The sequence below is a fragment of the Triticum dicoccoides genome, chromosome 4B (genome assembly GCF_002162155.2).
Source record: "Triticum dicoccoides isolate Atlit2015 ecotype Zavitan chromosome 4B, WEW_v2.0, whole genome shotgun sequence".
Classification (NCBI taxonomy): domain Eukaryota; kingdom Viridiplantae; phylum Streptophyta; class Magnoliopsida; order Poales; family Poaceae; genus Triticum; species Triticum dicoccoides.
Genome location: NC_041387.1, coordinates 433,807,465 through 433,878,686, shown reverse-complemented (window position 1 = coordinate 433,878,686; position 71,222 = coordinate 433,807,465). Strand labels below are relative to the sequence as shown.

The 71,222-nt window shown below is 46.8% G+C and overlaps 3 protein-coding genes across 4 annotated transcripts; 2 read left to right on the top strand and 1 right to left on the bottom strand.

The window, feature by feature from the left end:
* The first annotated feature begins 21,598 nt into the window (after positions 1-21,598).
* Positions 21,599-26,909, top strand: LOC119290716 (RNA pseudouridine synthase 5-like). The gene is made up of 14 exons (XM_037569348.1): positions 21,599-21,758; positions 21,836-21,905; positions 22,026-22,053; positions 22,343-22,389; positions 22,524-22,614; positions 22,913-23,090; positions 23,379-23,466; positions 23,556-23,637; positions 23,766-23,841; positions 24,765-24,832; positions 24,974-25,043; positions 25,219-25,303; positions 25,401-25,494; positions 26,401-26,909. The coding sequence occupies exons 1-14, from the start codon at positions 21,635-21,637 to the stop codon at positions 26,476-26,478; spliced, it is 1,179 nt and encodes a 392-aa protein (XP_037425245.1). The 5' UTR covers positions 21,599-21,634; the 3' UTR covers positions 26,479-26,909.
* Positions 26,910-27,215: 306 nt separating this feature from the next.
* LOC119290715 (alpha-taxilin-like) lies at positions 27,216-34,115 on the top strand. Its single transcript, XM_037569347.1, has 11 exons — positions 27,216-27,603; positions 27,777-27,841; positions 27,948-28,062; positions 31,786-31,853; positions 31,946-32,023; positions 32,245-32,309; positions 32,418-32,484; positions 32,605-32,787; positions 32,957-33,013; positions 33,128-33,223; positions 33,483-34,115. Exons 1-11 carry the CDS (start codon positions 27,297-27,299, stop codon positions 33,708-33,710), a joined length of 1,329 nt encoding a protein of 442 aa, XP_037425244.1. The 5' UTR covers positions 27,216-27,296; the 3' UTR covers positions 33,711-34,115.
* A 1,301-nt stretch (positions 34,116-35,416) lies between these two features.
* Positions 35,417-42,686, bottom strand: LOC119290714 (lipid phosphate phosphatase gamma-like). 2 transcript variants are annotated; one of them, XM_037569345.1, is made up of 3 exons: positions 42,090-42,686; positions 41,099-41,309; positions 35,417-35,742 (listed from the first exon to the last, which is right to left on the bottom strand). In XM_037569345.1, exons 1-2 carry the CDS (start codon positions 42,564-42,566, stop codon positions 41,103-41,105), a joined length of 684 nt encoding a protein of 227 aa, XP_037425242.1. In that variant the 5' UTR covers positions 42,567-42,686; the 3' UTR covers positions 35,417-35,742; positions 41,099-41,102. The 2 variants fall into 2 exon arrangements, with proteins under 2 accessions (XP_037425242.1, XP_037425241.1); XM_037569344.1 differs by having other exon boundaries at positions 35,417-35,747; positions 42,090-42,684.
* Positions 42,687-71,222: the final 28,536 nt, after the last annotated feature.

The window sequence follows — 71,222 nt, the reverse complement described above, 5'->3', positions numbered from 1 at the left end:
AGCGTGATATCTGAATTTTTGGGATATAACAAGACACGGGTTGAATTTTAGGGACAAGCCTAACGTGTAGTAATATTGTACTTGTACGTACCAAATCAATCCGCACTTCCCTCAACCAAAAAGAAAACGAAAAAAATAAAACTATCCACACCACACAAAGAGAGAGTCTTGCCCCGTTTTACTATACAAATGCTATTCAAAGCTACTCTCTCCTTCCATCTATATAGGGCGTTTTTCGATGCTAACTTTGACCAAATATTAGAGCAATAATATATGACATGCAACTTACACAAAGCACACCGTTAAATTCATTTGTGAAAGGTTCTTTCAATGATATAATTTTCACATTGTGCATGTCATGTACTATTGATCTTGTCAATAGTCAAAGGCGGTCTTAAAAATCTCATTATGCCCTATATAGATGGAAGGAGGGAGTATGAATCCATGTTATGTCTGATTAAATTTTTTCGCTTGCTGTATAATGCATGTAACCTACTCATACCAACATTTTAGTGCATTCCAAATGTCTATACTATCGCTACAATTCGAACTAAATTTGAATTCGTTTCTCCATTTCAATAAGAATCTACATTCATGATTGTTGCCAACTTCAACCATCATAGTTTCCTTGCTATCCGCCAGATATAAATCGGATGACCTATATTGCAGGATGGCAGGCACACCATCATCAACAACTCCGTTTTTTATAAGAGTAGAGATAAAATATATTATATGTAGTATAACATGTTCATAACCACACCATGTGTATCACCATTATATATATTCACACATGCATCGGTTTAAAACACTATGATAAATTCTTCAAATATTTGAATTCGCTTTTTATAATGAAGTATATATGATCTCTATTCGTCTTTTACATCCACACAACCCTCTTATCTTTGTAGCTAGCGCTAACTTTCTCTCATGCATGCACACGCCTGCATCCCTCTCACCCTCCCTCAGCATTCTCTAGCTCCATCGCGCAAATTCGTCTTTTCACTTTAGGTCGTTCACCCACGGTGTGTGTAGGCCCCCCAGCTCCTTCTTTACGGCACACATCGATCGATATGCCTCTCTAGCTAGGTGTGCCTAGCACAAACACAAGCTTCCCCTCTTCTCTTGTCACCGTCCATGCCTCACTCCCACCACTCTATTCATCGATCTCGTACTCGCACACTCCTTCCCCTCGATATAGTATGCCTCTCGTACCACCTCCTAGATGCACCCCTCTCTCTCTATCCTTCTCCTCGTGCCTCATTTGCTTCTAACACACACATGCATTTATACCGATCGATCTCCCAACATATACCTAGATCGACTTTAACTACCCCCCCTCCCATCGATCAACGTACCTCACAAGTTATGTCTCTCCTTTCTCTAACAAAGGGCGATTGATCTTCCTATGTAGTTACGTCTGCTTACCACAGCCATATCGTCCCCCTCATCATTCGTGCATGCCTCTTGACCCGTCTCTCACACGCACGTGCATAGACAACAAGCAACCATCTCCTCTCTTATTGATATTGCGGGCGTGCCCTCCGTTTTTCTAGCAAGCCTATCCCACCATTTGTTAGAAGCAAATCTGCTACCACCCCCTCCAACACTCTAGCTCTGTCTCTCTCCCAACCTTATTCATCTCCTGCACATATGCATGGATGCCGATCGATCTCCCTTAGTACATGAGGCAGATCGATCTCCTTAATACATGAGGTAGGCCTCTCTCCTCCTCCACACATATACCAGCCATTATACCTCTATAGTTAATTGGCCTCCCTCTTCCCCCACCACACACCGATAGTCGAGCGCTGCAGGTAGGTATCCATGCCATAGAGACAAACTGCACATGCCCCCTCTCACGTTCCAGTAGGCCAGCCACTCTATATCTTTGACGTGGGCACACACAAATTCGATGGCACTCTTTATCGATCGCGCGCACACACACACATCATCCCTCTCTTCGATTCTATGGACACCTCAAGCCGATGATACCTCCACTCTCTTCTCGTGGATCGCCCCCTCTATATATATGTTATATCCAGGACTCTATTTCACACACATTGCATATGTTACATTTTTTGATTGACCCCCCCCCCCAAAAAAAACTCTCAAGAACCCACACACTATATCTCTCTAGGTTTGTATCTCTCTCACACAAATCCACGTAGGTGGTGTACGTATACAAGAAGAGAATAGGTGCACCATGCATGTACTCATGCTTCGTGCCCAGCCACACCCGTGAGGGTACACGGTGGAGCTCATTTCTTTACGAAATGGCAGCCCACGTGCTAATTTGAACGCCTGTAGCGGTTGTTTACCTAGGGAGGTCGTGTACCACGTGTGCACGAAACAAAGTTCGACTTGATGCGTTGTCGCGTTATTTTTAAATAAAGTTATAGCGCTCAATGGCACGTACACAGAATATAAAATGATTTTTATGGAAAAAAGGGTAGTCTGCTCAACTATATACAAGGGAGCCTGCCTGCCTGGTTTTTCGCTCTTCAGAGTATCTCACACAAGATTGCGGTGGCCTCTCTCTCTCTCACCGCTGGTCACTGATCCGGCCGCATCCCGTCCGCCGGGGGAAAGGGAGTGTGGTGGCCTCTCTCTCTCTCTCTCTCACCGTTGGTCACTGATCCGGCCGCATCCCGTCCGCCGGGGGAAAGGGAGGAAGTGCATTGTTTCTCTGTTCGACGATGCCGAGGCAGCACGTCCCGATCTGCGGTACACGCCGTTCTCTCTGACCAAGCTCCGGCGCAGCAGGGCCTACACCACCTGCTCGCAGATTCCGCCCGCCGCCGCTCACCTAGTTACATCCCGACGACCTCCAGGTATCCCCTCCGGCCTTGCTCCACTGCCCGTCTTCCCACGTTGTTGCATGTGGATCTTCCATAGTTCTTTGCCCAAAACGTAGCTCGTCCAGCGTACTTTCCATATTGCAATCTCGTCCTCACACTATTTTAGACAAACACAACCATGTTGTTATCTTCCCTTAGGACAAGGAATATGCCTCTTTTTTGTCGTCGCATGTGTCATCAACTGTTATTGGCCAGTAATTGTTTCCTTTCTACCTATTTTTTGCAAACAGGGCTGTCCATTTCACCTCGTTGCTATTGCGACCTTTTGGTGAACTGCACAAATCACTTTTTTCTTAAGAGTGTTTTGTGCAGTTGTACTAAAATGTCACACAAGCAATGTCTCTACATTTCAGTGTGACTGCACAAAGGGAGATTGGTTTTGCTCTATCCTCCTCATCCAACTCCGAGCCTAATCTTCTCCAACTAGTTACTCTTAAGAGAGACTGCAAAGGTGACCGGCTTCTATTTGTGTGTTTATTGTTTCATCAGTAGTCCTCTATTATCGTAATCACACTTAATATCTTTGGAACAGGGATGCTCAGCTCTATTTTAGTGGAACTGCACAAAATGATCGGAATGTTGCATGCTCCAGACAGCTACTTTTTCCCCAACATGCCTTGTTGATTAGACAGAGCTGGGGGGGACGTTGCTGCCAATGAAAGCATGGATCAATTTTAATTTAACACCTTCTCACAACTCTGTCTTCAGTTGTGATGTAATTATTAGCTCTGATCTGCTAATAATTGACATGCATTAGCAAGGAAGTTAGTTTTTTATTGTTTCCGAAAGAGCATCGATGGCAAGACACACGAAACAAAAGCTGAAAGGTCACACCATTGTACAATTTCATGTCGCTGGAAAATTATTTGTATAGTACGTCAATTATGTAAACAAATGAAGGAAGCTTGATAGCATTGCTAGAAGCCTCTTCATCATCCGGGTCCATGTGCCATGCACAAAATTATACTCCTTCGTTCCTAAATATTTGTCTTTTTACAAATTTCAAATGGGCATATTTTAGAGTGTAGATTCACTCATTTTGCTTCGTATGTGTACTCCCTCCGTTCCTAAATACTCTATTCGTCTTTCTAGAAATTTCAACAAGTGACTGCATACGGAGCAAAATGAGTGAATCTACACTCTAAAATATGTCTATATACATCCGTATGTAGTAGTCCATTTGAATCTCTAAAAAGACCAATATTTGAGTAATCACTCGTTGAAATCTCTAGAAAGACAAATACTCCGGAGTATATTTAAGAACCTGAGGGGGTAGTGCACAACCGCATGGGAGACTCAGTCGGTCGTTGCGCCGCATCAATAGTGAGTAATGAGCAGTCAAATCATAAGCCCCACCTTTCCTACTGTAAGTTGCTCGGAAGAAGCAACCATCAATACGCTCTTCTTTGAATCCGCTCATACTACTCCATCCGTCACTGTTTACAGAGCGCGCTTCAGAAAAAAGAAAAAAATCTATGGGACCAAGGCGACTAGCGATCAGCCTGAAAAATAGCATTGGTAGCCTAAAAAAATTATGTTTATCAATGGATTAATTGCAATGCATGCATGCATAAAGTACATGCATTGGTCAATTTTCTCTTAATACTTGCATGCAATGATTTAATGCACCTTGGAATCTGAACATGTGATGGAAAACAACCAAATTGAACCTTATAAAATGGAAAAAGTAGAATTTTGAGATAAGCCCTATAAACCGGAAAGGAGGGAGTACATGGAGAGAAGATTGTGGACTTGATTGTGGTTATCACGCCCTAATTAATTGAGCATTAAACCGAACGCATCTAAAGTCTCTCTGGTGGTGGAAATGCATTGAGAGAAATGCATCATAATGAAGCGTGCCCTGTAAACTGTGACGGAGGGAGGAGTAGTATGAAGGTGCAAAACCAAGTATGTGTATGGCCAGTCGGTCAACGCACCTCCTCTTGGCATATCACTAACATGTGGGACAGGAGTGTGAGCAAACCGATCTCAATTGACGGCAAAGAGCCAACCCGCTGTTCCTTGAGATTGACGAGGAGCGAGAACACACAGACGGGCTCGCACGGAGGCTAAGATATATTCGAGCATGGTTGGTTGATCGATATCATTCATTACATGTTGGGCTTCCGTTTTCCGCCCTTCTCCGAAATAAACATGTACTTTATTAGAGATAAAAAAATAAGAGTACAGATGCTCCACCATGCGGTTCTAGTAGTAGTACTACTCGTACTACTGCGCTTGGCTCTTCGCCTCTTTGTGAAGTCAAACAATGATGGTACTCCGCATGTTGGGTACTACAGTGTATGCCTCTGACAATCTGACACCGAATGGACTGATGCATGTCCACCGAGGGTAGGTTGCATTAGTCAAAAGGCGTAAGCGAGCTTCACCTTGTCCTGCAAGCTTCTCCTTGTTCTGCGAGTTGACGGGACACACCAAAAAGTAGTGCTAGTCCATACTCCCTCCTTTCCGGTTAATATGGCTTAATCTTTTTGCAGGTAAATGACAGAGCTTTATTCATATATAAGCATTCTTAGGACGATCAGCCAAGACACTGGTCACTAGGAAGCGAGGTACCCCGCAAAAAAGAAGTAGGAAGCGAGGTGTTTCATCAAGCCAGCTCTCGGACACATTCAAAGTGCAGCAAGCACAGTTCGCACGAAGATGCGCCGCAAGGTTTGCTGACATGTTTACATGCTGAATAACAAAAAAAGAGGAAATATTACCGAGCGCTCCTATTTGTAACAGGATATGAGCCAGAATTAAGCGAGAATTGTGGCGAGTGTTCCATGCAATCAACTTCCATTATCACATGCGAGAACCCTCAAAGCGAACCAAATGTGTTGAAGATTGCTTTATCACATTTTAAAATTAGAATAAGAGTGCAGACGCTCCTCCATCCGGTTCCTAGTACTAGTATAATACATACCTTTATAGACTATAGTAGTAGTACTAGTACTACTAGTAAACTTTGCGCTTGGTTGTTCGCCTATTCGAGAAGTCGAACAATAATAGCACTAGTAATATAGTGTATGCTTCTAGCAACCTGACACCGAATTAACTGTTGCACATCCACCGCCTGAGCGAGGGAGAGCTTGCATTAGTCAAAAGTTTATCCTTGTCCTGCGAGCCACCGCGCGCAAGCTTCTCCCGTCCTGCAACCTTCTCCTAGTTCGGCAAGTTGACGGGACACAGCAAAGTAATGCTAGTCCATACTGCCTCCTCTCCGGTTAATATAGCTTAATTTCAAACGAGATAAATACACTGTCTGTCACTGTATATTTGTAAAAAATACGGTCAATGGACTTCATAATATGCTCATTGCGCTCAATATATATATTTTCCGGTGTTTATATGGTCACTAGCTCACCCTGACTGAGTATGTGTGTGCATGCACGTGTAGGTTGAGCACTTGAGCGTGACCATGTGTGTTCCGTCGTGTGCTCGGACATGCATGCATTAGGGCGTCGTGTGCGTTTTTGCGTCCATGTGTACGTGTGACTATTGCATACACGTAGGGGGAGTACGTGTAGGGGCCACTAAGGAGCAGCCAAATCACACAATAAGTTAGTCGGAAGAAGCAACCATCATTTCACTCTTCAATGACACGTACGCAATATAAAATGGTTGATATGGAGAGGAAAAGAAAACCACTATATATACACTAGTAGGAGCCTAAGCTACAAGCCTGCTTTCTTAGGTTGCTCTCTTCACAAGCATAGAACGACGGGCCTGATCCCGCAGCTGGAGGAAGGGAACAATGTTCTGCGTAGACGCGGTTGACATCGGCGAGGGAGAAAACCCATAGTTGGTGCGTCCCAATCGGGGTTCACCGCAGTATGAGCCGATGCCGCGTCCCAACCGCCCTTCTAGCTACAGCCCGACGTCCCAGGTAGTCCATCTTCCTTTTGGAGCCGGCTTGCTCCACCGCCGTAGCTCCATCTCCATGTCGATCTTTCTCTACTTCTACCGGCTTCTACTTGTGATGAGTTTATGTCTCATGAACTAGTGCCAGTACTATTATTCTAATCACACTTCTTCAACATCTTTGCCATCAGGGATGCTCAGGTCGATTTTAGTGGAACTGCACAAAAGCATTGTATGATCCGAGGGTGCCAGCCGTCTTTCCTTCGATAGGTTCTACCTGGCCAGGAAATTAAATCAGGTTTAGGGTTTAGGGTTTAAGTCGTAGTGACCCCATCAGTAGTTTTTCTTTCGTACACGCTCTCACAACTTTTTTCTTTAGTTGTGAAATAAATATCGGCTATGATCTGTGAATCATTGAGATGCATCAGCATGCGTGTTAGTTTTCCTTTGTATTTGATGGAATGTTGTAATGGGGAAACCTTGGAATAGGAATGAAAATGGAGTTGAAAGTTTCCATTTTTTCCGGAGAAAAAATGGAAATGGAGAGAAACCAACATTTCGTTTCGTTGGATCGCGCCACCGAGCAAAACCAACGTTCAAATCATGTCTGTCGTGTTCGTGTCTCACCCTCCTCCACGGCTCGACCCCACACGGTCGCTCGGCATGCCACTCACCGCAAACCGAGTATACGATAACTTTCTCGCCTGCTTGTTGATGGATCCCGCCATGGAGTACTAGCACTACCGGAAGAGATTGATGAGTTGGGGGAGGACAACTAGCTGTAGCACGGACTCCCAAGAACTTTTTACATGCATGTTGTAGCCGGCTATTGCGACCTTTGAACACGGAGCAGTCGCATGCACCCGGAAGCGGCGCGGGCGATGCTCTCTCGGCCGGCGCGCCGCTTCAATGCCGGCGCCAGTGAGAGGTCGCGTCTGCTCTGGCCGGGCATGAATGCGGCATTGACTATTTCAGGCGGGAAGCACGCACGAGTGATGAAGAGGGTTCGGGTTGGTCAGGACGGGCCGTGGCAGCGGTCCGGACATCCGCAAACAAGAGATGTTGTACGTTAATATTGTTGTGTATATAATTAGCAACGTAAATAATGTGCCAGTTGGGCAAATATGATTGGAGATGGAGATGGAAATGGAATTTTACGTAAACACGGATATGCATGTCTATGTCTATGTGTGTGTGCGCGACGACTCTCGCGACCTGGAAGTGGGGGCGTGTTTTTGATCGAGTTTTCTTTCTTGGTACATTAAAAAATCAGTTTATCTAATTCACATCTAGATGTTATTTAAGGATATCACATCTAAGCTCCCACAAGTATATAATGTAGCAACAAGAAACAAAAAAAACTAGGACAAAAAAAATAGACCACAAACAGAGTGGACATCAACTTAGATGTGACATAACTATGTCACATCTAGATGTGTCCTAGATAGACCCTTCAAAAATTGTCAGCCAGTTTTCATTTCTTTTTTCTGGGAACACGCGTATTCTATTTAAAACCACTGCTATGGAGAGATTGTTTTACTCCATTATAGCCTCTTGTTTGATAGAGTTTCTCGCGTCTCGCTCTCTCACCCTCTCCATATCAAAACAAGATGACAGTGTCCACTCGATCCCTCTCCTCACCGGTGGTCACAGATCCGGCCGAATCCCGTCTGCTGCGGGAGGTGAGGAGGTGCAGCGTTGATGTTGTCGCCGTTGGCGATGGAGGAAGCCGATGCGCACCGTCCTCTCGGAGTCGGCGCTGGCGCGGACGAAGATCCTCCACGCCCTTGTTCGCTGCCATCGTGTGGGCAGATCCTGCCCGCCCGCCTAAACGACATCTCGCCCACCTGAGGTATAACTTCTTATACTGGTCTAGCTCCCCAGGTCACTGTGTGCGTGTTTTCTTCTATGCGACTACTCCCTAGCTCCCCACGTATAGTAGCTAGGGTTCGTCGGCTGGTCCAACATCACCTACTAGTACTATTATAGAAGAAATGCCACTCGAAAAGTTGTCCTGATTTATGCCTTGGTGGAGGTATACATGTTGTTTCGACAAAAATTACATGGTGGTTGTGCGGTCATTGTCCATATGGTGGTAGTACTATCACTGGTTAAATGAAGAAATGGTTTTTTTCTCGGGTATCCTGGTTTAGTTCCCATCAAGATAATTATGATGCTTCTGTTTGTTGGTGTACTTTTCATTAATTCTTATTGACAATTGAGATGTCATTGCTAATCTTGTAAAACAAAGTAACAACACTATATCCCTTTTTTATATTTTTGGAAACAGTGTTGCGTATCTCCATACCTGGGCATGTCTTCCTCAATTTTAGTGCAACTGCACAAAATTGGATGGCAATTATTGTTCCGCCTCACTGTCCTCTGCCACATGGTTCTTCCTTCCTCGAGCTTGATTACTGATAAGAAACAGACCACATTGAGGATTTGTCGAACTTCATAGGTGCCTCACCCAAACTTGATGCGAAATGGATGATGCATCGATAACCTATCGATGCTCATGGTTGCGTCTCATGGTTGCGTCGGCTGGTGAAGCTGATCGATTTTTCAATGAAAAACAAGATGTCTTCCATTAGTGCTCTTTGCTTGTTATGCACAAAGATGATATCCTTCGTCGGTTCACCTTGGTTGCGTTGGAGACGCAGTCGTCTTTCACGTTGGTGCAATTTTATCACACAATTGGCTATGAACCAAATGTTTCCTCGAAGAAGGATCGACGTTAGTACTAAGAGCATAAGTTTTGTATTGATTTCTAAGCCTTCTCACAACTTTGTCTCCAGCTCCCCTGTAATTTTATTTGTCCAGCTATTAACTTTGATGTAAAAAATGGTGTGGACTAAAAACCCAGATGGACGTAGTAGCCCTCCATTTTTATTTACTCCGCATATTAGATTTGACTGAAGTCAAACTTTGTAATACTCTGAAACCTTTCCGATAATTGAAATTAAAATTCTTTATTTGTACACACTCTCACACGTTTCCGATAATTTGGCGCATGTCTGTTTTAAAAAAAAATTGGCGCATGTGTGGTTGTTCACTTAAGGGAGGGTAGCGTACCGCACGTGAAGGACAGTAAGTGCGACCAGGACGCGTGGGCATGGATCGTTAGTTCATCGGAAGTAGTACTCCCTCTGTCTAGGTGTGTAGTAAGTCATCTTACAAAAACCAAATAATTCCAAAACACTTAGGCGCGGTGCATTAACTTCTACCTCATTTTTTGTTTCTTGACATTTCAACCAATAAGAGATAAAGGGTGTGCATGCTTTTAATGACTTGAGACTATCAAACACGACATGCAGTGGTTAGTTCATTGCATGCAATACAATTAATTAGCAAATAAACATTAACGTTTCTCGTTTTCCCCTCCTCCTTGGTCACAGTGCACAGCCTAAGATGACTTACTCACCTAGACGGAGGGAGTAGTAGTGTTCTTCATTGTACGTTAAATAAAGAGTTTCGTTTCGTACTTACACAATTTAAAACGATTGTTATGGAGAGAATAAGAAAACCACTCCACTATATATTAGTCGTATACACAAGAGTACTATATGGACGCAGCTTCATTGACTTAGTGCACCTGCCTTTGGGTTTATGACAGGTGGGCCCAAAATGTGGCTGGCTCACCTGTCATACAGCCAAAAGCAGGTGCAGTGAAGGCACCGGAGCTCAGTCCGTACTACAGTAGTATATATATAAGCTGGCGCCTCAGCGCTTGTTCGCTAGGGTTTGCACTCTCCACACTCTTGCCGCACTACATATATGTATACACGCTGGAGGCTCAGTGTTCATTTGCTAGGGTTTGCTATATTCACAGTCTCTCACCCTCTCTTCACCAGATCTAAACAAGACTGTGTTGGCCTCTTGTCTCTCTCTCCCCCCTCACAGCTGGTGAAGGAGGCGTCTGTATCCCGTCGCACCGGGAAGGGGAGGAGGTGCAGCTTTCACTCTATCGCCATCGGCGAGGGAGGCAATCCACTACCGGCTACGCTGTTCTCTTTCACCCAGCGCTTGTAGGGCCACCGACCCCTTCTTCCTCGCTTCCATACGTCGTGTGGGCAGATCCGGCCTCCCGCCGCACGCCTTGCCACATCCCGACGACCCTAAGGTATAAGTTTCTTTGAAACCGTCGTTGCTCTAGCTGCATGTGGATCTTTTTTGATCTGTAGTCGAATGTAGGTCTTGGTTCAAAGAGGAAAGAAGGGTGCGGTGGGCTGGAGCAAGAATCTAGGACATGGTTCAATAAGGAAAGGAGGGACGGAAAGTAGTATAGACTGGCTATCCAGCCGCTTTGTTGGTCGAAAGGGGGAAAAGGGGGTAACCTAGTACACACATCTGTAAGGAACCGATCTCTTTGTTGAAAAGGGAAAGAAACTGGGGGGTAGGGTAGTTTGCGCGGGACTAGATTTGCTGCCCTCACATAGGAAAAAGATTCAAAGAGAACAAATATGGGACTAACGCATATATGCTGCTTGGCTACATACTCTGCATCACCCATTTATACGTGTGGACGCACATGGTGCTGGCATGTCCCATACAGCTATTTTGTTGTTGTTAATCTAAGAATGCCACCGAAAAATTAAAGCAATGCCACTGTTAAAAGTAAATAACATTTTTAACGAATGTTGTTTCAAGAGAATGTCTCTGTTAATATGAATCAATGCAACCGTTTTAGAAATGCTACTATCCTACTTTGTTTTCCATCCAAGATAAGTTAGATGCTTCTTTCTGTCACCGTTTGTTTCATCCTCCTTTATTGGCAAGTAATTGTTTCCTTTTTTGCCTTTGTTAAAACAGGGGTATCGATTCAACTTGTTGCTATTGCGACATTTTGCTTCGCTACTCGAAACACTTATGTTTTAAGAGTGTTTTGTGCAGTTCAACTTGAATGTCACACCGGTGACTTTGCTTAATTTTGGTGGAACTGCACAAAAGGAGATCGAGAATTGTTTCCAGTCTTCGTGGCGAGTTGTTTCAAATCTTGGTCTCATCCACATGATGTGCAGTGTGCTTTGAGATGTTGTGCTACTTGTTTTGGTACTATTTTAAATAAATGTTGGATTGAAGCTATTGTACTGCTGTCTTTTCCCATTAAGTAGTGAACAAAAATGGGACCAACCCAGACATGATGCTTGTTGCTTTGTTACAACAAATTCAGCATCACCCCCTTTATAAGCCAGTAATTGATGCCACTCTCAGAATTAACTACTGAATCTTATTTCAAAACCGCAACACTTGTTAGGGATTGGCGGGATTACCATTTTTGTGGTCGCATGTTTCATCCTCCTTTATTAGCCAGTAATTGATTCCATTTTTGCCTCTGTTTAAACAGGGACATCTATTCAAATTGTTGCTATTGCGACATTTTGCTTCGCTACGCGAAACACTTTGCTTGATTTCAGTGCAACTGCACAAAACGAGATTGGATTTCCTATTCGTGTTGGCAGATTCGTATTTTATCCTGGTCTTCTCATGAAAGGTCAGTACATGCCTTCATCCACATGATTGTGCAGTGTGCTTTCAGATGTTGTGCTACTTGTATTGGTACTGTTTTAAATAAATGTTTAATTAAAGCTATTGTATTGATGTCTTTTCCCATTAAGTAGTGAACAAAAATGGGACCAACCCAGACATGATGCTTGTTGCTTTGTTACAACAAACTCTGCATCACTCGCTTTATAAGTAGATGGAAGCATATATTGTTGTTGCACCCACTCTCCCCTGGAACTGTTTATGTTTTTCGTTAATCTAATGCCGCTGGTAAAATTAAGCCATGCCACTCTCAGAATTAATTAACTACTGAATCTTAGTTCAAAACTGCAACACTTGTTAGGAATGGTACTATCCTGCTTTGTAGTTCTTTCTACATGTTTAACCAAGGTATTGTTAAGATAATGTCTCTGTTAAAATGAATTAGTTGCATTGTTTTAGGAATGGTACTTTTCTGCTTTGTCGTTCTTTATACATGTTGAAACAAGGCATTGTTAAGATAATGTCTCAGTCAATATGAATGAATCACACTGATGGAGAATTGCTACTCTCCTGCTTTGTTTCCCATTAAGATAAAGTAGATCAGTAGATGCTTTTCTTATGGGAGTACAAGTCATCAACCGTTATTTCTCAGTAATTATTTCCCTTATACCTATTGTTGCTTACAGGGATATCAAAATTAAAGCTCGGTTTTATTCCGACTTCGATTTTAGTTGAACTGCAGAAAAGGAGCCAATGTGTCCAAGGCAAACTGCTGCATTACTGGGTCCAGTTGGTCGTTCCACTTTGCAGAAAGAAGCAGTCACTGTTTGCACTACATTACAGAAGGAATGACCGAGAAGCTTTATAGAGTATTATTAAACGCTGGTGACATGACTAGTGTGCAGAGAGCATTGGCAATTTAACAACACGTGGAGTGCACTGGGCAAAAAGTGCCCAAACAAGTACAATAAGCTATGATAGGACTCCACGATCATAGGCATTACATATTTTGAATGGGAAAAGCTTGTCAAAGTTTAATTATTGATGTTAGCAAGAAGACGTTAGTTTAATATATTGGAATTGGAAAACCTTGTCAAAATTTGCTCATTGATGTTAGCCAGAAGACATGCATTTGATATTTTTGAGTGGGACGCCCTTGCTATGAGCAGCGTCGATTGTTTTTTCCTATTCCTGTGTTCAGTTTAGAAGTAAATAGTTACTCTGCTGAGATATTCCTGTGTTAAGAGTTTGTTCTGAATATTGTCTATGTAATGCCAGGCCTTGTGTTTGATTGCAAAGTTGAGCTTGGAATGTTGTGGCATGCGGCATCACGAGCTGTTCACCGTGCCTCTTGAGAATAATGCTTCGTATTGTTTTGCATGTCGATCTAATGCCAATGATTTTCTTGTTAAGAAGATCATCCTCTTCTGTTGTTTCCGTGCTTAAGAAGTTCACCATCTTATGTTTCATTCATAGCCTATACGACAAGTCGGGTAGGTTAGACGTGAAACCATATGATCTTCTGACCAACTCATGATATTAGGCCGTGATTGGATCGTCGTTTTCCAACCAAAACCGCTTGTAAAACTGACGCTTGTAAATAAAAGCAGATGGTCTCGGGCGAAGCGCTTGGTTGGTCGATTTCGACTAGTAAAATATCGGAAGTACTTCACACATGATAAAAACGTTGAACGATACTCGGACGATTGCTAATCCAGCCGTTAGCTGCTGTTTCAGCCTTGCCCATGGATGGCATGATACGCACGTCGTGCATGTATCGTCTGGTAATGTCGTCCATATAGCAGTGCTCGTAAAATATACACTGGTCTCTCAAATTACACGTGTAACCCGCCGGTTTTACTTACAGACCTCGGGCCCTCGGTTTCATTACGCCTGTATTTTACGCGTTGTTTCCGACGGCGAGTAAATTACACTTGTATGTTAATACAGGTTTGAACTAAACCAGAGCTCCCAAGCGCGGCCTTACCGTTTCATGCCGTCTCAGTTTCTCGAAGGTGCTCATAGGTGTCCGATGATCCTGGCTTCCTGAATGAGCAGCGGGCGGTGTATCAGACCATCCGTATGGCCCGCGAGGCCCTCTCCGTCGTCCTTCGAGTTGTTGCGCTCGCCGTGGCATCGAGCATTGTTAACATCATTAACGAACATGAGGATTCAGGAGATGACTTTATTTTGACTGGATGACACTAGGGACCCACTAGGGTCATAGCCGTACGTACGCAAGTGCCTCCTTATTATGTACAACTATATTTTTTTGGCTTCCTCCTGGTTTCCTGACATCACGGTCCCACACCATTGTCAACCTATGTAGTCAATATAAACGAGAGAATTTCACAAGGTGCGGCCGACATCTGGGACCAAGCATCTCGAGTAGTATTTGTGTTTTTGAGGCGTGAGCACTGCAGAGTTTTTCTTGGCGATGATTTCGTTGTTGTTCAGAGGAGAGCAGGGTATTAACTGGGCGGGCTGTGGCCCGTCTAGTCCAGGCCAGATATCCAGCCCAGATACTAATTTTTTCAAGATGAAAATGGCTAGCCCAGCTATACGTTTTTTTGAGGAATACCCAGGCAAGGTCAACTTGTTATTCTCCACCCCGCTGGGCTGCAAATCTTTCCTAGGAGGGATGCATTAGGCTTAACAGGAAAATGGGCTTTAAAAAATAATAAATGGGATGTAATTATAAAAACTGGGTAGTAACTATAAAAAAATGCACCAAACACAAAATTAGTTTATAAAATATTATTTATGGATTTTGAAAATCTTAAATTTTCATTGTTGTGTACGCAATGTTTCGTTGGATTTTTACGTAATACAAATTTATATTTAATCTGACTAGAAATTTCGGGATAAAAATATTTTGGATCCCATCAATATGTGGGAAATTTTATTGAATTCTGTCTTCAACGGTTGGTTGAAATTATTAATCGTTGTCCTAGCTAGAAAATGGGTTGTAGTTTTAACAAATTGTAAATGGGCTGTAGTAAATTCTATTAGAATTCAAAAATGGGTTGTACATTCTTACAAATCGCAAATGGGCTATAAGTTCTCTGCCACACACTTGTGGGCCTATTAAGTTGACGTGTCCCCTAAAAAAATAAGTTGACGCGTATGCAAGGCTTTGTCAACTTATTATAGTCAACACACGGTTCTAGCAGTAGTGGCCGTTGGATATCTATCCAACGGATGTCGTGCTTCTTCTTCAATCTCGGATATTCTTAGCTTCGGCCGCCCAAAAAATGATTCCTCCCCTGACATCTGGGACGCACCGTTTCGGAGGCTGACCTGTGGGCCTACTAAGTTGGAGCGTACCAAGGGCTTTGTCAACTTAGTCAATATAAACGATTCTAGCTTCAGTGATCATACGATGTCCATCCAACGGCCGTAGTGCTTCTTCAACCTCTGGTCTTCTTGCTCCAGCCGCCCAACGCAGCGCCGGTCGTGCCGCCTGCTCCTGCCTCCCGTGGCCGGCTGTGCTGCCGCCGAGGCCTCACCGCCCCCATACTACTCCCACCGCTGGCCAGGCCATCCCTCCACTCACCCACACCCCCTGTTATTCTGCGGCGACGGCAGCCTCACACCGCAGCCGAACCAGTGAACCCTCGTACTCCTCTTCGCGCGGGCTTCCACTGCTACATCTTCCCCGGCTCCGTGTCGTCCCCTTCCTAGGCCTCGCCATCGTCCACCCCCCTGGTGCTCTCGGCGCGGCGTGGTCAACGACCGACTTCCATTGGAAGAGTACTGTACATGGAGAGGCTGACAGCTGGGTCCACGGCGGCCGCAAGGAAGTGCCTCCTTATTACGCGCAAAATAATTATTCCTCCATCTGACAGCAGGGACCCACCGGACGGGCTACCTTATTTCACGAAAAAAACGTTTCCCCCCTGACTGCTGGGACCCACCGGACGGGCCACCGTATTTCGCGAAAAAAACATTCCCCTCGCTGTCAGCTCGGACCCACCGGAAGTGCCTCCTTATTACGCGTAAAAAAATGAATACTCCCCCTGCTAGCTAGGACCCACCTTGGTGGGAGGCTGACTTGTGGGCCTACTAAGTTGACGGGGACGGAGGGCTTTGTCAACTTAGTCAATATGAACGATTCTAGCTCCAGTGACCGTACGATGTCCATCCAACGACCGTAATGCTTCTTCAATCTCTGGTCTTCTTACTCCAGGCGCCCAAAGCAGCGCCGGTCGTGCCGCCTGCTCCTGCCTCCCATGGCCGGCTGTGCTGCCGTGGAGGCCTCACCGCCCCCTACTATTCCCACCGCTGGCTAGGCCCTGCGGCGACGGCAGCCTCACACCGCAGCCAAACGAGTGAACCCTCATACTCCTCTCCGCGTGGGCATTCACTGTCACGTCTTCCCCGGCTCCGCATCGTCCCCTTCCTAGGCCTCGCCGTCGTCCACCGCCCTGGTGCTCTCGGCACGGCGTGGTCAACGTGGTCAAGGAACGACTTCCATCGGACGTGGACTGTACGTGGAGAGGCTGACAGCTGGGTCCACGGCCGCAGCAAGGAAGTGCCTCCTTATTATGCGGAAAATAATGATACCTCCACCTGACAGCAGGGACCCACCAGACGGGCCACTATGTTTCGCGAAAAAACATTTCCCCCCTGACTGCTGGGACCCACCAGCTACATCTTCGCACGCAAGGAAGTGCGTCTGAAAAAAATGATTCGCCCCCCTGACTGCTGGGACCCACCAGCTACATCTTCGCACGCAAGGAAGTGCCTGACAGTCGGGACCCACCTGGTCGAAGCGTACGTAGCGTTGTCATTCTGGTCGCGAACGTGTGCGTACATATATACTCGTCTATGTAGAGGCGCGCACGTGTCGTAGTAGAGGCGCATACGTGTCGTAGTATAGGCGCGCACGTAGCATGTACACGTACGTACAGCGGCCAGTGTGCAAGAAAGAAAATACGGCCACGTATGTGTACATACGGGCGGGCTCTCAAACGCCTACTCGCGCATACGTACGGCCAGGGCTCGTGTACATGGCTGGGTCGAAACGGAGAAACAGTGTCGTCATCGTGTTCTTGGGGATCCAACCGGCTGGATTAGAACGGAATGTGTCGTCGTGTTCATGGGGATCCAACCGGCTGGATTAGAACGGAATGTGTCGTCGTGTTCATCGGGAGGGCTTGGATGGAACAGGCGATGGAAGTGAGGCTTGGCGTACCGCAGAACGGAGGAAACGGCCTTCTGTTCGACCGACCACGTTCGAAACGGGATCCTGTTCATCGGGAGGGGTCTGGTGTACCGCAAAATGGAGGAAACGGACCTCCTACGGTCGAAACGGGGGTCATGTTGATCGGGAGGGGTGTGGCGTTCCGCAAAATAGACAAAACAGACTTGTGTTGGAGCGCTACGGTTGAAACGGGGATCCTGTTGATCGGGAGGGGTGTGGCGTACCGCAAAACGGACGAAACGGACTTGTGTTGGAGCGCTACGGTCGAAACGGGGGTCCTGTTCATCGGGAGGGGTGTGGCGTACCGCAAAACGGGACTGTACTGTTCATCTCCACCGTCGACCTCCTTCAGCCTCCACGGGCTACCGTCGACCTCCTCCAGCCTCCACGGGCTCCTGTTCATCCAGCCTCCACCGTGCGCTACTCCACCGGCTATTGTTCAACCACCCCTCCACGGGCACCCCTCCACCTTCTACTGTTCATCCAGCCCTCCACGGGGTCGTCCTGTTCATCCAGCCCTCCACACCACGGGGTCCTGTTCATCCAGAGGCAATGCCACCGCTCACTGTTCATCTACCCCCCTCCCGCAACGCTCACTGTTCATCCAATCGATCGGGTTCAGTTAACAACCATCGATCAATCGCTCGGGTTCAGTAACGCGTAGCCTGTAGTGCAATCGCTCGGGTTCAGTTAGAGCCCAACGCCTCGCCCGGGTTCAGTTAGAGCCAACGCCTCGCACACACGTGCATGCGTGTATGAGAGAAACGCGCATCGCACGGCCCCCGACCACCCACCGTAACCGGGAACTCTCTGAAATTTTCCTCGCCCTCACTTCTACCACGGTTTTTTCCGTCATGGACGGCCCAAAGAATGTCATGCAGCTGCATCTCCGGCCCGCCCAGGACGAAAAGCCCATTTTCTGTCATGATTTTTTCATAGAAGTAGGAGCCCACCACATCTATGATGATACCGGGTTTTGTCACAATTATCGTCCTAGAAGTGTCATATGTATGACAGAAAAAATTTCGTTCGGCCCAAAATGTCACGGATGTGTCTTTTTTTTTGTAGTGATCAGTAATGGTGACCACAATATTGTAAACATTTTCCCTAGTTTGCCTATCCACACTGTAATCAGGAACGTAAAAGAAACCCTGACCCTTAGATTGAAATGCACACATCACAGGTGTGTGATCCCAAGGGAAGAATTCATTGCAATGGACAGGTGACCTCTCTTCTTACATCTCTCATAGAAAGCTTGAGGGCATCTAACAGTAAAGTGCCCAGTCAAATGGCAGATCTGATAAACATCACAGGGAGGAGCAATAGTACCAGAGGAGGAGTACTCGCGGTTCATTGTAGAGGTGTTGTTCTTGTCGAAGATGCGGGGGACCTTGCCATTGTCGCTGTCCCCTCCACGCTTTTCTTGACGGTGGGGTGGAGTTGCCTGCTGCCCCTCGGTCGTTGCCGGCTCTTGCGACTCCTGCAGGTCATCATCATCCCCATCCCAGCGGGATTGCCGGGTTCGGTTTGCCTGCAGGCCACCAGGCGCCTCCTCCCACTTGTCGTTGGTCGTGGAGGAGCTCTCCATCTTCGTCTTGCGCTTCCAAACATGGGAATCGAAGCCACGGCCACGACCACGATCGAAACGCCCAGCGCCGCGGCCCTGGCGGCCCGAACCAAATCCGTCCCCTCTCATCTCCACAGGCGAGTTCTCTTTGGATCTAGCAGGAGGATTTGTGGGGGATTGAAAAGCAACTACTTGGGCAAAGTAGCGGAGGTCGCCATGGATTTTGCCTTCCCACCAGGAGAAATTTGGATGAACCCTAGATCTGACGAAAGGCGGAGCGCTCCAGAAGTGGGCGAGGCTTTCGTCGAGATCCAAAATGGGAGGAGGGGTGGCGACCGCACGTTTAATACCCGCGGCGCCCCCAAAAACCCTAGATCCATCTCTCTCATGGCGGTCCGATTCTCCCTCGTCTACGTGTCGCGCATCCGACCCATGGCGGATCGGTCCACGCCCTAGGACCCCGGGTCCATCTGTCATATGTGACAATCGGCAGTGCATGCCCAGATCCATGCGCCCGTGCCCGTGTACCGTGCACACCTGCGGTGGGCCATGCGGCGGCGCACCCTCGCCGAAAATCACGCCACTCGCCGGAAGTCTATCACAAACCCTAGCAAAGTGGCATGGAAACGCGACAATATTCCCGATGTCGATCCACTCACCGGGTCTGAGGTAGCGAGCATCCTCCGTGTGCCCCCTCAAGTCGATGAGCATGATCCGGAGCGCCTCCCCGCGCAGCCATAGCTCACCGTCATCGAGCGTGACGTGTCGCACGGCCGCCAGGTCCGCCACGAACCGGACTCTCCAATGAACGTCTCTCTCCATCATACCCCTCCGATCCAGCGATATTGCAGTTGGCACTTGGCAGCGTAGACCTCGGTGATGTCGGTCTCCAGCAGACGGCAAGGCGGCCTCCAACAACTTTGTTATTGCCTCTAGGGCATATTTCCTTCAGTCTTGGGCTGCTTGGGGAACGTTGTTCCGCCGTATACTCTGGCCTAGGCTTCCTCACATAGTACCCTTGCTTATGTTGTCTCCCCCCGAATTGGCTTGATGTTCCAACACCATCATGATCCCACTGTCCATACTGCATGTACCTGAACCTTAATTCTGCATGCTTCTCCTGTTGTCGCTATCGCAGTTCGGAGCGCAGAGCTCTCTCCCTCTTCTGCTCTAGGTCATCCTGAAGATCCCTTTCCCGCATTGTCTCCATCCCTTGCTTCTGCTTGTTGGGGCTAGCGGTGTCCTCATAAACACCTTTGCCCTCCCCGCTAGTGCGGGAGACGGTTGGAGTGGTGAACTCATTTTGCAGATTACGCTTAGTTGGAAGATCGTGGATTGTTCATGTCTTCCTTCTGTTCCTTTCTCCATCGCTAGATCTCACACTTCCAAAACTGTTAGCACTGCCTGAAGGACCGCGGTGAGATCCATCTTTAGGCCCGCAAGAGCGACCTGGGGATGCCCGGAGCCATCCCCCCCCCACTACTGATCTGGATCCACCTTCGGGACACAACCATTCTCGCCATGCACAAGCCGTCCACATTCGAAGCAGAAGTGCGAGATCTTTTCATATTTAAAATCAAACCATGTTTTCTCCAGGTCGTCTTCAGATTTCTTCAAATAGAAGCCCCTCACGAGTGGATCATAGATAGGCAGTTTTAACTCTGAATCTCAGCTCCGAGCCCTTTGCAAAGCCATCTTTTTCCACATCCACCCGCACAATCTTGCCCAGCCAGTTCCCAAGCGCTTCACGGAAGGCCTTCGATCGTCTATCCACGGGCAGATCTTCAACCCGGACCCAGACATTCACATATTCAAACATCATCTCCGATGGCCTAGTTGCTCCATCATAATCCTTGAGCACCAAAACATTGAAATCAAATTGCCATGTGCCGTTGTTTAGGGCGTGTTTCCAATCTCCCTCACTCCCGCAAGTCACCGCAAATAAATTCCTCCCAATGATCTTGAACTGAGCTTCTCTATGCAGTCCCCAAGCCCTTGACATGGACTTCTCCACCACACTCTTGTTCGGGTGAAAGCTTTCCGATCGCCGACCACATCGCCGACCGAACCTGCTCCTGTTCCGATTCCTTGAAGACGAACCCTCTGGCCTCCTTCTCTGTCAGCACCAAGCCTCCCAGCCGAGCCGTCAAGCCTAGGGACACGTAAGCGTTCCTGCTATGGGAGCCCAGTGGCGTCCTTATCGCTGGTTCAGCCGCCTCCTTTTCCGCCGGCGGTCGCGGCGTGGTCGCCGTACTCTGTGTCTTCGTCCCCGACGCCGCCGCCGTTCCATGAGCAGCCGCTGCACTCCTCGATGCTGCTCTCCTTCCTTTTTCCTCTCCGCCATGACTTCCTCAACGGAGAGAGGTCTGCACACCGGCTCAAAACACGCTCGGAGACGCCGTCGTCCCCTCCCGTCCCACCGCGATCCACACCACCACCGCTCGCAAAACCCTAACCCTAGCGTTCGAGCCACGCAATCGCCTCAATCGCCGCAATCGCTCGCAAAACATGAAGCTCTCGATTTGAAACTATGAGCACAAACGTTTCGTCCCCAGGAAAAAGCAAAAACCTAGCGGACTCATCTAAAAATGAAACTACCTTGGGGACCAATATGCAAATTGCACTCTTAAAGCTGTATTCTCCCACCTGATGGCCGACGCGATGGCCGCCGCCGCCGGAGAGACTCCGCCGCTGCAGGCGAACTACGTCTTCGGGAGGGCATGGCCGGATCTCAACGAAGGACTCTCCTACACCGATACGTTCCGCGGCGCTGGTCAGCTTCCCCTCCGTCTCCCAGCTCTCTTCCTGTTTTGCTTTTTAACTTCCTCTGGTTTATCCACATGCGAGCAGATGCGGAAACCACCGCCACCTTGACCAATTTCTACTCTGAGAACTACAAGAGCTCGGCGCCATTGCCAGGGTACGTATCTGATGCCCAAGCTCACTTGTTAATCTCCGTGGCTGCCTTCTCCTTTTGTATTTGGTTTCTCTGGACTGAACGCCGTGTTGATTTGATTGTGGTGGTTGCACGCCTCTGCAGGTGGATTCATAGGATTCGCAATGGACAGGTAGCATACGCAGCAACCAGTTGTTAATTAGTCATGCTGTTTTTTTTTGTGTGTGTGTGTGGGTAAATTAATCATGCTGTTTGCAATCAGTCGTTTTTTGTTGTTATGAAGTGCTAGCTGTTAGGTTTATGAATCCTTCATCCTGATGCTTTTTCTCTTTGCCCTTTTGAGCTTCAAATGCATGCATAAGAAAATTTATGTGGTATCCTGTAGCTAATTAGTAGTACGTTTCTGCATTGTAAGTCACGCGTGTTGAAATACAAATGGAGGCAATGAGATTTTTTTGCAGATAACGGTTGATGGCCAAGTTGTCACTGATCCAGATATGATTCTCAGGTATCCTCTTATGCTGTTTGCAGTACACATTTGCAACAAGAGTGTTATCATTCTTATTTTCCTTCATCGTTTCCTTTATGTTAGTAGCTACCTTTCGAAACTAATATGTATTTCATTTGGATCCCCTTTTTCAGGGAGGGTTCTAAGTTGGTATATCATCGCCTCGCATGGAAGGAGCCATTTGCACCACATTTGCTTCAAGTGCTTTATGAAGATGACGACATGGTATGCACTTCATTGATATTCTTGCTAAATTGCGTAAAAACACATTCTATCTAACTGTTGCTCAGTCTAGCTAGCTGGCAAGGTTCAAGTCCCATCTGTTTTTCATCTCTTTTTTTTGTGAGCCACATACTTTTTTCCCATTGTCATGTTTTTCTGTTAGCTATGGTAGTTGCAAATCTTGACTGATTTTCAGCAAGTATGAATCCCCCTTCATTGCTATGTATGGTTATTAAAATTAGTTGTAACACGTAAAGCTATATAATCATAGCCGTAAATCAGCTCAGGAATATTTTTTCAGGTAGCCCTTAATAAGCCTTCCGGTTTGCAAGTTCTGCCAAAAGGACTCTTCCAGCAGCGCACTGTTCTAGCACAACTTCAGTGGAAAGAGTGGAAGATGCCCCCATCAAGCTGCTCTAAGAGAAAAAATGTGCAGTTACATCCTGTACCTGTTCATCGATTAGGAAGGGGCACGTCAGGTTTGTAGCTTTTTGTTTAGTTCATTCTGACCAGTTGAGGCCTGGCAGATGTGAATTTTGTTCCTTGCCTGTGAAACCAGGAATCTAGGAGAAATGCATATTTGCTGTTTCTGGAGCTCTTTTCTTTACCATCCTCTAACAAAGAGCTCTTCTGCAATGAAGCCTCATTTTCCTACTAATTTTTTGCTTATAAAATGTGTCTCACAGAAAAATGTTTGTTACCGCTGCATTGCCATATGTAAAAAAGTCTTCACTCTTGCTGATGACCTGCATGGTCCATGTTACTAGGTCTACTGCTTTGTGCCAAGACAAAGCTTGCCAAAGTTCAACTTGCATCTTATTTTGCAGAAGGTGCTGCAAATGCAGAGAAGAAAAGGTGTACAATCTTCTCTTTTAAATTTGGAAAGAGTATATCAGTATCGTTAGCACACCAGTATTGGTTTAAGTGATTAATTTAATTTATAGGGATGGAACTGAGGTGGGCAAAGAACGGAAAATTTCAAAATTCTATCGAGCATTAGTAACTGGTATACTTGAACACAATGAGGTGCTGTGCTTTCCCATTCACGCCTGTGAATTACACTGTCCTAACAGATATCTTGCTTAAAAAATGTGTACTGGCCATTCTTGCAAACCAATATTTATGGTATGATTTTTTTTTCTTTGCACCTGCAGGATGTGGTTACTCAACCCATAGGATTGGTTCATTACCCTGGAGTTGCAGAGGGACTTTATGTGGCATGTTCCTCAGGTACTACAAGTTTACCGAACCAAGAATGGGCTTACTAAAATCGACAATATAGGTTATATCGAACAAATCTTGCTTGATTTATTAATGCATCTCCAGTGCAGTAAGCGTCTAGCGTAAGAGCCTCGATCTTCTATCCAGGCAATTAGTTTACAGACACTTAGGTAGTAAATTTTGATTTAAGCGCCCATTAACTCCAATGCAAATTTTGCAAGTGCCTATATATCCCTAGAACAACCAAGTTGGCTGCATTTGTTTTACCGGTTTTAGCGGAAGTCTCCAGAGCTCTCAGCTTCTCAGACAATTCTGTTCGCTAATTAAGGGCTCTAAAAAAGAAAAGAAAAATGTTGCTAGTTAAAGCTGCATGCTGAAGGGGAGCCTTGGCGCAGTGGTAAAGCTGCTGCCTTGTGACCATGAGGTCATGGGTTCAAGTCCTGGAAACAGCCTCTTACAGAAATGTAGGGAAAGGCTGCGTACTATAGACCCAAAGTGGTCGGACCCTTCCCTGGACCCTGCGCAAGCGGGAGCTACATGCACCAGGTTGCCCTTTTTTTTTTAAAGCTGCATGCTGGAGATGGCATTTATTAAGGCAGACATGTAGCGCACAAATCTAATATGCCAAGGAGTACCGGTATAGTACCTGTGTCCCGCTAGATGAATACAGTCGAGATCGTAACAAACAAGCTAACAAATCAAATGGAGATCACAGTGTAGTGCTGTTGCCTGGCGAAAAATTCCGCCTGCATGAATAGCTCGGAGTGTCCGTCTCCAGTTCCAGCAGCGATGCCAACGCTTCCAGTTCCAGCAGCGATGCCAACGCTGATACAAGGAATAAGGCTTGGCAAAATGACCGTGATTAGTGCCTGCTGTTAGCGCTGCATTGGACATGGCCTTATGTGTTTTTATCTTTCATTATTAATTCTCAGGAAAGCCAGCCATGAGCAAAGTGTGTGTTCTTGAGAGACTTGTGCATCAAAATCAAACGCTGGTCCAGGTATGATGGGGTTCTGTGTCCTGCTTTTACATATTCATTTATGTATGCACATGACATCGTTCCCTCAATTTACTGATGTGTATAAGGCTTAGATTATGATTTCTTATATATGTCACTGTTTCTTTTCCTTGACTGGTGCAGGTTGAAATTCATTCAGGACGGCCTCACCAAATCCGAATACACCTTGCATACATTGGACACCCTCTTGTTGGTAAGCCAAAACACTCTTGTTATTGTGATGGGCACGATTTTACTTGAGCTCTTCCTTCCAGGCTTAGCTAAAAGCGTTTTTGCATATCATTAAAAAAAATCTAAATAAAGGCATGGCAGATCCTATTTTCATTAAATAGATTCCAAAGTTCAGACAGTGCATGATTTTTTTCCAGATGATCCTCTCTATGGTATTGGTGGGCAGCCTAAATTTCATGACCTGGAATCTACTAGTACGGATGTTTGTTTTGCATACGACGGGTAATTCTTTCATCTTTTAGTTGTGCTGCGAAGTACGTCCATGTATGACCCCCCTGTTCTTTTATCTAGTTTAACTAACCTTACCAATTCGTCTTAGAGGTTATGAGAGGCCTTTACAGCCTGTTCCCGGAGACTGTGGGTATCACTTGCATGCTCATTGGCTGGTCCTTTCTCATCCAACCACGAATAAGGTAAAGAGAAATTAATCTTTCTAAATTGGGTAGTGTTCTCCGCCTAACATGCGCAGTAGCTTGTGGGCCTTAAGAGCTGTTTTATTGAATGAGGAATGAATTACAAGTAATTTTGTGATTTATTTCTGAATAAGACATGATTTTAGGGTTTTATTTTTCAGTACAACTATGAGTAAATCTTAACAAATGACAAAGAGTATTTTCTTTCCCTAAAAGAATGAAGAAATAGGTTCAATCCTGTATAACTGTATATGCTACTGTTTTGTTAGATTGTTAGACTGAACAAAGCAGGTAGGATATGCTACCAATCATATTACTAAGATGCAAAATGATGTTAAAAGAAGCTTCAATGGTTCCTCTGAGAATCTAAATTCTTATACTAACTATGCGGTGACTGCGTCTGTGGGGGTAAGTGGCCTGATGTGCGGCAGGTGACCGCAGATCTACACGAAGACATGGTCATGGGTGTTGTCGAGTCTCATTTACAAAACGATTCTTCCGTTCTATCAGTGTATGAGGAAGCAAGTTTTTGCATTATTTATAAGAAGGGAAGAAAAAAAAATCCCCATCAATGGAGAAACATAGAAAGATCAATACTGCTTATTTTTGTCGATGCAATTATAGTCGTGCAAGAAATATTTCAATGTTTTCAATCTAACATTAGAATTGTAAATATAAACGTAAGTATTGTTGGATAGTTTCTAGTTGTACACTTTAGGTGATCTGGCTGGCAGAACGAACTATGCAATTGAATGTTTGATCATCTATTCATCCTTTCTTTCATAGGAGTGTTGACATGATATTTTTCTTGTTAGTCCCTTTCCTTTTAGGTTCACTGAGCAACAAACGATAATGACTGAACACCATGTGTGTGTTTCCCTTATATTTTTATGGTTGGCTTTGCAGATGCTGAAGATAACCGCCCCTCTGCCGCATATCCTACAAACTCGAGAGGAGCATTGCGATCCGCAAGTTGATACTTGAGCTCATAACTTTCCATTTGAAACTATGTGCATCCAATGAGTTGAGCAATCAGTAAGAGTTCACAGGCCATGTTCTACGAGCCTGTGGAGATGGAGGCTATTGGACGCTAACGTACGCATATGAGGTGTTGAGTGTATCTTACAGAGTGTCAGACTGAGTTTTTGCGTGTGGCGCAGCGTGGGCAATACAGGAAGTGGTATTGATGAGTTTAAATGGTCACTGGACACTAACATTTGTGTTAGATGATACGTAGAACAGAGTAAACTTTTCAGGTCACTGCATCTGAAGATGCATGCACACGGCCAAAGGATGTACTAGCTGCTTTCTGTGTTTGTTTGTGTTGTATATATGACCGAAACCAATTTTGCACTTATTATGCAAATGTATGCATATTTTGGCTAAGATTATCATCTGCAAGCATGTAGAAACTATATTACCATGAGTTATGTTCATTTCTCCGACAAGTATTTTCGGACGGAGGGAGTACTAGTATTCCGAACCAAGTTTGTTTTTTATTTTGTTTTTTGCGTATGAACCAAGTTTGAATGCGAACAGCCCAGTAGCCCTACATCTGAATCGAGGATCATTCAGATTTGATTCCTGAAACTAGAACAAACATAAATGAATCCATCTCTGTTCTCTGAACATGAATCTTATACGGCGGATTTACCAGTAGCGTACATGGAGAGTGACGGAGTTATGACCGGCCTTTGTGCGGAACGCGTGTTCGCAGCAGCAGAGTTACACGAAACACAGGACACCAGCGCAAGGGACTGCGCGGCGACACCATCTCTCCCTCCCTCTTTCTCTCTCCACCGATGGAAGCCTCGCCGGCGACGCGTCTCCCCGAGGCCGACGCGCTCCCCGATGGCTTCGTCGAGAGCTCTTCCGCCGACCAGGCCCAGCCAGTCTCCTCCACCCCCGCCCCCGCCGCCGCCGATCCCCTGCATCCCGCCCTCGGCCCTGATCACGAGGGCGCTGCCCGCGCCGACGGTGAGGAAACCCTAGGCGCTCCATCCAGCCCCGCCGACGCCGCCGATGCCCTGCGGAGCCTCTCTATGGCCGCCGCCGCTTCGGAGCCGGAGCGTGCCCCCGAGCAGCAGGGGCCCGCCGCGGACATAGGAGGTGATCTCCCCCTCTCTCTCCCACGCACTGGCAGCTTCCTGATCTGATGTCATCTAATTAATCAAATCGTCAGTTACAGTTTAGGGTGAATGAGGCAACTTAAGCGGCTTCGCCCATCGCCATTGAAGTCTGTAATATGTTCGCTCACCTTCGTTTTGATGCTGTTCGCACAGGTGCCAAAGATGCAATGAAGGAGAGCTTTGTGGTAGAGCAATCGGAACCGCTGGCCAACCAAAAGGTTGTCAATGCAGAAATGGATATGGTTTAGATTTCTCTGCCTGCTATATTGGTGTTGGTGGGAAGATAAGTGTGTGCTAAACTGGATTGATTCCATGACTTTGTAGGATAGTGGCGAGCCAAAGCGTAAGGTCGTGAAGCGGAACAGTAAGCTAGAGAAGGACAGGGAGTTGTTGCAACTTGCCCAGAGGTACCATGGAGTGGTAGCGGAGAGGGATGCAGGCAAGTTTCTATTATCCAAAATGTGACCTCGATGCTTAGTTCTCCAACAGTTGAATGTAATGGATAAATCCATTGGTTACTCTCAGTTAAGGATCCACTGTCAAAAACTCCTCAGCTGTCCTTTGTTTGGAATAAAGTTATCTAATAACCATGTTAATATATAACATGTGGTAATTTGAAAACTTCTGGATTCTTCTCATATGCCATCACAAAGAAGATATTCCGGATTTTTCTTATTTGATATCTTCAAGGCAAATCGACCCAATTCAGTGGCTGGTGAAGTTTTGAACCTTTTTTCTAATATTTGTTGAAAATTTGTGTGTTTCTGCTTGAGCCGTACGAGATGAAATTTTCATATACGGCTCTTAGAGGGGGACTCGGGTTAGTTACCTTCTCAATAAAGTATATGATTGGTTTGAGGAACGTCTTGAGATTCAGGCAATTGCGGATGATATAACTAGTCAATATGTTCCTCCCCATGTCAACATATTTTATTGTTTAGGGGGAATACACTTACTTGTTTTCTAGTACAAGCCGCTACCGGTTTTGCTATGACTTTTTACTACCGACCAACTGTTACAGAGGCTTTTTCCTCGGTTCAATACATAATGACCGAGGCCAACTTTGGTGTAATTTGAAAACTTCTGGATTCTTCTCATTAAACAAAACAAAACCTATGTAACTAAATACTGATTACTCTGTTTTTTTCCCTTTGTATGCACACTCGTAAAATCCTTCCTACCTTAAAATGTACTCCCTCTGTAAAGAAATATAAGAGCGTTTAGAACACTACTTTAGTGATCTAAATGCTCTTATATTTGTTTACGGAGGGAGTATTATTTTGGTCTTGGTCTTTCATCAGAAATTATAGCATGGAACATCTGGTGGACCAGACACATTTAGCAAGAAGAACATAGCGAAATCTCCATTCTGCTTCTTCCATGGACAATTGTCCACTATATAGGAAAGATGCATTATATGATTGTTCCATCCCTATATAAATGTATTCATTTATTTGAAATTTGGGTTAGCAATGAACATCCCCCAAACGGAGACAGCTCAATTGTGCATATTCCATTAAAGGATTTAAAATTCATTAGCATTTTTGTTGAAAACATGAAAATCACAGTTAAGTTTCTTTGTAGCTCCTTTAGATGGAAGGATTTTCATCCCCTAGAAAATTTTCCTATAGAGGCACATGGGATCAGAAAACTAAAAAGCTGTGAACACCAAAATTCCTATGGTTTCCATAGGTCATACACCCCAATTCCGTAGAATTCCTAGCCAAGGCTTAGAGATCTAGAATTTTTTCTGTGTCTGGCAATTGTGGGCTATGGCAACGCATCTAATAATCCCTAAAGAAAACTCATGTGTTTTTTTATGGTGCAACCAGATAATCAAATAGTTTCTATTACGTGTTCATGTGTTTTCAATTCATGCAGGATTCAATATGTCATGTCATTTAGTTATTGTGTATTTTTCTGTTCCTGTGTTTACCGTTCATGTGTTCTTTTTTTTCTTTCTGAGAAAACGCAAAAGCTTTGCGTTGCATTGATAGAGAGAATAGTCATTACAAGCTCCAAGAAGGACGCACCCGACGTACAATAGCCCAAGCAAGGCCACAACCAATGCACAACACAACGCCCCTAGACGCTAGTCGCCGCTCCCCTCAGGAGCAAAGCCGCAAGCCCAGACACGCCCGCCAGAGCCCACTGCCTAGCCTCCGGCTTGATTGTGCTGAGGAGACGGTCGAGGTTGAGCCAAGAATTGTTGAAGATGATTGCGTCATGATGCTTCCAGATGCACCAAACCACAAACTGGATGACTGAGGACGCGCCCTTCCGAGCCGAGGACCCGAGGTAGGAACCCAGAGGCAAGTTTCTTGCCAGTTGCCACCAACCCACAAAGTCCGCCCCCTCGGCTGGGCCAATAGCAATCGACCTGAACCAGGAGAGCACTTGCCAGAGAGGAGGTGGGCCATTGTCTCCTTGGACTCGTCGTATAGCACAAAACTCGATGTGTGCTGCAAACCACGACGCTCAAGACGCTCTGATCTGGTCAAGCGAGCCATAGGTAGAACTTGACGAGCGAGGTCCGATTGCGCCCTCAAAGTGAGCGTCATAGCAACTCTTGGACATGTACTGCGCATCCGCCGTCCAACGCCGCTGGAGGGCGTCCATGTGGGGAGCAAGCTGCACCAGGCGGGCCGACTGACAGATGGCATAGAGCCAGCGCCCCACCCCGCCCCCGATATCCGAGATCCAGCGTCGATGCGATCGGGCATCCCGAAGAGTCAGGGAGACCAGCTGGTGCAGCTTGGGCGCTATCTCCGAGATTGCCTGACCATCAAGCCAGCAGTCCTCCTAGAATAAGGCAGTAGCTCAATCGCCAACCACCATCTTGGTGGATGTGGTGAACACTGCATGTTCATCCCAGGAGAACTGGAGGTCGAGGCCTTTCCAGGGGCGGTTGGGATCAATGGGCATCCTCCAGAGCCAGTGGACCCAGAGACTGATCGCCACCCTCCTCAGGTTCAAATCACCCAGGCCGTCCAGATGAAGGGGCCTACACACCCAATGCCAGTTGACGTGGCAATGGTTGCCATGCCAAGCAAAAGGAACCCCCTGAGGATCTTATCCATCTGCTTCTGGGGCCGCTTGTTCAAGCCAAGAACCACCACCTAGTGCAATGGCATGGTGGCTAGGACCGACCTGACCAAGGTTAGGCGCCCAACCTTCGCCATCATCGATGCCCTCCAAGTAGGGAGGCGATCCGTGATCGTGTCAACCAATGGCTCGAGAGCCACACTTGACAACTTCCGGAGGGCGAGGGGGATCCCGAGGTACTTGGTCAGGAATGGAGCCAGCTGACACTCCATCACCAATGCAGCCTCGAGGCCTCCTCGTCCGAACAACCTATCGTGGACACCAAGCATTTAGCAAAGTTGTTGTGCAACCCTGACGTGTGCCCGCAGAGCGCTAAGCTGCGAACAGCGAGCAACTCCCCCCTATCCGGGTGACTGGAGATGATCACGTTGTTCGCGTAAAGCGAGACGCCGACAAATGAAGTGCGAGGCGCGTGACTATGGAGCACCACGAACTCCCTGGCCCTGGTCAAAACAACTTGTTGAGGGTGTCAATCACCAACACAAACATGGGGGGTAGCGGGTCACCATGTCGCAACCCCTTGTGGTGCCATATCGGCGGCCCGGCTCACCATTGAGCATTACCGTCGTGCTGCTCGAGGACAGCGGGATGGCAACCCACTCGAGGAAGCGTCCAAGCGAGGCCCAAAGCCAAACCTACGCAGCACCTCGAAGAGCAATGCTCAAGACACCAAGTCGAACGCGTGAGAGATGTATTCAGAAGAGGCCCAAAATTATTTTGACCGCAGTAGAAATCATTGCCTGGAAGTGTATTGGTTAGAAATCATATTTCCATAGAGTGGTAGCAGAGAGGGATGTAGGCAAGTTTGTATTATGTGAAACCATGATCCCGACTACGTGCCTGTTTTTTCAACAGTTAAGGGTTCACTGTCCAAACACTACAGCTTCACTTTTTTTTGGTTGGTATAATGTTCTATAACATACATGTCATTACAACAAAGCAAAATAGATCTAACTCAATACATGATTCCTCTGGGTTTTTACTCATGTATGCACATGGTACTCTTAAAATCCTTCCTACCTACTAAGATGCGCTGTTTGCATTTTGTCTCTTGCAGCCATTGCAGTTAAAGAAAAATTAGAATCTCTTTGTAGAGAATTTCAGCGTCAAAACAAAATGTTAAAGGTATGTTCAGTTAGTTCTGAGATGTGAAACTTGTATTCATTAGTATTTTGCACTTTTGTTCAACTGTGATATATTTTAGGTCTGTGGTTCAGGAAGAGTGCCAAAGGGTGTCAACAGAGGGGCAGAACTTTCGGATGGAGATGTCCGATAAATTCGAGAATGCTATGAAGGTCAATGATACAATACATGACAGTAATCTGAAATAAATATTTATAAATGTCCTTTCTAATTTCATTACCTAAAATACATACTCTATGGGATTGGCTGCCCCCCATGAAAGGGGGATAGCCTGTTTTGCGTTCCTGGCCAGCTTGATCCCTGGCTTTGACTTAGTCATTAAATGGAGTACTTTTTATCCTTTAATTACCATTATATTTATGATATTTTATAGGCTGTCAGTGTCAAGCTTGAGGAGCAGAAAAATGAATGCATTGCTCAGTTTGAAGAGAACAATTTGTAAGACTACTAAGCTTAGGCATGTCTTCAGTTTTAAGAGTTTCAATAATTGAAACAACATCGATTCACAACAAAGTTACATACGTAATGATGGCTGCTATTTTGTAGGCTGAGAAATAAACTCAAAGATCTTGCTGATCAATATAATACCATTCAGCAGAAATATGCTCATCAGGTATGCTTGACCAGTATCTGCAAGGATCCAATACTGCCACAAGTCCACAACAATGATTTATGTGTTGTTTATTGTACTTTCTATGAACTTTTGTTTCTCGTTGGCTCATCACATATGCAGCTGAAAGAAAAGACGCTGGAACTTGAGCTTGCTGATCTGAAAATTCAACAGCATCAAGCGAAAGCAGCTCAAGAACATGCCCAAATGGTATTGTATGCTGAGCAAGTTTCTCAACTTGTCACTACTGAGAAGAACCTGCGGGTGCAGCTAGCTGCTGATGGTGAAAAATTTCAGCAGTTTCAGGTACTTTTGCAAAGAAAATCCTACTCTTAATTCTTAATTCTATCGCTTCAGTTTATCTTAATGGTGGATTTCCCCTCCCCCAGTAGATGAGCACATAAACAGCATTCCAGCTTATCCATTTTAATGGGGATTATAGGTGTAAATGTTGTGTTCCATTATATCATTTCAGGATGCCCTGTCAAAAAGCAATGAAGTGTTCGAAACTTACAAGAAGGAGATGGAACAGGTTTTTACCTATCTCACTTCACACTCATCGCTGTATCTGCTATTCTGCTTTGAACCTTTGTTCTTATTAATTGCTCTGCCTACATAACTTTTTTTTTTGTTATCTCCACATTAGATGGTGAAGGCGATAAAAGACTTTAGGAAGCAAAATGAAGCCCTGAAGAACAAGTGTGAGAATTCAGATATTGCTCTTGTGAAGTTCATTGAGGAGGTAATGCATACATTATACAAACTAGTCAGGATGTTCGAAAACAAGCGCACCTACCTGATCTTATTTGTTTGAAGCTAATAGCCACATGCTTTGATAGCTCATATTAATCTCCTTTAATACCATACCCGTGTGTGGTATCACCTTATTTAATTTTTATGGTTACGCAGTTTCATCTACCTTAGCTTGCATACTAGGAGAATTTTGTGCAAGTTGGCACGCATGTTGCTAACTTAGAACCTATTTTTGGTCATGCGTGCAGCGTGAGGTGGTGAAGAAGCAACTAGACAAATATAAGAATCAAAAGGACAAACTCGAGTCCCTGTGCCGGTCGCTACAGGCAGAAAGGAAACAAAGCCCATCTGTCAGTATTCCTAATGATGCCTCTAACCAAGAAGATGTTACAAGTCAGAAACAAAGCCCATCTGTCAGTATTCCTGATGACGCCTCTAACCAAGAAGATGTTACAAGTCAGCAGCCAGAGGTATAGCGTTTTGGTGCTTCATGGTGCATGCCCTTGGTACTGCTGCTCTCTATGGTATAACTCGGCGAGATTTTCTGAATCCTGGCAAACGGATATATGCGATACTTTTACCCTGCTTTGCTTGTGATTCTCTGGGAGCTGTGGTATGTGTATATCACACACCCAACCGAAACTATTTGCCTAAATATCTCATCGTTTGAGCAATTTTAGAGTGGCTTTGGTTTCTCGGTGCAAAAAGCTGTTGAGTTAGAGTTTGTAACCAGACCAGCGTTACAATTTGTTCCTTTTTCGTGTGTTTGGATGGTAGAACATCAGTCTTTTAGAAACAAATCGAATGTGTGCACTGGCAAACTGATCAACATTCTGTGTTAAGCAAGTTTTATACTTATATTAGCGAGGAGTGTTCTGTCATTGTGTTAAGTCAGTTTTATACTTAGTACTCCCTCCGATCCATAATAAGTGTGGCAGCCTTACTAAGATTGGATCGGGGGAGTACTTCATATGGAAGAAATCAAACAATATATACTCCTGGTCTCCGGGGAGATAAAAAAAGAAGGTAAATGGGAGCGGTCTTTTTCCTTTTTTGCCACGGCTTCTACAATTGTTGTTTCACGCTGAAATTTCGCAAGCGCTGAAAACTTTTGTCAATGTTTGTCACTAAAAAAAAATCAGAATTTTTAATTTTGTTCTCAATATTTTTTTGATTTTACTGTTCACCTAAGCTCGGGACTAGAAGAGTACTTTCGAGGTAAATGTTTTTACATTATTTTGCTCGAAAAGCCAAACACATTCAACTTGTACAGGAAAACTAGCTAACTACCTGTTCGTTCGTATAGATAAAACAAATTAGACCATCTCAAGTCGCAAGTGACGCTTTGTTCGCGAGATCGCCCTTCTTCTCTACGCATGCATTCCCAAAAGGTGTAGAAAGGCCAGGACGGTCGCCGAGGGCTTGCCGGGACACCTATGGGCGCGAGACATTCATGGCGAATCGGCTAGTACCTCCTACTGTGGCGCCTGATCGAGGCCATGGCGCTCTCCGACGTGCCCGACAGGCTTGTGTGGAAGTGGAATGCGTTTGTTACTTACATTGCCAAATCTGCCTACATGGCTTCCTTTCACGATTCGACCACCTGCAGCACCTAGAAGCTTATCTGGAAGAGTTAGGCGTCCCCAAAAGTGAAATTCTTTCGCGGGCTCGTTAGCTTGGATTGATGCTGGACGGCAGACCGCCTCGCTCGGAGCCTGAGATGATGCGCCATATTCTTCTCGCGGGCTCGTTAGCTTGGATTGATGCTGGACGGCAAACCGCCTCGCTCGGAGCCTGAGATGATGCGCCATATTCTTCTCAGTTGCCCCTTTTCGCGCCACGTCTGGTTTGAGATCCTCTCCTGGATGCGCATGACCTGCAGACTTCTGGACAATGAAATCGCCCTTCTGGACTGGTGGCACGGCGGCAGACAAGTCACGCCCAAGCCGATACGTAAAGGGCTGGCATCCACGACGCTCCTCACGTCCTTGGAAGCACAGAAACGACTGCATCTTGAACGATGCGCACCCTTCAGTTCACGCTCTAGTTCATCGGGGAGGGGGCCGATTCTCCCGGAATCGACCAAAATAACTGGCCCATAAATATCGGGAGGGGAGGAATTGCGTATGTTAACAGACCGCCCATTGGTGATGATTACAGTGTACACCACACCCATTGCCCATGTAAACAAAAAACACACCATCTATATGGACATATGGCACAGATATAATTCAGTCAAGTACAAAAAAACTGTGGTCTTTGTCCAAATGTACACGAAAATCAACTCATCGCCAAAATAATACAAGGGTCTGGGGTTAAAAAGAACAATGGCTTATGGCCAGGAAAAGCGAAAAAACACCACAACTCCAACGGGCTTCTCTTCTAATAAAAGTCCAGCTAGGAGTACATGGGTTCGCGTGCAGCTTCAGCGAAGCAAACATCTTGCCATGCCACACAAGTTCTTACCCTCCCTGAGATAGACCAACAATATAATCCATGAGCAGAAACCTGCACTGAAGTAAGAACATGATGAGCAACGGTTTGGTAGGTAATCAAAGTTCAAAAAGGCACTATTAATCGTGCGCTTATGCGCGCCTACGCACAAGGTGCTGGCATAACGCCTTGCTTTGGCCATGTGCATTCGGAAACGCGTGACTAGGCCGAGCACCTTTCCTGCTGAAGCACGACTAGGCGCGCGGTGTTATGGCGCTGCTAGAAGGAAGGCGCAAGAGGACCGGCCGGGGGCCTTTCTACCCGCGGCCGGGCAAGAGGGAAGGGATTTCCTTCTTAATTCTTGCTTGATTAGATTGATACATCTCCTCTCTTTACATAGAGAGGTTTACTTGACTCCCAAGCAAGACTTACTTGACCCCTAAGCAGGCGACCCTTATCTCTAATTAACCTAAGAGCATCTCCAACGGCCGCGCTAAAGCGCCGCGCGCAAAAAACCTGTTAGCGCGCGCGCTGCGGCTGGTTTTGCGCGCCCGCCTGCGCTGGCTCCAGCAGCGGTGCTATAATGCAGCGCGCGCGCCGCTCCAGCAGGGCGCAAAAATACAGCGCGCGCGTCGCACAAACCACATGTACATTTCAAAGAAGATGAGCAAAAATGATCAAACAAACAAAATAAAAATCAATAACAAATAGTTCAAAATAAATCATTACAACTCAAACAAATAGTTTATCGTTCAGTACAACAAATAGTTCAAAATAAATTATTACAACACAACAAATAGTTCATGAACAATACAATGTCGAGTGCAGATATCATCATGCTCTTTGCCGTCCATGCCATGCCCACCACTCTTCAATTAGATCATTCTGAAGTTCCTTGTGCGTTGCGGGACGCCGAATGACATGATAGGAGGCAACAAAACGGGCTACTCTTTCAGCCCTCCGCCGCACTCGCACGGGATGTCCCAAGAGCTCATACTGTGAGTAGTCTAAATCTTGGCCACGCTCATTCTCGATGATCATGTTGTGCATGATCACACAAGCGTGCATGATGTACCAAAACATTTTTTGATCCCAAAATCTTGCCGGTCCTCTCACAATAGCAAATTGGGCTTGCAAAATCCCAAATGCTCTCTCCACATCTTTTCTAGCCGCCGCCCGAGCATTGTGGAAATCAAGATTTTTCTTACCTTTCGGTTTTTTCAACGGCTTCACGAAGGTTTGCCACTTTGGATAGATGCCATCCGCTAGATAATAGCCATAGTTGTACGTACGGTCATTTGCTACAAACTGCACAGGTGGCAACTCACCGTTTGCAATCTTATTCATCAGTGGTGACCGGTTGACAACATTGATATCATTCAAAGATCCAGGCATTCCAAAGAATGCATGCCAAATCCAAGTCTCCTGATCGGCCACCGCTTCAAGGATTATAGTGGAACCCTTTTTTTGGCCGCGGAATTGCCCATGCCATGCCTTTGGACAATTCTTCCAACTCCAATGCATGCAATCTATTGAGCCAAGCATGCCAGGAAAGCCGCGCGCTTTGTTCGTCGCCAATAGCCTTGCGGCGTCTTCAGCAGTGGGAGATCTCAAATACTCCTCGCCAAACACTTGCACAATTCCCACTGCAAAGCGCTTGACACACATGATGGCTTGGCTCTCACCCATAGCCAAATGATCATCAACTAGATCAGCCGGGATACCGTATGCCAACATACGCAAAGCGGCTGTCACCTTCAGAAAAGTGCTATGCCCGAGCTCTCCGGCGGCATTCCTCCTTTGCTGGAAAAACCGGTCATGGCTTGCTAGTTTCTCTGCAATGCGCCTGAACAAGTCGGTGCTCATCCTAAACCGGCGACGAAAATACGACTCCGGGTATGTGGGATTCTCCACGAAATAGTTCTTCATCAATCTGTTATGGGCATCAATCCTATCTCTCCAAATTTTCTCCCGACCCATAACCGAACCACCGTGCTTCGGTTTTTTATTGATATGCATAGCTACGATCATTGCAAGATCCTCCTCCTCTTCCATATCAAATTCTTCTTCGGAAGAATCATACGACGAACTCATCTACAATGTTCAATACTATACTATAAAAACTACAATTCAAAACATGCACCAAATTCATGAAGTTTGAGCAATACATACCTTGTAGGCGTTTTGTCAAACACCTTGCGGGCGCGGCGCGGCAGCGAGCGCTCGGGCGCTGTTCCTCGGACGACGGAGGCGCGCGGGCGCCGGCGGTACTAGGAGGGGATGGGCGGAAGCGCGGGGATAGGCCGGGGAAGCCTGAGACGGTCGCCGGGGTGCGCGGGCGGCGGCGGCGGCGCGGCCGGTCGGGGGTGGAAGCGCGAGAGGAAGAGCGGGCGCAAGCGCTCGAGTGTGCCGCACGCTGTAGTGGGCGCCCGAAATACGCCGCGCGGGTAAGTGTTTTTGACCGCGCGCCCAACCCGTTTTAGCACGCGCGTCGTTTTTGCGCGCCCGCTGGAGCGCCCCGACGCGTTGCGCGCGCTAAAACGACCAATTTTGCGGCGCGACGCTAGTTTAGCGCGGCTGTTGGAGATGCTCTAAGACTAATGGGCCCATTAGGCCCATTACGTACTCTAACACTACACCCCACCTGGACATGCAGCTTGTCCTCGAGCTGCAGCCTAACCAACTTATAACCATGACTCTACGCAACACAAACCTAACACCTAAAAACAAGCCTTTTACATCTCGGCTTGTTTTATTATTCTCAACCTAAAATGGATTGAGACGCTTTATTTTGGACCCTTTAACAAAAAGTGGACACCATCCGCACGTCGGACGTGCACGTGTACAGCCACCTGGATCCCATGGACACCACCTGGACCAAAGGAGTGCATGTGTATGGCCACCTGGAAGTGGTCGCAAGAGCGACCAGCAGAGGCGCCCTCGCGGCGGTCGGCGGCGGAAAGCAGTGGTGCTACGCGGTGCGCTCCTGTCGGTGACACCCTGCCTTCTCCCCGCCGGACGGCTGTTGGTCTGCACCGCATAGGGAAGAGTGGAGGGCTTGCGATTGAGAATGACGAGGAGGGGTGCGCCCCCCCAACCGCCGATGTCACAGACTTTGAGGTCGCTGCCCGCGGGGAAAACAACGTGCCAGCCGCCCGTGGGGGAAACCGCATGCCCAAGATCCCCGACGCAGCGGACGAGATCGAGGTCCTTTGCGCAGCGAAGGGCAACTTGGAGGAGTGGCAGCTGCAGACCACGCATCTCCCGCACACGCCGACGCGCTAGGAGGCCGCGCGCAGCAGCCTGCAGCCTCACCGCCGTCGACACGTGGCGGGTAGCGATCCAAGACGGAAGCGGTGACGGCGACAGCAGGGACTTGATCTGCTGGATGTGGACGCCCTGGGATGGCGGCGACGCTGATGGGAACGAGGTCGTCGCACTCCCGTCGTAGGGCATCCCATACTGGGCGGCGGAGGTGACCGGCGGTGGCCGTTGCAGCTGCAGCGGCTGCTGCGCTGTCACGCCGGGCAGCGGCAACGACTGCTGCGTCGGAGCGCCGGGCGCGGCGGAGGCCGCCAGGAGCGGCGGCTGCCACTGCAGCCAGGGCTGGGCGTGGTGGCGATGGATGGCAGCTGCAGCGGCCTGGCGAGCGCAGCGAAGGCCGCCTGGTGCGGTGGCTGCCACGACAGCCACGGCGGCGCGGGGGTGGCGATGGGCGGCGCAACCGGATGCGGCCCGTAGGACCCGGCCAAGAACAGGTGGATCTCCTGGACCGCCTGGGTTAGGTCCCGCAGCACCCCGGACACCTCCTCCCAGGTGAGGACGGCGGGGGCGGGCGCGACAGAGGATCCCGACGCGGGCAGGAGCGGGGCGACGGTCGTGGTGGTCGCCGGAGGCGACAAGGTGACCGGCAGCGGAAGAGACGGGCTTGGCGGCGGTGAAGACATGATCGAACCGAAGCCAGCTGATACCAAATTGTTATGGCGCTGCTAGAAGGAGGGCGCGAGAGGGCCGGCCGGGGGCCTTTCTACCCACGGCCGGGCAAGAGGGAAGGGATTTCCTTCTTAATTCTTGCTTGATTAGATTGATACATCTCCTCTCTTTATATAGAGAGGTTCACTTGACTCCCAAGCAAGACTTACTTGACCCCTAAGCAAGCGACCGTTATCTCTAATTAACCCTAAGACTAATGGGCCCATTAGGCCCATTACGTACTCTAACACGCGGAATGCCAGGAAATCACGTGTAATGGCGCAGAATGGCGGGAAGGGGGTCAGCAGGAATTAGAAGGCAAGGCAGGCAGGCGCGGGACAAGAGCCAAAAGCCCAAAATTATGGCTCGTGTTAGGTTAGCCTTGGCTCTCCTCTCCTTGCGTCGTCGGGCCTTCCTCGCGCCGCCACGGATCTCAAGCTCATCCTCGCCTTGGTCGGAGCTCCTTCGTCTCGCGCTCTCCTCACGCCGCCGGCTACTGGACGCCGACCTTGCCCCGCCACGGATCTCACGCCCCTCCTCGTGCTCTTCTTCTCTTCAGGCAGGCAAACCCCGTGAGCCCTCCCCGTCTCCCCTTTTGAGCTATCTGCCTCGGTGCCTCCCTCTCCTCTTTTGTCTTGGTTTGCTGTTGGTGCTGCTATTTTGCTGCTGCTCACTGCTGGTGCTGCTCCCTCTGTTGTTGGTCATGCTCTGTAGCTGGCTGGCTAGCTACTGCTACTCAAATTTGCTGCCACTAGCTGCTAGCTGCTGTTGTTGGCTGTGCTAATGTGTTGTGCACTTGTGCTGTGCACTTGTGTTGTGTATTTGTGATGTGCTTGTGCTATTAGCGATGTATGGCTATAATCTGCTATTAGTATATACATGAGCACATGGCTATGAGAGCGATATACTGACAAGGTACTTATCTGTTCAATGATTATATCCCGCTCCAATTTACGTTTTAGTTGTATATAGATGGGCACATGGTTGTAATCTGCTACATGGAGAGCTATGTATTGATATTCCTATGTTTTCCCAGCTGAAAACTACTTCCCCAGCGATCCCAGCTATGTCCTGCTGGCTTGTCCTATGGTGTCAGTACAGTATTGTACGGGATACTTAGGCGCGCGCCTAAGCAGCGCATAAGCGAGGTAGGCGCAAGTAGGTCCCAAAATGAACAATTTATGCCCAGTGCCTTTTTGAACTTTGCAGATAATGTGAATAGTCATATCACAAAGAACCTAAAACCCTTCCATAAAAATAACTAGGTAAAATGATATGCATCTGACTTAATTACATATGCTATTTGTAAACTGCTAATCTGAAGCACATTTTAATGGATGATCACAGCTTATACTTCATGTAAGAGCAGAACAGAGTACTTGTGATGTAGAGATATGGTTATTCATGTTGGAGCAAGATGTGCCAGATGATCAAAAAGTTAAGATTTGCTGTGGCTTACATCCTCAATCAGTAGCGACTTTCTTCCTTGCTGCCCTTGCATTATCATACTCAAACTTGAGCACATCTTGAATATGTGAAGTATCCTTGATATAAAACCACCTCCCAATTGCGCTCTCCTCAATCATTGGGAAGTATTGAGCAAGAATGGTGTTGGCGAACCAGTACCAGATAGCACCAAATACAAGGCCGACTACTGCTCCCGCGAAAACCTAATGAACCCATCAAATTTAAATATCTGTCAGTTTTTTAGTGGCAGTCATGACATTTCGCTTATTCTAAAAGCAATAAAACCAAACAATGTTCCAAACAAAGCAGGTATGCAGGGAGACCACCAACTTTTCTCAAGGATGATGCCATTAAGCCGAATCACACTGCTGATTCGGGAACAAGTATACTATGAAGAGAGAATACCCAACTTTCAAGTACATATCCACCCAAAATGTAATTGTCCTATGGTTCAAATTCATATGCAAACAGATAGGTCCAACAGATTAACCATATGAATTTCATTCACCTATTGAGGCCATAAGGATAGCACTTTAGCTGTAATTTTTGTGTTTTCAAAGAAATATTCTTGAGTTTTAGATCCGAATGCTTCAATTGATGGATTCGAACCAGTTGAAATTCAAATGCAAACACACATGCAAATTCCTATGTGAATAATCCCTATGATTTCAACCATACGAACTTTTCCTATGCCCTTTGGATCAAAGGAATGAAAGCGCCAAAATTCATACGGATTGCTTTCCACCCAATCCCATATGATTGATTTATAGAAAGGTTAGATCACTTTTTTTTAATTTCTTTCAATTCCTGTAGGATATCAATTAGTATGTCTTCTCTATCCCAGTGTTTTGCAAATCCTGCATTTAGAAGAAGTCTTAAATTATCTGATTGTAATGCCTAATCATTGGCTAGAAGTGCATGAATCAATAATCAAAATCCCATCGCGTCCGCGCAGATCGGATCCGAAATTCAGGGGCTCTGACCTGCGGGACGGTGTGGTAGCCGAGATACACCCTGGAGAGCATGGTGAGGAACGCGAGAGGCCATGAGAAGGAGGCCATGACGCGGCTCGCCGGCGACCGCCGGAGCACGAAGAGCGAGAGGTAGGTGGCGAAGAAGAAGGTGTACTGCGCGTGGCTGGACGGCCAGCCGTGGGAGTCGCAGGTCTCGAGCAGCTCGCACGAGGCCGGGCGGGACTGCGCGACGGAGTGCTTGATGAGCTCGTTGAGGACCTGCGAGACGAGGAGCCCCAAGGCGAAGCAGATGCCCTGCAGCTCGCGGCGGAACATGAAGTGGGAGATGAAGCCGCCGAGGCTGATGAAGACGGGGATTAGGGAGACCCACGCGAGGAAGAGGCCGACCCTGTCGCCCCGGTGGTAGCGGACGTGGGTGAGCGTGATGGCCTTGAGCGCCGGCGGCACCGACGCGGCCATCTCCTGGTACTCCCCCGCGCCGGACATGGCTCCGCCGCAGAGCTTTCTCTTTTTCCCCTCTTCTTCGATTGGGGTATCGCGTATAGGGGATCTGCGCGTTGCGCTTTTCGGGCGGGGCGTGAAGACGCGTGCCAGAAGAAGTGGGGCGTGGACGGTAGACGCGTGGGCGTGGGGTACAAGGAGAAGCCTAGAGCTACGGATGAATCTGATGGTCCAGATTGAGTTGGTTCAGGCGCCATTTTCAGCAGGTCTCTTTTTCTTCTGTATGGAGGAAACTTACACCTATAAAAGCATCTCCAACGGACGCGCCAAAAGACGTGCCCACACGGTAAAATCGTTTTTTAGCGCGCGCGGCCCGATTTCGCGAGCTCCAACGGTGGCGGCAAACTATTGTGCGGGGAAGAAAGCGGCAGCTGGCGCGGTAGATTTGGCGCGCCGCTTCACGCGCACCTGTATAATCCAGCACTCGCCACGCGCTCAACCACACTGACACGCGCCCTTTTCCTCGCCACCTCGCCCCTCTTTCTCGCCGCTTTCCCCGCCGCCACCATGTCGCCGGGGTTTTTCCGGCCGCCGCGGCGTCCGCGAGCGCCCCAACGACTGGTACTCCGTCGAGATCCGGTCCGGCGACGTCCGGCTCGGCCTCGGCTCGTTCCGAACCGCACACGAGGCGGCCTGCGCGTACAACGCGGCGGCGTGGTGCTTGGAGAGGCCCCCGTCGCAGATGAACTTCCGGGACGTCTTCACGCGCGAGCAGGCGCAGCGCGTCGCCCCTCCGTCTCGTCTCATCACTGACCAGGACCGTGCGGACCACGTTCGGTAGCAGCGCCGCCTCCTCGTCGCCGAGGAGGACGAGCGAGCCATGGCGGAGTGGCTTCGTCGCCACCCGGAGGACGTTGCCGCCGAGAACGCCTTCTGGGCAGAGAGGATGGCAAGGCGCCGCGCGGAGCGTGCCGACAGGCGTCGACGCAAGGCACTGGCCTTATCGTAGTGTGATATTGTCGAGAACGATGGGCAGTCGATCTTCTCCCCCAACGATCTGCGTTGGGATGACATGTGGCTCGATACCTCGAACAACACCACCGAGGATGATGATGGTGATGATGATGACGGCCGGGAGTCACCGTAGTTTTTTCTATCTACTTGCATCGTAGTTCTATCTATCTATGCTTTGGAACTATGTAAAATATTTTTGTATCCTTTTTATCTATGCTATGAATTATGTATCGCTTTTTTATCTATGCAAAGTTATTAAAAAAATGTTAATGCGAGAGCGCGGCGCTGCATTTTAGCGCGCCCGCTGGAGCTACGCGCGCGCGCTGCATTTTAGCGCGACCGCTGGAGCCAGCGCTGCGCGCCGCGTCAAATCTGGTGAAGGGCGCGTCGTAAACCAGAATTTAGCGCGCCGCACGTTCGGCGCCTGTTGGAGATGCTCTAAAAACACGAAAGCACATCCAACTGCATTGTCTAATTTGAGAAAGGGGTTTTCTCCTGCCTTATTTTTATATTTAAAACAAGGCAAGCAAAACACACGACTGTTTACCACGCTCGGGCTATAGTCAAAGTAGTTGAGCCTGATAAGATTCACAAGCAGACAACTAACAACATGATGTCCTCCTGCACTAGCTTTACGCTACCTCTCAATCAACTGGTAGTTTCGGTCAAGGCAACGTCTAATGGCTCCAAAGCGATCTCCTCCATGTCTGAAGTCTGGGTTTTAGTTGATGATGTCCCTCCTGTTCTGCGTTCCACGGCTTTTCTGGTGGCTTTCGGGGTGCTTATCGGCAAATCCATTGAGGTTGATCAAGATTCGTTGGCTATTCTTGGGTCGGTCCGTCTGCGGGTGTGGTGTGTGGATCCTTTGTGTATCCGTGGCTCCATAGACGTCTTCCCCTCGGCTGGAGGCTTCCGGCTCAGGGTCCGGGTGGAGGAAGACTCGGGTCCGGTGTCGCCTCCGCCTCCTCCCCCGCCTCCTGCTTCCGGCAACGATGACAAGAGCAAGGACGATGACGGCTTACCGGAGGACTCTATGCACGACAATGATCATCGCTTTACCCAGTCGGAGTGGGACAGACTCTCTCCAGAAGATCAGGATATGCTGAAGGAGAATGCTCCGGCTAGGGGGGGGGCAAAGATTCGCTGCCGGATTCTGTTGGAGGGGCCTCGGCTTCTGGTGGGGTGAAGGGAACACCATTCTCGGCGGTGTGCTCTAACCTACCAGCTCGCCCTGCTTCTCCTTCCCTCTCGGGCATCGAAGATTTGCCCCGGCTAGTCCCTTGGCCTCGAAGAAGAAGAAGAAGTCGTCGGTCAAGAAGTACTCCGCCCGCAGCAGGGCGTTAGGTGACTCAAGGCAGTCTGCGGCTGGGCTCTGCCGTAGGTTGGATGCTGATTTGGGTACGACCTCGGGCCCGTCTTCTGCTGCGGTGTCTCCCTGCCGTGCTCTCCCTGCGCCATTGTGCTCGCGCTTCCACGGCCCGCAAGAGCGGTCATGTCTCCAACAGTGGCGAGCGTGTTGCTGATCGGGCCGCTCGGCGCGCTGCGGCTAGGGATCTGCCTCCTTCAGGTTCGCGTCCATGCTCCCCCTCTCCCAACCCCCCTGTTCATTCTCCAGTTCGTTTAGTGCTTCAGTCTCAATCTGATGATCATTTGCTTCGTATTTTAGAAGATGTTGGTATTTCTTATGATGCTAGTTTGGGTACTCCTTCCTCCTTGCTTGGTATTATTAGGGCAAATGAAATAGCTCAGGCTGACATCACTAAAGCCAAGGAGGCTGGGCTGGGATCTACTGCCCCACTGGTTGTGGCCGGTGGGGGTGGGGAGGGAACTGATAGGAGTCAGGTTCCCTCGGCTGTGTCTAAGCGTGGGGCTGGTAAACAAGCTAAATCCTGAATGGCTCCTAGCAAGTCGAGCCTTCGCATTAAGAACCTTTCTTTTAGATGAAGGCATTATTCTGGAATATTAGGGGTTTCGGCGCTAGGGGAGAAGGGACCAACTCAAAGACTTGGTCCGTTCTGAAAATATTGATATCATTGGTCTTGTTGAGACTCTCAAACCTTCCTTTTCCCCAAATGAGCTCTCCACCATCTCTGGGATCGATAGATTTGATTGGAATTTTGTGGCTTCTGTTGGACATTCGGGTGGTATCCTCCTAGGCACAAAGAGAGACCTGTTTGATTTTGTTGCTTTTGATCATGGGATTTTCTGGGCTAGCACGGTGGTGTCCCATCATACCCTTAATTCTTTACTAGAAATCATGGTGGTGTATGGTCCGGCTGACCATTCTATGTCTTATATTTTTTTGGATGGACTTCGAAATAAAATAGAATCCTGTGAGTTGCCGCTACTTATTGGGAGGAGATTTTAACCTGACGCGCTATCCTTCGGATAAGAGTTCTTCTAACTTCTCGTGGTCGCTGGCCGACATGTTTAATGCTTTCATTAGAGACACGGCGATACGTGAAATCCCTAGGGTTGGGGCCTGTTACACCTGGACGAATCGCCAAACCTCTCCCATTCGATCTGTCCTCGGTCGGGTTTTCTTTTGTTATAGATGGGACTTGTTGTTCCCCTGGGCTATTCTCAGAGCCCCGGCCATAGTGGGCTCTGACCATTCCCCTCTGATTCTTGATGACGGTATTCGTTCGGTTTCCTTTTCGACGTTTTAGTTCGATGCTTCCTGGCTCTTGGTTGAGGGTTTTGCTAACTTGATTGCGCAAAAGATTTCAACTTTCCTATCTTCTAACCGTCGATCATTTGGCCGATGGACGATTGGCATCAGTGCTCCTACTTTCTTCGTAGATTCCTTCATGGTTGGTTTAAAAATCACTCTGCTGAGTCAAGGCGTGACAAAGCTAGGTTAGCTGCTCAAATAGGCACGCTTGATGCTCGCACAGACGGCATGGGCCTCTCCCCCGCCGAGTGGCAGATTCGGTACGGCTTAGAAGAGGCCCTTCTAGCTATCCATCGTCAAGAGGAAGTTTATTGGAAGCAAAGAGGCACTATTAATTGGACTTTAAAGGGTGACCCGCCCATGTCCTATTTCTTTGCTATTGCGAATGGTAGGCGCCGGTGATGTCTCATTGATAGCCTCCTTATCAATGGTGTCAGGGTCTGTGACCAGTCTGCGATTATGCAACATGTGGTCAACTTCTTCTCTACCTTTCTATCCGCTAAACCTGAGGTGGGTTTTAGGCTGGCTTCCACTTTTTGGTCCCCCCACGAGCAAATTTCGAGCGATGAGAACGAGGGATTGATGATCCCTCTCTCTGAAGATGAGATCTTTGAAACGATCCGCTCTACCAACTCTAATGCGGCTTCTGGGCCTGATGGCTTCTCCATTCCTTTCTTTAGGCAGTTCTGGCCTCAGTTAAAGGGCCTCATTCAGGCGAGGTTTTTGGCTGGGAACTATTAACATCTCTAGATTGAATTACGCAGTGCTCACTCTCATTGTTAAAGTCAAAGGGGCTGACTTGATTTCCCAATTTAGGCCCATTGCCTTAATCAATAATTTTGCAAAGCTCCCGGCCAAGGGTCTGGCTACTAGGCTCTCTCCGATCGCCCATCGTGTCATTAGTCCTTTCCAATCTGCGTCCATAAAGGGTAGATTTATTCTGGATGGTGTACTATGCTTGCATGAGATTGTCCATGACTTGGAATCACGGGTACTAAGGCAGTGGTTCTCAAACTCGACTTCGAGAAGGCTTACAATTCGACGAGCTGGAATTTCCTTCGCCAAGTCCTTCTTGCTAAAGGTTTCGAGGGTGCGGTGGTTCATCGTCTTATGCAGCTGGTCTCGGGAGGTCATACGGCTGTGTCAGTCAGAGGGCAGATAAGTAATTTCTTTTCCAATGGCAGGGGCCTTAGGCAAGGAGGCCCGGCTTCTCCTCTTCTATTTAACTTCGTAGCGGATGCTCTCTCTCATATCCTATCTCGGGCAACTCTTGCTAGACACATTACGCCTGTCAGTTCTCACCTAATTCCCAATGGCGTCACTCATCTTCAATACGTGGACGACACCATTATTATGGTTGAACTTAATGAGGCTAGTCTCACGCATCTGAAAATTCCTTCTTTTATGCTTTGAAGCGCTGCCGGGTCTAAAAATCAACTTTTCGAAGAGCGAAGTTATTGTGACTGGGGTGACTGACTCTGAAGCTCAGAGAGTGGCGCATCTTCTGAACTGCTCTCTTGGTTCATTCCCTTTCAAATATTTGGGCCTCCCAATCTCCCCTCTTAAGTTATTGGCTAAAGACTTTGCCTCGGCAGTGACCAAAGTAGGGAATAGGGTTTTGCCGTGGAGAGGTCGCTATAATTCCCAGGCGGGCAAAGTTGCCCTTACTAATGCCTGCCTGTCTTCCCTCCCTATGTTTCTAATGGGCTTTTATCTCCTGACTGGAGGGATTCACGCGGGCTTTGACAAGCACATGGGTGCTTTCTACTGGAATTCCTCTGACAATAAGTGCAAATATAGGATGGTAAAGTGGGATCTCATCTATAGGCCTAAGAACATGGGGGGCTTAGGTATCATTAATACGGCGGTTATGAACAAACGCCTCATGATAAAATGGTGGTGGAAAATTATGTCCCTCGAGGAACGCCCTCTCTGGCTATCTCTTCTAAAAGCTACAAATTTCCTGTCCTCGAGCCCCATGTTTGCTACTCCCTCGGGTGGCTCATAGTTTTGGCGTCAGCTTGTTAATGTTCGCCCGATCTTTTAGTCCCTCATTAAGTTTGTAGTCAGGGATGGTAAGTCCACTCGTTTTTGGTTAGATTGGTGGGTAGGAGGCACCACTCTCGCGGTGGCCTTCCCGACCTTGTTTTTGTACTGCTCTGATCCGGAGATCTCTATCTTTGAGCTCTCGGTTAACAACTGGGACCTTGAATTCCGGCGATCCCTTTCTCCTGCGGAGTTGGATGATTGACAACATCTTACTGACTTCTTCCCCTTGCTCTCGAAGGAAGACGACTCGGTTGTCTGGCCTCACTCTTCTTCTGGCCGTTTTTCAGTTAAGTCTGCGTACGCCAAACTTATCTCAGGCGCCCATACAGTGAAATTCAAGGATATTTGGTTGGCCCGTATTCCTCCTAAGATCAAAATTTTCATGTGGCAAGCATTCCGTCGTAAATTACCTGCGGCTGGTCAAATTAGGAAGAGGAATGGTCCGGGCTCTGATAAATGCACCTTATGTGGGGCATTTGAAAACACTGAGCACATATTTTTTCATTGCTCGTTGGCCAAATTGTTTTGGAGTTGTATTAGACATTGTGTTGGGGATATAACTATTTGTGTAAGCCACCCAGGAGGGGCCGGGTTACGCAAAGAAGACTCACCAGAAAGAAGCCCAAAACCAAGCATGAAGATGGCGGTTCAATAAAGGGCTTAAAGCCCACAGCGACTTAAGGCCCGTTGTAGTAAACCGCCATAATGGCATGACTTGTATCATAAGGTAGATATAACTAGTCACCGAGCCGGACACTGTTTATAAGCCGTCCGGGACTCTGTACGCCACAGGGCGTCAACCCGTGTATATAAGGGGACGACCTGCTGGCGGCTTAGGGTCAGAAACAACTCATCGAGAGCCGGGCATAACGTATCTCGCTCCCTGGTCATCGAAACATCAATACCAACCCAACTAGACATAGGCCTTACCTTCATCGTAAGGGGCCGAACTAGTATAAAACCTCTCGTGTCCCTTGTCCCGGTTAACCCCTTCAAGCTTCCTAGTTGCGATGGCTCCACAACTAAGTCCTTTCACGAGGACATCTGACGTGACAATTCCACGACAGTTGGCGCCCACCGTGGGGCCAGCGCACGGTGGATTTGAGTTCTTGAAGGGCAACTTCGAAGGGCTCAAGGGATACGTAGTGGGCCAGATGACCAAGAGTCATCGCGGCAAGATCTACATCGACGACGAAGGCTAGGGTCCCGACGCCGGTTCAATTGAGTACGGGTACCGGGTCCCCTTCGACGGAATCCACGTCTTCATCGGCCGGATCGGTGAGCCAGGCCCTAAGCCGGACAACTGCACCGACCTCGTCGAGACGGCTCAGCGTGCGAGGAAGACTCGAGTTCAACCTGTCATGAAGCGTGCCTTCGTGGGCTGCATCCAGGGAGAGGAACTCTCTGAAGGATCTGGAGATGGGGGTGAGATGGTCGTCCTCTCAGACGGTGATTCGTCCGCCGGCTCAACAGATTCGTTGTACCAAGTACAAGACGGCATGCTCGGGGGCTGTTCTGATGGCACCAGTATTCCGGACCCCTGTGAGCCGCCAAGATGGGCAGGAATCTTTATGGCTGGGACTCAGCCCGACTCTAACTCTACAGCTGCCGCAACAATAACATCCGGGATAGGGACAGCCGGGGCAGGTGGCCCTGTGCGCCCGCTGGCTCAGGTGCTGATAGACCTCATGGACAAGCTTACGGCCCTGTTAACCGCCATGGTTATTCCTGCAAATAAAGATTAGCATGACGCGGAGGTGGCACGGGTGCGTGAGGAGATAGCTCAGGCCAAGGAGGCCTTGGCAGCTGAGGATACTAGACTAGCCACAAAGCGGACGGCTCTCGACGCTCGGGCGCAACGGTTGCAGTCAGAAGCTTACCAGCTCACGATGAGCCTAAACGTGTCCAATGAGGTGATGAGGAGGAGACATCAGAAAACCCAGTCCCATCTACCTCCGAACTACGACCCGCGAGTTCTTTTTGTTACACCCGGAGTTGGCCCAAGTAACACGCCCGAGACCAATCAGTTTATGACAGCCGGAGCAGGAGGACCAGTTCAGCCTCGAGAGATGCCACCTCCTCATGTGAGCATGGCACCACCGCGTTATGTGCCGGTATCGCCGAGTCACTTTTCCAACCCTATGGAGAACTTAATCGCGGCTTCGGCGCGTTTGGCGGCTCTTCCCATGGACGGCGATCACCCGACAGCGGTGGAGACCCGGAGGGTCAGAGAACTTCTTCAGACGGCCTTGGCTCAACAAGAGACCTACTCTTACAGCCGGGACATGATCCATTCAACTCCATCGCCTTGGTTAGCACCGCCTCGTCAGAACCAGAGCCCGAGTTACAGCAGGCACATGGAGTCCGAAGCTTTGTCAAGCAACGCCCAATGCCGTAATCAACCCGGTGGCTATAACCTGGTGCAAGATCGAGTACGTCAGGAGAACGAGCGGGCGGCTCAGCTGACGGCTCAACAGGCAGCTCATCAGGATTTCCCGGAGTATCCAACGACTTCTGTTGAGACGGAAGTAGCCACTAGAACCGATGGTGTTCCCTGTTTGGTACCAGCTTTGCGTAATGTGCGTCTACCCAAGGAATTCAAGGGACCTCGGAAGGTGCCAAATTACACGGCCGACTTTCAGCCCGGAGCATGGATCGAGAGTTATGAGATGGCCATGGAGCTGTTGGAAGTCAGTGACGCGGCAATGGCTAAATACTTCACCATGATGTTAGATGGAACGGCCCGGTCTTGGTTAAAAGGTTTACCACCCAATTCCATTGGCTCATGGGCAGAGTTAAAAGCCCGTTTTATCCAGAACTTCAAGGACACCTGTAAGCAGTCTATGTCGATTGTGGACTTGACGAACTGTAAGCAGGAGGAGGGTGAATCCACCACTCATTGGGTACGCCGGGTCAAGGAGATAATACATTCATCTGACAAGATGGATGCCGGCTCTGTAGTCCTTATGTTGGAGAAGAATTGCCGCTTTGAGCCGTTGAGGCAGAAACTAGGGTGCCTTAAACGTGACTGCAACGACATGGGTACGCTGATGGCGGCTTTAGTCAAATATGCCGATTCTGATAGTACCAAGGATCCCGCGTCTGATGATGAGAAGAAAGGGAAGGGAAAAAGGAACGGCAATGGAAAGGGTCAACAACATAACCCGATGAATCAAGGAGGCAATAAGCGTAAGGCAGATGGTAACCCGGAGTTTATGGCCAACACCAATGCGCAAGGTAACAATCAGAGACGTAAGGGTAAGCCGCCTCGATCCGGCGGGTCAGACCCATCTCTTGAGCAGTTACTTAATGAGCCCTACCCGAGACACGGCACCCGGGAGTGCCCCGCCACACACCTGTGGAAAGATTGTGCGATCATGAAGGCGTTTAAAAATTCCAACACTTCTGATGGTAGTCATGGATCTGGTGGTGGCTCAGGGGCTGGCAGTTTTCATGGCCCGGGCGGTGGTTCAAACTCCGGCTTTCAGGGACATCCAGGCGGTAATAATCAGCAGCAGTCTGGTCAAGGAGGGCAACAGCAGCAGCAGTCGGGTTATCAAAGCCATCCGAAGCAGTTGAGTGGTGGGCATTATCATGTGTTTACCACTAGCTTATGCAAACGTAACCAGAAGGTTCATAAGAGGGCCGTGAATTCTGTTGAGCCGGCAATTCCTCGTTATTTGAGGTGGTCAGAACAACCCATCATATGGAGCAGAGAAGATCACCCTCCACGAGTCGATAATCCGGGTCAGTTAGCCTTAGTGGTAGCACCTTAGGTTGGTGGATATAAATTCACTAAGGTACTCATGGACGGAGGTAGCAGCATCAATATCCTCTACTACGAGACCTTTCAACGCATGGGGTTGACTGATAAGAATTTGAGAACATCCAACACTGTTTTCCATGGATTGGTTCCTAGCAAGTCGGCTTACCTAGTTGGCAAGATTGAACTGGAGGTGGCATTTGGAGATGAATATGACTCCAGGGCCGAGAAATTAATGTTTGAAGTGGTTAAAATCAGGAGTCCATATCACGCTCTGTTTGGGCGACCGGCTTATGCTAAGTTCATGGCACGGCCATGTTACGTTTATTTACAGCTCAAGATGCCGGTCACAAGGGTACCATCACTGTACGTGGGAGTCGAAAGGTGGCTTTGGAGTGTGAAGAAGGCGATGCGGCTTATGCTGAGTCTGCCTGTGCCGCGGAGGAGCTCAAATTTTATCAAGACAATGTTGACCCGACAGATATGACCTCCCTAAAGAAGCCAACTACAGAGCATGACCCGGCGTTGAAGTTTAAATCGGTCGCCGAGACGAAGCTTGTTGACTTTACCCCAGGGGACTCTGCCAAGCAATTCAGCATCAACAGCAATTTGGATCCCAAATAGGAAAGCGCGCTCATCGAGTTCATCCGTGAGAACCGGGACATCTTTGCATGGAAACCTTCTGACATACCGGGTGTGCCGAGGGAACTCGCTGAGCACACTCTCAATATTGATCCGAAGTATAAGTCGGTCAGGCAGTTTCTTCGGCATTTTAACAAAGAGAGACGGAAAGCCATTGGAGAGGAAGTTGCCCGGCTCTTAGCGGCTGGGTTCATTGTTGAAGTTTTTCACCCGGAGTGGTTGGCTAACCCGGTGCTTGTGCTTAAAAAGAACGGCACTTGGCGAATGTGTGTGAATTACACGGACTTAAACAAGGCTTGTTCGGCTGATCCCTTTGCTCTCCCCCGTATTGATCAAATCATTGATGCTACGGCGGGTTATGAACGTTTGAGTTTCTTGGATGCTTACTCTGGTTATCATCAGATCAAAATGGCAGTTAAGGAACCAGGAGAAGACGACTTTCATCACTCTGTTTGGAGCCTTCTGTTATGTATCCATGCCGTTTGGGCTCAAGAGTGCTCAAGCGACTTATCGGCGGTGCGTGAAGAACTGTCTACATGACCAAATTGGGCGTAATGTTCATGCCTATGTAGATGACATCGTGGTGAAATCCAGAGAGAAGGAAACCTTGATATCTGACTTAAAAGAGACCTTTGATAATCTCCGGGTTTATAAGATGATGCTTAATCCGGCCAAGTGTGTGTTTGGTGTACCCGCAGGCAAGCTCTTGGGGTTTTTGGTCTCCAATAGGGGTATTGAAGCTAATCCAGAGAAGATCAAGGCGATTACCTCTCTGGCTAAGCCGGCGTGCATCAATGATGTTCAGCGACTGGCGGGTCATGTTGCTGCTTTAAGCCGGTTCATAAGCCGGTTAGGTGAGAAGGCCCTGCCGTTATATCAGATGATGAAGAAAACAGACACTTTTGTCTGGAGTGATGTTGCTGATGCTGCCTTTGAAGACTTAAAAAGACAGTTGTCTGAACCACTGATTCTTGCAGCTCCTATTGATAAAGAGCCGTTGCTGTTATACGTGGCTACCAATTCACGAGCCGTCAGTGTTGCTATCGTGGTGGAAAGTAAGGAAGCTGGCAAGGAGCATCCGGTTCAACGGCCGGTTTACTATATCAGTGAGGTGCTCATTGAGTCTAAACAAAGGTATCCACATTGGTAGAAACTCATTTACGGAGTGTTTATGGCCAACCGGAAGTTGAAACAGTACTTTCAAAGTCATCCTATAACTGTGGTAAGTTCTGCCCCTTTGGGAGACATCATCCAGAATAGGGAGGCCACAGGACGAGTCGCCAAGTGGGCTATCGAGCTTGGGCCTCATGATTTGAAGTACATGCCACGTACTGCTATTAAATCTCAAGCCTTGGTGGACTTTATCAATGATTGGACGGAGCTGCAGGCACCTGAGGAGAAGCCAGATAACACATATTGGACTATTCACTTTGACGGGTCCAGGCAGCTAGAAGGCTCGGGGGCTGGAGTTGTTTTAACTTCCCCTCGAGGTGACAAATTTTGTTATGTACTCCGGCTTATGTTTTCATGTACTAACAATGCAGCTGAGTATGAGGCCTTACTCCATGGTCTCCGGATGGCCAAGGAGATGAACTTAAGCCGGGTAAGGTGTTTGGGCGACTCAGATCTCGTGGCTCAGCAGGTGTCAGGCAAGTGGGATTCCAAGGATCCCCTTATGGCGTCTTATCGTCATGAAGTAGATGCGGTGGCTGGTCACTTCAAGGGTTATCAAGTGGAGCACATTGATCGAAGGAAGAATGAGGCGGCTGATGCTTTAAGCCGGTTGGGATCTCAACATAAGCCGGTGCCGCCTAACACCTTTCTCGATATTTTACATAACCCTTCTGTCAAGGTGCCTACCGAGGAAGAACTAGCGGTGCCAAACCCGGAGGCACAGCTGGTGGCAACTCTTCATGTTATCCCGGATTGGACAGTGCCGTATTAGGCTTATATGACCCGGGGAGAGTTACCTGAGGATGAGACCTTGGCAAGACAAATCGTCACGCGCTCCAAATCTATGACGATTGTTAATAGCGAGTTACATCACCTAAGCGTCACTAGGGCGTTTCAACACTGTGTGTCACCTGCAGAAGGCCAAGAAATACTTCGTGAGATCCATGAAGGGGATTGTGGCCATCATGCCGGGTCATACTACCTCATTGATGTTCGAGAGCACAAAGACTCACGTAAATCGGAGGAGGAGACCCGCCGGCCGTGGAATATCGCCCATCTCCGGCCTTACTATACTTGAGCCACCGGCTCTCAAGATGTATATATTTTGACGATGTACATATTATATAAAGAAATAAAGCAGGAACTCTGTCCTTTTTTCCACAAAAATGTTTATATGTCTTCATTATCAGGTGGTGAAAACTACCAACAGGGAGCGGATCATATCTGAATCCGGCTTTCCCTTTGGTCCGGCTTATGATCATATCTGAATCCAGCCATGATCACTTGGGGGCTTCCTGTTCAAACATAGGTCGTATTCGAACCAAAGAGAACATAGCTGTCGATACCCACTTGATCGGCATACTGCCAAACCTACTTGGGGACTTCTTGATCATATTTGAATCACAGCTTAACCCCTTTGGGTCTGACATGGATCGTATTCGAATCAGCGTCATTAAACAACTCTTATGGTCACTTGGGGGCTTCCTGTTCAAACATAGGTCGTATTCGAACCAAAGAGAACATAGCTGTCGATACCCACTTGATCGGCATCACCAAAGCCACTGGGGGCTATATGATCGTATCAGAATCTTAGCTTAACCCCTTTGGAACGGTTTACTGATCGTATTCGAATCAGAAGCCTGTGAATGTTGTTTATTATCCAGCATAAGCATAATTATTTTGACTATCTTGAGACCTTCTGGAAAGCATTATGAGATAGTTTTTTGTCTCTTTCGGTTTAATATTGGTCCCCCCCAGGTTGTTAAGTACCAGGTGAACATCATATAAGCAGGAAAGATTATCAAAAGGGATCGCAGGTATGCTATCATGGCTATGTTTAACAAATATAGTCGTAAACCGGCTTGTATATGATGTCTTTGGTTCGTGTTCCGGGTTATCAATATTTTATGTGACCCCCGACGCGATAAACCACCAAGGGAATTTTGTTTGTTTTATGTGCAGGATAAGGCAAGCAAATTTAAACATCAAGGAAATAAACGATCAACATAAGCCAGACATATATAGCGATAGCGGCTTACGAAAGTGTTAAGCGCTGGGAACATGTGCGAAGGCATGACAAACATTGAGAAGTTTTTTCTACCCTATTACAAGACTCCCCGAGCCTGAATAAATGAAGCATTGTTTTTTACAAAACGCCCGGTGATTCACTCCTTCGGTGGGCTTGAAGATTCCGGTTTATCCTTCTCCGCCTCTCCGTCGGTTGCTTTGTCCTGGAATGTTGATGAGGCCCAGTCAATGCCACTCAAAGCTTCAAACTCAGCCTCATCGTCTATTAAATTGGCTGGATCCACTTCAGGGGCAAAAGTATGCTTACGCATTGGAGGGATCAGGCTGACTTGGTCATATGGAATGCTTGGAATTCTCTGGTTCTCGCTGTCATAGCCCGGCGAATACTTGGTAAGATCAGTATCATTCCCAATAAGGGTAGCCACGGGACGTATGACTTTGACACAGGCGATGAAATCATGGTCGTCAAATACAGTACTGTCCTCCTTCAGGCTCGGGTATCCAAGAGCGAGGTCAGCCAGATCAAGCTCTAGCATCCATGCCTTTGCCTGGCTCAATGCGGCCACGGCCCCGGCTCTTGAAGATGCCCGCCTTAAGTCCTGAATTCGCTGAGGTAGCACAACGAGATGCCTCAGCACGTCTTGAAGAAGGCGGGGAGTGGTATTTGATAAGGCTACAACGACCAAGGCACATTGTGACCCAGAGTACAGTTGTTCCACTAAGGTGTAAACCGCCTTAAGTTTGATTAGCATGCTCTGCTTGAGGTTGGTGCTCCTAGGGTCTGTGTGTTTGCAAATACAACAGTGAGCCGGAGATAACGATTACAATAGTTATTGAAAGATTACAATGTTTGAGGTTTTGTACAGTAACTTACCTAAGATGGCTGAGACCATTTGGGACATCTGCCGTTTTAAGTCGGACAGCTCGGTTGTTGCCTCTGCAAGAGATGCTTCTGCCGTCTCGGCCCGAGTCACCAGTGAAGCCTTCTCATCAGCCCAGGCTTTCTTCTCTGACTCAAATTTTTTCTTCAACTTCTCATTTTCAGAGACACTGAATTCAAATTTGGAGTTGGCCTTATAAGTTTCAAGTTCTTGAGTTTCCAGCCGGCTCTTCAGGACAGCAAGCTCCGACTCAAATTGACTTATGGTGGCCTGCATTGATATCAGATTATGGTAAGGATCACGGTAAGATAACATTCAAGTCCCAAGCATTTTACAAGTAAAGATACTTGACACTTGGGGGCTAATGTATGTTAAAGAATTTTTTACCCTACAAATCCGGGCCATGCATATTAAGTCCCAAGCATTTTACAAGTAAAGATACTTGGCACTTGGGGGCTAATGTGTATCGCAAGTTCAAGGTATAATGCTATAACCGGGTTAAATATATTCTCTTTAAACCGGACAAACCAATAGTAAGTAGGTTTCTAAGTCTACATCATATTCATTCATAAGCAATAGACTTGGGGGCTGGTACAATAAGTAAGATTCAGGAAAATAGCATAAGTTATACCTCAGATTTGTGCTGTATTTGTTTCACCATGTCAATTTCCAGGTCACGGCTATTATGCACTTGATTCAGATAGCCCGAGACTATGTCACCAATGCTTAAGTGAGTGTAATTAGTAATGTCCTGCTTAGCCTTTCGGCATTCGGCAAGTTCTTCCTTGGCAGAACATTTGGCAAGGACAGTAGGCCGCCCTGGTTCAACAAATTGACTCTTCAGAATAACAACTTCCGGGTCAATCGTCTTAACCGGACTAAGAGCTTCTGGATTATCAGAGCGGTTGATAGTGTCCTCGGCAGGCGGATCAGAGGTTGGCACCAGAATGTCAGAAGTCGGTTCAGGCGGCGGCTGATGGGTGGAACTGTCAGGAGCAGACATGTCAGGCGTCGGTTCAGTAACAATCGGGTCTTGGGACGGCTTATTCTTCCTTGCCCTCTTGCTGGGCTTCACTTGCATGCTGTCGATAAAGGTAGAAGGATGAATACTAAAGCATAAGTAAGGTAAAACCTAAAGTAAATAAGGTTACATTACCCGGGAGCAGTTTTGAAAGCCGGCATGTTTGATTGCATAGACTCACCAGAGGAAGGAGAAGAATCCTGATAATTGGAGTCAGATGAATTGAGAGGTTGACGAATTAAACCCACCAAGGGTAAAACAGAACGTAAATCAGAGATAACCTCATTCCGACGCTTCCTAGTTACATCAGGTAAGCCGAAGGAGAGTTCTGCATCCTTGCTGGTCCAGGTCCGCCTCTGGTTTTCAAGCTGTTGTTGCTTCAAAAGAAATTGAGGATCTTGATAAGCTAGAGGATGTGAAAGTCTTACTTTCCGGGTCACCCTTTGGATTTTTGCTTTGGCAAAGGCTCTGAGTCGGAGGAGATTATAGTTACCTCTTCGTCAGCCGCTTGGCTGTTCCCCGTATCCTCCTGAAGGAATAGAATGTCAGTCAAGTAATGACAAAGGAATTAAGAAGATTTAAAGGTTACCTCTTCATCATCCGAGGAAGTATCATCCAATTTGAATAAGTCAGAGGCGCTGGGTTTCTTCTTCTTTGAGGTTCCCGTCTTGGTGGCTTTCCTTTCGGTTTTCTTGGCTGCCCTGGCTTGTTTGGCAGCCTCATGGTCATATTTGACCTTCCAGAAGTTGTCATCGGCCCGTGGAAAAAGATAAGGAATTATGAATACAAATAAGGTATAACATAGCAAAGAGTATTTATTAAGATTGATAACTTACTGCAGGGGTCGGGTTCTTCTTGCAGAAGGGAAGTAAGCCGAAGGCATTACTAGTTATAGTGCCCTCCTTCAGCAGCGACTGGGTCGTAGCATCCACCACATCATCTGGTAAGTCGTCAGGACTATGACGCGGTGGATCATCTTTTTCGCCTGTGTAAGTACACATTAAGCTGGAACGGCGGCTTAATGGAAGTACTCGCCAAGTGACCCAGACTCGGACCAGATCGATGCCGTTCAAACCATTTCCCAAAAGATCTTTGATCTTCTTGATGGTGGGATTGAGAGGCAGATGCTCGACAACCGTCAGTTTGTCCGCTAGCGGATGGTTGGACTCAAGGCGGAGGGCGCGGAAGCCGGGCAGAGGGCTCTCCTCAGCCGGTGAAGTATCCTGACAATAGAACCACATCTGGTTCCAATCTTTTGGATGACTCGGCAGTTCAGCGTAAGGAAAAAGGCAATCTCTCCGCCACTGAATTGAAATGCCGCCAAGCTCAAGACTAGGCCCGTTGGCACGTTCATTCTGCCGGTTCAAGTAGAAAAGCTCTCTGAACAATAGCAGACTTGGCTCCTCTCCCAGGTACACCTCGCAGAAGACTTGGAAATTGCAAATATTTGACACGGAATTGGGTCCGATGTCTTGAGGTCTAAGGTCAAAGAAATTCAAAACCTCCCTGAAGAATTTTGAGCCGGGAGGAGCAAATCCCCGGTTCATATGATCCGTAAAAATTATTACCTCCCCTTCTTTGGGTTGAGGCCTTTCTTCAGACGGGTCAGGGGCACGACAAGACATGACCTCCTTTTTTGGTAGATGGCCAGACTTCACAAATTCAGACAGTTTGCTCTTAGTGACTATGGATGGGACCCAATTGCAGGTCACAGGGGCCTTGGTTGCCTTAGGTGTCATGATAATAGTTGGCCTACAACAAAATAAGAAGTTCTGGTTCAATTTTAACCAGGGAGCAAATATCTTAATTATTCAAGGTGGCGGCTTAAGAAGGGGCCTAATGATATAAGGATAACTATGCAACAGTATTTAAGCCGCTACATGTGTCAAAAGCAGTTCAAACTTCTTAAGGTCATGAGAAGCAAGCAAGGCTCATAGATCAGTGTCATTTATTTAAGCCAGCTACATGGACATCTGTGTTTAAGTGTATTCGACAGAAGTAGTTTCCGGGTGATACAAACAGGTTTCATAATCTACCACTGTTATTTTGGATCAAACAACTGTTCTGAAAAGGAAATTTTCTAGACCTAAGACTGGAGTGGATGAAGCTCAAGGACTCGAATGGGGCCTCTATGCGACAGAAAGGGGTTCATTTGCATTTCAAAGTAGGTGTAAAACATCTACCGCATCAGTTTTTATCATCTTCAAGATCAAGAAGAGCGGGGACAATGAAATCTATGAAAGGAACTACTGAACAGCGAAGAACACGAAGAACTCGAAGGCCTTAATGTAGATCTAAGGAGCAGGAAAGGGGAGATTTACCAATGCAAGATTGCTGCGGAAGGGTGTTGCGTTTTTCTGATCCAACCAGGTTGATGCAGCGGCCTGAGTTGGTGTAGACAAGGAGATCTGCGGTGGCGGCGGCGGAGCTCGAGTGGCAGAGAAGAAGCGAGAGGAAGAAGACGACTGGAAGGAGGAGAATGGGAAGACCTAGGTCGCGCCTATTTATAAGGAAAGGAAAACTGAGACGCCGCGAGAAACGGGGAGATAAGAGTTATTATCCAGCGGCCCCGACGCCTCGGTTTTCAGAACAGTCAATAAAGGCAGAGATCCGTTGGAAGATATGGTGGAATAAAAAAGGAATTTAAGAAAAGATGACGTCACGACGGGTTAACACGGATCCAAAAGATGATGTCAGGGCGGGTTAAAGAAAACCTTTTGCATAGTCAGAAGACTGAAGATTTATGTTTTAAGGTATTCTAAGATTGACATGAACAGGTTCAAATCAATCTGGGCCTAATGTTGGGGATATAACTATTTGTGTAAGCTGCCCAGGAGGGGCCGGGTTACGCAAAGAAGACTCACCAGAAAGAAGCCCAAAACCAAGCATGAAGATGGCGGTTCAATAAAGGGCTTAAAGCCCACATGTGACTTAAGGCCCGTTGTAGTAAACTGCCATAATGGCATGACTTGTATCATAAGGTAGATATAACTAGTCACCGAGCCGGACACTGTTTATAAGCCGGTCGGGACTCTGTACGCCACAGGGCGTCAACCCGTGTATATAAGGGGACGACCTGCTGGCGGCTTAGGGTAAGAAACAACTCATCGAGAGCCGGGCATAGCGTATCTCGCTCCCTGGTCATCGAAACATCAATACCAACCCAACTAGACGTAGGCCTTACCTTCATCGTAAGGGGCCGGACTAGTATAAAACCTCTCGTGTCCCTTGTCCCGATTAACCCCTTCAAGCTTCCTAGTTGCGATGGCTCCACAACTAAGTCCTTTCACGAGGACATCTGACGTGACAATTCCACGACACATTGGCTTCATGTTAATTGGAATCCCTCTTCCTTCGAGGATCTGCGGCGCTGTGTTAATGCTTTATCCGGTCGGACTAAGAGGTATTTTGGGTTGGTTGGGCAGCAATCTGTTGGTCGCTGTGGACTACTAGGAACAAGTTCACTATTGAGCACACCTTTCTGCCTAACCCTGTGAGTTGCTTATTTAAAGCCAATGTCTTATTGCAACAGTGGAGATTATTGACTAAGGAGGTGGACCTAGAGGCGTTCGATGACATGCTATCTAAGATACAGTCTACGGCTTCTTCCCAGCTGCGGCGGTCTAGGAGGATGGCTTAATCTCCTGCTCTTTTGGTTTTGAGGCTGGTCTGCGTGCCATGATTGGCTGGGTTGCCATGTATTCGTACTTCTTAACTATTGCTCTGCTTTTGTGATGTTTGGATGGTTGTGATGTGACTCTGCCGGTTGGCTTTATTTATAAAGTCGGGCGTATGCCTTTTCTCTAAAAAAACAACATGAGCAAAGGAAATTCAACAACAAAAGCTATCTATTACATAATCATCAGCGTCAGCTGGAATGGGCTCTTGGATGGAATCTCTATTGATCAATCCCTGCACCCACATTATTATTCATCACTAGGCGATCCTTAGGAACTCTCCTCTTCTTCAATCCAGCAATAGCAGGCAGTCCTTCATTATTTTTGATTGAGAATCCAAGCATATAATCATCCATCTATGAAGGACCACACTTATTCTACTCGGAAGAATTCAGATATCTTTCCACACAACTCCATGAAAACACAAATCATTTATCATAGCCCATAAGCTTCAGATGAAGGTGACACAAGCCATACCTATAACAGATTTCTTATTATCACTATCCCACAAAGAATATAATTCATTTATATTGTCAAGAGAGATAAAAGTGAAAAGATTCAGCAATATCTTTCGAAACATGTCTTGCAATAATGCAACCAAAAAGCAAGTGATCGACATATTCATACTCATTATAAAAGAGACATGTTAAATCAGCTAAGTGTTCTCTTTTACTCAAATTGTCTCTTGTAAGGATTTTGATATGAACCATCAACTAAACAAACACAATATATCTGTGTGGAACAATTAATTTTCCAAATTTGCCTCGACCAGGGGTAGAAACCCCACCCCATTTGATTTTGTTGTAAAAGAATATAGTAGGATAAATCCTATAAGATTCAAGAGTCCAAAAAGGTTTATCGGCATCATCAAGAGGTATAAAGTTAGGGTTTTCTATTTTCATGCCCCTGGTTGCTTAGTTGTGCTCAGTTTTACCCCAGTCATCTAACATTGCTCACTTTTCTCCTCCCTCCTTCACCCCCTCTACTCACAAAAGCCCAAACGGAGCACGGTCGCCCAGTAAAAGCCTTTAACCATTACCTCTTGGCGAACGGGGCATGTTATATCCTGGCAGGTGGGGTCGGGCCACTCTCTCTCTCTCTCTCCCCATAGTGGTGACGCATTAAATCCTGACAGGTGGACCGAGGCAACTCAGGTAGCTTATGACAGGTAAGGCCGAGGCAACATATGACAGGTCGGCTCTGTTCTCTCTCTCATTTGTGAACGGTAGACCGCACATTACCTCGAGCAACATCCCCCACCTCCCAGAGACCAGCCATCGCCGCAGCCTGCCAAGCATCGCAAGCTCTGTCTCCAGTGGTGAACTATGGATGACAACACTGAACATACGCCACGACACCAATAGTCTTTCCTCTGCCCGCATTGCTCCCTCAAGGCCCAACCTACTGCTTGTAGAGCTCTCGCCCCGATGATCTAGATTCTTCTGCCATCGAAGAGTGACCAACTGAAGGAAATATGCCCTAGAGGCAATGATAAAGTTGTTATTTTATATTTCCTTATATCATGATAAATGTTTATTATTCATGCTAGAATTGTATTAACCGGAAACTCGATACATGTGTGGATACATAGAAAAACACCATGTCCCTAGTAAGCCTCTACTAGGCTAGCTCATTAATCAAATATGGTTAAGTTTCCTAACCATAGACATGTGTTGTCATTTGATGAACGGGATCACATTATTAGGAGAATGATGTGATGGACAAGACCCATCCGTTAGCTTAGCATAATGATCGTTCAATTTATTTCTATTGCTTTCTTCATGTCAAATACATATTCCTTCGACTATAGATTATGCAACTCCCGGATACCGGAGGAATGCCTTATGTGCTATCAAAAGTCACAACGTAACTGGGTGATTATAAAGATTCTCTACAGGTATCTCTGAAGGTGTTTGTTGGGTTGGCATAGATCAAGATTAGGATTTGTCACTCCGAATATCGAAGAGGTATCTCTGGGCCCTCTCGATAATGCACATCATAATAAGCATTGCAAGCAATGTGACTATTGAGTAGGTTGTGGGTTGATGTATTACGAAACGAGTAAAGAGACTTGCCGGTAACGAGATTGAACTAGGTATGAAGATACCGATGATCGAACCTCGGGCAAGTAACATACCGATAGACAAAGGGAATAACGTATGTTGTCATAATAGTTCGACCGATAAAGATCTTTGTAGAATATGTAGGAGCCAATATGAACATCCAGGTTCTTTTGTTGGTTATTGACCAGAGAAGTTTCTTGGTCATGACTACATAATTCCCGAACCCGCAGGGTCACACACTCAGTTTCAGGCTTAGGTCTAGCTTTAGGCTTCTTCACAGGAGTGGCAACTTGCTTGTCATTCTTCTTGAAGTTCCCTTTCTTTTCCTTTGCCCTTTTTCTCTCGTGAAGATGCTGGTTCAATTGCTAAGATTAGTAACTTGAAACAGGAGTTGCAAAATGAACAGAGACTAGTTAAGGGCAAGGTAACAATGTGTGTTGGAAGTGATTCCATGGTTGATAAGATCACCATCGCATACTCCTTCTACCTTCGGGATTAGTGTTGAACCTAAATAAATGTTATTTGGTGTTTGCGTTGAGCATGAATATGATTGGCTCATGTTTATTGCAATACGTTATTCATTTAAGTCAGAGAATAATTGTTGTTCTGTTTACATGAATAAAACCTTCTATGGTCATACACCCAACATAAATGGTTTATTGAATCTCGACCGTAGTAATACACATATTCACAATATTGATGCCAAAAGATGCAGAGTTGATGATGATAGTGCAACATACTTGTGGCACTGCCGTTTAGGTCATATTGGTGTAAAGCGCATGAAGAAACTCCATATGGATGGATTTTTGGAATCACTTGATTATGAATCATTTGATACTTGCGAACCATGCCTCATGGGTAAGATGACTAAAACTCTGTTCTCCGGAACGGAGCGAGCCAATGACTTATTGGAAATAATACATACCTATGTATGCAATCCGGTGATTGTTGAGGCACGCGACATGTATCATTATTTTCTGACCTTCACATATGATTTGAGCAGATATGGTATATCTACTTAACGAAACACAAATCCAAAACATTTGAAAAGTTCAAGGAATTTCAAAGTCAAGTGGTGAATCATCGTAACAAGAAAATAAAGATTCTATGATCTGATCGCAGCGGTTAATATTTGAGTTACGATTTTGGCCTTCATTTAAAACAATGTGGAATAGTTTCACAACTCACGCCACCTAGAACACGTAATGGTGTGTCCGAACATCGTAACCGTACTTTATTAGATATCGTGCGATCTATGATGTCTCTTACCGATTTACCACTATCGTTTTGGGTTTATGCATTAGAGATAGCTACATTCACGTTAAATAGGGCACCGTCTAAATCCGTTGAGACGACACCGTATGAACTGTGGTTTGGCAAGAAACCTAATCTATCATTTCTTAAAGTTTGGGGTTGCGACACTTATGTCAAAAGGCTTCAGCCAGATAACTCAAACCCAAATCAGAGAAGTGTGTCTTCATAGGATACCCAAAAGAAACTGTTGGGTACACCTTCTATCACAAATCCGAAGGAAAGATCTTTGTGCTAAGAATGGATCCTTTCTAGAGAAGGAGTTTTTTTCGAAAGAAGTGAGTGGGAGGAAAGTGGAACTTGATGAGGTAATTGTACCTTCTCTCGAATTGGAAAGTAGCTCATCACAGAAAACCGTTCCCGTGATGCCTACACCAACTAGAGAGGAAGCTAATGATGATGATCATGAAACTTTAGATCAAGTTACTACCAAACCTCGTAGGTCAACCAGAGCATGTTCCGCACCAAAGTGGTATGGTAATCCTATTCTGGAAGTCATGTTACTAGAACATGACGAACCTACGACCTATGAGGAAGCGATGATGAGCCCAGATTCCGCAAAATGGCTTGAGGCCATGAAATCTGAGATAAGATCCTTATATGAGAACAAAGTATGGACTTGCCCAATGATCGGCAAGCCATTGAGAATAAATGGATCTTCAAGAGGAAGACGGACGCTGATGGTAGTGTTACTATCTACAAAGCTTGACTTGTCACAAAAGGTTTTTGACAAGTTCAAGGTGTTGACTACGATGAGATTTTCTCACTCATAGTGATGCTTAAGTCTGTCTGAATCATGTTAGCAATCGCTGCATTTTATGAAATCTAGCAAATGGATGTGAAAACTGTGTTCCTTAATGGATTTCTTAAGGAAGAGTTGTATATGATGCAACCTAAAGGTTTTGTCGATCCTAAAGGTGCTAGCAAAGTGTGCAAACTCTAGCGATCCATCTATGGACTGGTGCAAGCATCTCGGAGTTGGAATATACACTTTGATAAGTTGATCAAAGCATATAGTTTTATACAGACTTGCGGTGAAGCCTGTATTTACAAGAAAGTGAGTGGGAGCACTACAACCTTTCTGATAAGTATATGTGAATGACATATTGTTGATCATAAATGATGTTGAATTTTTTGGAAAGCATAAAGGAGTGTTTGAAAGGAGTTTTTCAAATAAAGATCTCGGTGAAGCTACTTACATATTGAGCATCAAGATGTATAGAGATAGATAAAGACGCTTGATAAGACTTTTGATGAGTTCTTGCTTGAGTTGTAAGGTATGAAGTTGAGTAAGACTCAAAACCCGACCACTGCAGAAGATAGAGAGAGAATGAAAGTCCTTCCCTATGCCTCAGCCATAGGTTCTATAAAGTATGCCATGCTATATACCAGACTTATTGTGTACCTTGCCATGAGTTTAGCAAGGGGATACAATATAGGTCCAGGAGTAGATCACTGGATAGCGGTCAAAATTAACCTTAGGTAACTAAAGAGGACTAAGGAAATGTTTCTCGGTTATGGAGGTGACAAAGAGTTTGTCGTAAAGGGTTACGTTGATACAAGCTTTGACACTGATCTGGATGACTCTGAGTCTCAATCTGGATATATATTGAAAGTGGGAGCAATTAGCTAGAGTAGCTCCATGCAGAGGATTGTAGACATATAAATTTGCAAAATACATACGGATCTGAATGTGGCAGACCTGTTGACTAAACTTCTCTCACAAGCAAAACATGATCACACCTTAGTACTTTCTGGGTGTTAATCACATAGCAATGTGAACTAGATTATTGACTCTAGTAAACCCTTTGAGTGTTGGTCACATGGCTTTGTGAACTATGGGTGTTAATCACATAAAGATGTGAAATATTGGTGTTAAATCACATGGTGATGTGAACTAGATTATTGACTCTAGTGCAAGTGGGAGACTGAAGGAAATATGCCCTAGAGGCAATAATAAAGTTGTTATTTTATATTTCCTTATATCATGACAAATGTTTATTATTCATGCTAGAATTGTATTAACCGGAAACTTGATACATGTGTGGATACATAGACAAAACACCGTGTCCCTAGTAAGCCTCTACTAGACTAGCTCGTTAATCAAAGATGGTTAAGTTTCCTAACCATAGGCATGTGTTGTCATTTGATGAACGTGATCACATAATTAAGAGAATGATGTGATGGACAAGACCCATCCATTAGCTTAGCATAATGATCATTCAGTTTATTGCTATTGCTTTCTTCATGTCAAATACATATTCCTTCGACTATGAGATTATGCAACTCCCGGATATCGGAGGAATGCCTTGTGTGCTATCAAATGTCACAATGTAACTGGATGATTATAAAGATGCTCTACAGGTATCTCTGAAGGTGTTTGTTGGGTTGGCATAGATCAAGATTAGGATTTGTCACTCCGAGTACCGGAGAGGTATCTCTGGGCCCTCTCGGTAATGCACATCATAATAAGCCTTACAAGCAATGTGGCTAATGAGTTAGTTGCAGGATGATGTAAGGAACGAGTAAAGAGACTTGCCGGTAACGAGATTGAACTAGGTATGAAGATATCGATGATCAAATCTCGGGCAAGTAACATACCGATAGACAAAGGGAATAACGTACGTTGTCATAACGGTTCGACCGATAAAGATCTTTGTAGAATATGTAGGAGCCAATATGAGCATCTAGGTTCCGCTATTGGTTATTGACCGGAGAAGTGTCTCGGTCATGACTACATAATTCCCGAACCCGTAGGGTCGCACGCTTAACGTTCATTGACGCTAGAGTAGTATTGGGATATTTGATGAGTGGTGGCCAAATGTTGTTTGGAGGCCCGGATGAGATCCTGGACGTCACGAGGAGTCTTGGAATGGTCGAGAGGTAAAGATTTATATATGGGAAGTCATATTTTGGGTTCCGGAAAAAGATGAAGTTTTTTCGGTATTGTACCGGGAAGCTTCTAGAAGGTTCCAGAGGATTCCGGATGTCCACAAGTGGTTCCACCACGACCCAAGGGCTAGCATGGGCTATGGGGAGGCGCCCTGTCCTTAGTGGGCTAGGCGCACGAAGTCCTCAAAAGCCCATGTGGCTAGGAAAGGCAAAAAAGGAAGGAGTCCTAGTAGGAATAGGATTGGACTTGGAGTCCAAGTCCTCTCCCCCTTAGCTGCGCCCTAGAGCTTGGAGGGGATGTTTACCACGCCCCTCCACCTAAATATAGAGGAGAGGGGGTGCCCCAAGAGGACACACCAAGCCCTTGGCGCCCCTCTCTCTCCCGTTACTCCGTAGTTCCACCGCCTCGTCCCGGCGACGCTTAGCGAAGCGCTGTCGATGTTCCACCACCACGATCACCACCATGTCATCGTGTTGGTTCTAATCCCATCTACTTATCCTCTCCCGCTTGCTGGATCAAGAAGGAGGAGACGTCATCAAACCGCACGTGTGCTAAACTCGGAGGTGCCGTCCGTTCGGCACTAGATCGGTTGGACCGTGATCGGATCGCGAAGAGTATGACTACATCAACCGCGTGATAAACGCTTCTGCTTAACAGTCTACGAGGGTACATAGACACACTCTCCCCTCTCGTTGCTATGCATCTCCTAGATAGATCTTGCGTGAGCGTAGGAAATTTTTGAAATTGCATGCTGCGTTTCCCAACACCAACGACATCGCAACATTGCTCGCATTTCTTAGTAAGCTCTTCAATCCTGATCCGCCCACCTTATTCAAGCCCTTCGGGACCCCTTTCCCATAAACTCATATAAAACCCTAATTTTAGGTGTGCCTTTGCGGTCAGTGTTTGGTCGAAGTGGGCACACCAGCGAGTGAGGGGATTCTATCATGTCCTGGCCACGTTCATCTACAGCGGATTCGGGGGAAGTGCAGGTAGTTAGTGGTACGTCCATTTTGCATCACGTTTTACTATTTTTATTTATATTTTTAAGTTACACTTCACTTTTAGGTGCTATTCTAATGCACTTTCTCTCTTAATTGCGAGTTCTATCATAAGAGGGAGATTGTCGGTAGCTGGAATTCTGGACCTGAAAAGAGCCACAACAGAGATAGTGATACGTCCTTTTTGCATCATGCTTTTATATGGATATTTATTGCATTATGGGCTGGTATTACACATTATGGTACAATACATGCCTTTTCTCTCTTATTTTGCAAGGTTTACACAAAGAGGGAGAATGCCGGCAGCTGGAATTCTGGACCAAAAGGAGCAAATCTGAGAGACCTATTCTGCACAACTCCAAAAGTCCTGAAAATTTACAGAGAATTATTTTGGAATATATAAAAAATATTGGGCGAAGAAAATACCAGAGGGGACCCACCATTTGGCCACAAGCCTGGGGGGCGTGCCCTACCCCCCTAGGCGTGCCCCTAGGGCTTGTGGGGCCCCCTGGCAGGTCTCCGGTGCCCCCTTCTGCTATATGGTGTCTTATGACCTGGAAAAATAGATCAAGGGAGAGCTTTCAGGACGAAGCGCCGCCATCCTGAGGCAGAACTTGGACAGAACCAATCTAGGGATCTGGCGGAGCTGTTTTGCCGGGGAAACTTCCCTCCCAGAGAGGGAAATCAAAGCCATCATCGTCACCAACGGTCATCTCATCTAGAGGGGATCAATCTCCATCAACATCTTCACCGACACCATCTCCTCTCCAAACCTTAGTTCATCTCTTGTATCTGATCTTTGTCTCAAAACCTCAGATTGGTACATGTGGGTTGCTAGTAGTGTTGATTACTCCTTGTAGTTGATGCTAGTTGGTTTATTCGGTGGAAGATCATATGTTCAGATCCTTAATGATATTTATTACTCCTCTGATTATGAACATGAATATGCTTTGTCGGTAGTTACGTTTGTTCATGAGGACATGGGAGAAGTCTTGTTATATGTAATCATGTGAATTTGGTATTCGTTCGATATTTTGATGAGATGTATGTTATCTTTCCTCTAGTGGTGTTATGTGAACATCAACTACATGACACTTCACCATTGTTTGGGCGTAAGGGGAGGCATTGGGAAGTAATAAGTAGATGATGGGTTGCTAGAGTGACAGAAGCTTAAACCCTAGTTTATGCGTTGCTTCGTAAGGGGCTGATTTGAATCCACATGTTTCATGTTGTGGTTAGATTTATCTTAATTCTTCTTTCGTAGTTGCAGATGCTTGTGAGAGGGGTTAATCATAAGTGGGGGGCTTGTCCAAGTAAGGACATCACTCAAGCACCGGTCCACCCACATATCAAATTATGAAAGTAACGAACGCGAATCATATGAGCATGATGAAAACTAACTTGACAATAATTCCCATGTGTCCTCGGGAGTGCTTTGCTTTATACAAGAGTTCGTCCAGGCTTGTCCTTTACTACAAAAAGGATTGGGCCACCTTGCTGCACCTTTTCTACATTTGTTACTTGTTACCCATTACGAATTATCCTATCACAAGACTATCCATTGCCGATAATTTCAGTGCTTGCAGATAATACCTTACTGAAAACCGCTTGTCATTTCCTTCTGCTCCTCGTTGGGTTTGACACTCTTACTTATCAAAAGGACTACGATAGATCCACTATACTTGTGGGTCATCAGATAGCTATTCTCTGGAGCTCTAAATGACCTAAAATTTTATGGGAGATTTATTTTGGAATATATAAAAAATACTGGAAGAAAAAGCTCCCTGAGGGGGCCCACCAGCGAGCCTAGGGTGTGCCACTTGAGCTTGTGCGACCACCATCAAGCCTCTAAGGCTCATCTTCTCCTATATGAAGCCCAATTCCATAAAAAAATAAATAAGAGGAAGACTTTCGGGACAAATCTCTGCCGTCTGGAGGCGGAACCTGGGCAGGAGCACTTTTGCTCTCCGGCGGAGCGATTCTGCCAAGGATACTTCCCTCCGGGAGGGGGAAATCGAGCCATCGTCACCACCAACATTCCTCTCATCATGGGAGGACTCATCTCCATAAACATCTTCACCAACACCATCTCATCTCTAAACCCTAGTTCATATCTTGCATTCAATCTTTGCCCAAAACCTCATATTGGTACCTGGGGTTTGCTAATAGTGTTGATTACATCTTGTAGTTGATGCTAGTTGGCTTATTTGGTGGAAGATCATACGTTCAGATTGTTAATCATATATTATTCTCCTCTGATCATGAACATCATTATTATTTGTGAGTAGTTTCGTTTGCTCTTGTGGACATGGGAGAATTCTTAATATAAGTAATCATGTGAAGTTTGTTTTTGTTCAATATTTTGATGATGTGCTATGTTGTTCTTCTTGTAGTGGTGTCGTGTGAGCATCCACTACATGACACATTACCATGATTGGGCCTAGGGGAAGGCATTGTGGGATTACTGAGTATATGATGGGTTGCGAGAGTGACAGAAGCTTAAACCCTAGT

Coding starts and splice junctions, on each gene's coding strand:
- LOC119290716 (XM_037569348.1), top strand. CDS start 21,635: ATGGCCGACGCGATGGCCGCCGCCGCCGGAGAGACTCCGCCGCTGCAG. Junction 22,390..22,523: donor GATCCAGATATGATTCTCAG/GTATCCTCTTAT, acceptor CCCCTTTTTCAG/GGAGGGTTCTAAGTTGGTAT. Junction 25,044..25,218: donor CATTGGACACCCTCTTGTTG/GTAAGCCAAAAC, acceptor ATTTTTTTCCAG/ATGATCCTCTCTATGGTATT.
- LOC119290715 (XM_037569347.1), top strand. CDS start 27,297: ATGGAAGCCTCGCCGGCGACGCGTCTCCCCGAGGCCGACGCGCTCCCC. Junction 32,485..32,604: donor AGCAGAAATATGCTCATCAG/GTATGCTTGACC, acceptor TCACATATGCAG/CTGAAAGAAAAGACGCTGGA. Junction 32,788..32,956: donor AAAAATTTCAGCAGTTTCAG/GTACTTTTGCAA, acceptor ATATCATTTCAG/GATGCCCTGTCAAAAAGCAA.
- LOC119290714 (XM_037569345.1), bottom strand. CDS start 42,566: ATGTCCGGCGCGGGGGAGTACCAGGAGATGGCCGCGTCGGTGCCGCCG. Junction 41,310..42,089: donor GCTACCACACCGTCCCGCAG/GTCAGAGCCCCT, acceptor TGGGTTCATTAG/GTTTTCGCGGGAGCAGTAGT.